Source organism: Malania oleifera, chromosome 3 (assembly GCF_029873635.1).
Source record: "Malania oleifera isolate guangnan ecotype guangnan chromosome 3, ASM2987363v1, whole genome shotgun sequence".
NCBI classification, from domain to species: Eukaryota; Viridiplantae; Streptophyta; class Magnoliopsida; order Santalales; family Ximeniaceae; genus Malania; species Malania oleifera.
The window spans coordinates 123,282,991-123,355,079 of record NC_080419.1 but is presented as its reverse complement, the minus strand read 5'-3'; the positions used below and the strand labels follow the sequence as shown (position 1 = coordinate 123,355,079).

The 72,089-nt window shown below is 35.4% G+C and overlaps 2 protein-coding genes across 2 annotated transcripts; both read right to left on the bottom strand.

Annotated features, from left to right (window-relative positions):
• Positions 1-51,131: 51,131 nt before the first annotated feature.
• On the bottom strand, positions 51,132-53,325 carry LOC131150922 (23 kDa jasmonate-induced protein-like). Its single transcript, XM_058101999.1, has 2 exons — positions 52,658-53,325; positions 51,132-51,479 (listed from the first exon to the last, which is right to left on the bottom strand). The coding sequence occupies exons 1-2, from the start codon at positions 53,099-53,101 to the stop codon at positions 51,285-51,287; spliced, it is 639 nt and encodes a 212-aa protein (XP_057957982.1). The 5' UTR covers positions 53,102-53,325; the 3' UTR covers positions 51,132-51,284.
• A 4,756-nt stretch (positions 53,326-58,081) lies between these two features.
• Positions 58,082-60,854, bottom strand: LOC131150921 (23 kDa jasmonate-induced protein-like). The gene is made up of 2 exons (XM_058101998.1): positions 60,321-60,854; positions 58,082-58,532 (listed from the first exon to the last, which is right to left on the bottom strand). Exons 1-2 carry the CDS (start codon positions 60,762-60,764, stop codon positions 58,338-58,340), a joined length of 639 nt encoding a protein of 212 aa, XP_057957981.1. The 5' UTR covers positions 60,765-60,854; the 3' UTR covers positions 58,082-58,337.
• Between the last annotated feature and the right edge of the window lie 11,235 nt (positions 60,855-72,089).

Below are 72,089 nucleotides of genomic sequence, written 5' to 3'. Positions count from 1 at the left end.
TAGTATGGTTGTACATATGATATTTTATTACCCATTTTGACATTTGTAATATTTTAGCAGTTGTTGATTATCTTATTAATCTATATTAAAACCTCCCATACTAGTATTTTCCTATAAAAATTTTATATACAATTTCAAAAATTTGGGAGTGTATTTTCTTAAATATTTTTGATTTTAATCCCTATGATTTTAATGCCGGGGTATGAGCCTTCGGGCTTCACGTACCTTAAGCTCTGAGGGAATATATGTATATATTTATTTATTTATTTATTTATTTATTTTCCCTATGTATTTATAAACTCATAAAAAGGAGTAATTTAAAGACTTATTAGATTAACTTAGGGATAATTTCAAATTAATTAGGTACCGTTCGTAAGAACGGGCGCGTAGGGGGTGCTCGTACCTTCCCCTCGCGTAACCGAACTCTCGAGCCTAACTCTGGTAATGTAGACCTATTTTACCCCTAACGGGGTAGTTATCACGTGTTCTAACCACACTAAAGGTTAGTGGCGACTCCGACATCCATGTTTTTCCTTAAAAATAAAAATGATTTTTAATTTCGCCGCCGGGGGCACACGCGCTCCCGGGACGTCGCGACAGCTTGGCGACTCCGCTGGGGACATTAGAGAGTCAAACCATTAATTAATTAGAAATTATCTTAAGTTCAAATTTTATAAATCTTTTAATTACTCCATATTTTGTGAATATTGTAATTTGTAAATAACTTTGATTAATTGTAAATATATTACTTCCATAATTTGTAAATAACCTTAATTAATTAAAAATATTTTGTTTCCTAATTTTTTGAATACTAATCGTAAATATTTTGTTTCCTTATTTTTGTTTCCAAATTTTTTGTGAATAAACATATTAATTGCATATATTGGGTTTCCTTATCTTTTGAATATATATTAATTGTAGATATCTTGTTTCTATATTGTTTATAGTATGTGAATAAATGTGGGGATAGCGGGATTAGGTTAAATTTAAATGCACACACTTTCACGCTCTATACCCGAGCTTTCCTTACTAGGATTAGATAGGAGTGTAATAGCGTTTGTCCCCACGTGGCAGGGCTTGTGGGGACCCGCGAACCACTCCACTTAGTTTAAACTTTGTCCAAACCCCTTTTGGGTGAGGATGGAGGTTAGATTGGGAACCTTTGTATATAAGAATTAGAGCCTACCCACACATACTTGTCTATAGTCTTCCTTAACTAAGATAGAGCCATGAAGAACCATGTATATATATACCTACCCTAGGTTGGGATAGGAGCCACATCCTACTCCACGTATAGTATGTTGTATATATGTTGTGAGATACTTTGTATTATACTATGCATTCTGCATCCATTTTAGACTTACATACTACTTAGCCAGTATTCTAAAAAAGCCTAATAATGAGACCATGGCCCACCCTTTCAAAAATGAAGCACTTGGCCCAAACATTTTAAAATATGAGTCGGCCCAACCCTTTTCAAATAACTCGGGCCCAATTCTTTAAAAACAAACCTAGGCCCGACATTTTCCTAAGTAAAAACTCGGCCCAGACATGATTTTCAAAAAGGGTCAAACCCAGATTTCCAAAAGTGGGCTTCAGCCTTATCACCTAAAAATTCGGGCCAAAATTTTTTCGAGTAATCCAAGCCCAATTCCTTTTCAACTAGGGCCTTAGCCCATCATGAAATAGGTTGAAGCCCATATTTTAAAATACTTGAGGCCCAAATGCACACTAAAGTCCACAAGTCCACATTGAATGAATCTAACGGGTTGACTAGCCTGGATCAACCCCAACCTCAGAATCTGACCCTTCATAGAATCTGAGATACATGGACCCTCAGTTAGGAAAAGAATGGTTAAAGGAAGATTTGAACTGAAACTGTGGCCCATCAATGATCGTGTTAATCTTGAAATCTCTCATTAGTAGAATTTTTCTAGAATTCTAGCTAAGTAGTCACTTAGATTACATCATATTCATGCACTTCATTTCATACATAGTCATGCATGATAGGTTGTGTGTACACGCATGTCTTTGTTTGTATATATAAGTGCACTACTTGCATCCATGCATAAACACCTATTGCATACCCTAATCATGCATCAAAACACATTCACTCATGTAGTACATAATTGTGCATTTATGATTCTAAAGAGGAAATTGTTGGTTTTCAGTTCAAAGAGGTCGTTTAAGTAATATAAAGCAATAATTGAGACCACCATGCATCAGTACAATACCAGGCGAAGAGCGAGAGAAATGAGTGAACAATTGGAAAATAGAGTCCTGGGTCTAGAACAAGGACAAGAAGAGATAAATGACAAGATAAGTAAGGTTCTGGAGTTACTAATGAACAAGGGAAAGACAGTGCATGTTGATCCCGAAGTAGATGTGGACCCCGCTTATCCCCCAGGGTTCACCCCAGATCATGGACAAACATCAATTCCGCCACCTGGCGTCATGGGGGGTCCACCGCCAAATATGCCTCCTTTCATCCCTGCTATGCCAGCACAGGGGTTCCCAGTAGTAGGAACTCTTCCATTAGTACCTTCTGATATGGGGATCAGCAAATCTGAGACTGAGCGTCGCTGTGACGTATTAGAAGAGAGCTTAAAAGCAGTGGAAGGTTCTAATACTTTCGATTCAGTTAATCCAAATGACCTTTGCTTGGTGCCTAAAGTCACCTTGCCGCCAAAGTTTAAAATGCCAGACTTTGAAAAGTTTGACGGGACCCGGTGCCCTCGAACACATTTAGTGATGTACTGCCAAGTAATGGCCGCTTACTCGGACGATGAAAAACTAATGATGCATTGCTTTCAAAGCAGTTTGACCAGGTTCGCTATCCGTTGGTACATTCAACAAGATAAGGCTCGGGTCCGCACTTGGAAGGACTTGGCTAGTGCCTTTATCACTCACTACCGCCATGTGACGGAAATGGCACCTGATCGAATGACTCTACAAGAAATGGAGAAGAAATCCACCGAAACATTCAGAGAATATGCTTACAGGTGGAGAGATATGTCAATCCAAGTGGACCCCCAGGTGAGTGACCGAGAGGCCATCTCCTTGTTCGTGAGCACATTAAAAGACCCCTACCGTACGCACCTTAGGGGAGCAACTCCCCATGATTTTATGGATATTGTGGCTGCGGGAGGAAGAATTGAAGGTGATATCAAGGCAGGCCTAGTCAAGGATAGTGGCTCGAAAATCAGTTTAGGCAAAAGGTGGACTAATAGGAAGAAGGAGGAAGAAGCACAAATGATACAGGGGCAGTTTAATTGGAAGAATCAGTATACCAGAGGTGGGAACCAATGGCCCAAGAGAAACTTTGATTTTGAGCCCATGGTAAATCAAATGGCGCATACAGGCATAAGGCCCCAGATTGTTCACTCTGGTCCACCGAATCAGCAAACACAAGACAGGTTTGTGACTAGAAACTTCCGAAGGGTGGACCCCATTCCCATGACATATGCCGAATTATTTCCCCAGTTGTGGGAAAAGGGGATGGTATCTGCAATCCCTGGGATGCCTGTTGCGAACCCTCCTCCCCAATGGTATGATCCTGGGGTTCGTTGTGAGTACCATGCTAACTCTCCTGGCCATACTATTGACAGCTGTTGGGCTTTCAAGCATAAGGTGCAATTGTTAAGAGACGCAGGATGGTTAGCTTTTGATGACAAGCAACCAGGAGTCCAGGGGAATCCTTTGCCCAAACACGAGGAAGGAAGTAGTTGACATATCAGGGAGCTTCCCAAAATCAATGGTTTTAGTCATTATCCGCCGAGGCTAAAGTGATGGAGTACCGAACTTTTGACTATCTAATCCTTTTCAATTGATGTTCTTTTGTTTTCCATTGTCATTTGCTTTTTGTAATCCGTGGATGCTTGTGTTTCGGAATAGTTTCTATATTCAATAAATATGCAGTTCGTTATCTCACTTTTATCATGAGTCCAATTGCCAAATTCTGTTTGCTTATGTTTCATGCCGGAATAGGGAAAGTAATATTGCCAGTGTTCATGAGCTAGAAAGAGATGTTAAAGGATGAAACAATCATTGAATTCAGAGGTTATGAAGAAGTTTTTTTACTTTCCAAGGAATTCAACAAGGTGGCTGCATTGTTTTGATAAATTAATCACTTATGTTTTGATCAAATGATGGATGGCCCTCTTTGGCTGACCAGTTATCCCTAAAAGAACCCAAACAATGATTTACCATTTGTTAACCAAATTGAGCCTGAATGTTAAACCATCTTTTTCTTAAAAGTCAGATCACCAAGAATTCAACCTGGGTTTGGGTCTCTTAGCGTTTGACAAATCATTTGAGACAATAGTCATTACCAAAAGGATAGCAGGCCATTATTCTGCTACCCAAAAGAAAGTCAAAGAATAAATCCCTTGCCAACCCCTTTTGAGCCTGAAAGATTCATTTCTTGATTAACCCGTCAAAGGATCACACTCCACACTGGGGCAGTTTTTTTAAAAAAAGATTGGTCCCAATTGAAGTTCAAATGAAAATGAAGTCAAGATTCCTTTATAAAAGAAAAAGTGAAAGTTGCAGTAAAAAAAGGAAAAGAAGATGAAAAGGGAGAAGAAAGAAAAATATGGGACATACTACATATGTGATCTTTGACCAAATTACCCTCGATGAAATCGATAAATTTTGAGTCTTATTTAAATCTTTCTTTCTTCAACCGATACCCTTAGCCTACATTACAGTCCAAATGAAAGTCCTGACCAGATTGGTATACATTGTTGTCTTAAATGATTTGTCAGACTCAATGTTGAGTCTGAACTACGTAATGACCTGATCCTGAAAAGGTACGTAGGCAGCTTGTTTAAATAACAAGTTTGGTTAACATCTTGCAATAGCGCCTCAACTCGAACTGGTGGCATAAAACATTATTTGGGGTGGTATTGTTGAGCCTTAGTTTTCCTTTTATTCTGAAATCCTACATCCCTAAGCCTACGTTTCGTCCCGAGTCTTAAAGACCATCTTGAGATCAAAGCATGGGTTGATGAAACTGGGGCAGTTGATGAGAAGGACAGTCATCTAGGTTGGGAAATTAACGTTACATGACATTTGAATACTGGTATGAATTTTTCCCTATGATAGCATTGAAACATGGTAAAACATTTATTTTGTGCGGATGACCTTTTGATTTAGCAAGTTGATGTCATAGTTGCATAATCATGTCTCGTTCCTTAAAATCACAAAAAAAAAAAAAGGGGACCCTTCTTATTCTTTAGAGCATTAAAAGAGGATGGATAGTCAAAAAGTTTCAGAATCACCAGAAATTTCTATAAAGAAGATCCTTGTGGAGAAAGAGCAGTCAAACTGGGGCAAATGTTATGTCAAGTTCAAAAGGAATCCAATAATAGAGTCAAGATCGGTGGTAGATGAATTTAACTGGGGCAAATTCCGAGTTGAGTCTCAGTAGGTCCCATTCAAGCACTTTCTTATCGGATTGGAATAGGAAATCAGAGTCAAGATCAGCTGTATGTCCATTCAACTGAGGCAGATTTTGTGATTTTTGAGCTGAGTCAATCACTTTCATGACTGGATGAATAAAGAAGATTAAGCCAAGATTAGTTACAGATCCATTCAAATATGGCGAGTTTTATGTGGAGACCAAAGATGAGGACATTGATCACGAGTGCATTGGGAGAAAAGATTCATGCATTGTCATGCATTACCCCAAATTTCATGCATTGTCATACATTTCATGCATTACCTTGATTTCATATATTGTCATGCATTCCATGCATTACCATTCATCTCATGCATTGTCATGCATTTCATGCATTATCTACATTTCATGCATTATCATCCATTGCACGCATTACCTACATTTCATGTATTACCATACATCTTATGCATTGACATGCATTTCACGTATTACCATACATTTTATGCATTGCCTTGCATTTCACGCATTGCCATACATTTTATGCATTACCATACATCTTATGCATTGCCATGCATTTCATGCATTACCATACATCTTATGTATCGCCATGCATTTCATGTATTACCCTATATTTCACACATTACCACACATCTCATGCATTGTCGTGCATTTCATGTATTACCATGCATCTTATGCATTGTCCTGCATTTCACGCATTACCATACATTTTATGCATCGCCATGCATTGCATGCATTACCTACATTCTATGTATTACCAATACATCTCATGCATCACCATTGTGCATTTCGTACATTACCCAAAAAAATAAAAACATAAAAAATAACAAATGCATACATATGATCACAAGTCAACAACATGCATACATATGGCAACATATCATTGCATTCTAGCATCACAAGCAGCAATAGAGCACCCTTCACGCTTTTCTTGAGCTTTTGAATGATTATTTGACATCCTTGATGGAGAGATTCCTGTTGTGTTTAATTATGAGCTGGGGTAACTGACCCCAAGCGCACATTGATTTACTTGGAAAACTGGGGCAAGTTGACCCCAGACACACATTGATTTATTTTGAACTAGGGCAATAAATCCCAAAGACAAGGGGATTCATTCATTGACATTCGGCCTTTACCCCAAGTGCATTTTCCAAATAGAGTAACAACTTTCCAAGCTTTGCTTTCACACCTTGTTACTGATTGAGGTGGCTCGGATCATCGTATCCGCTACGGCTCGGATTCTTACATTCGAAGCAAGCCATCATTATGTCCCATGGCTGGATCATCGTGTCCCTACGGCTTGGATTCTTACATTCGAAGCAAGCCATCATTTTGTCCCATGGCTGGATCATCGTGTCCCTACGGCTCGGATTCTTACATTCGAAGCAAGCCATCATTGTGTCCCATGGTTGGATCATCGTGTCCCTACGGCTCGGATTCTTACATTCGAAGTAAGCCATCATTTTGTCCCATGGCTGGATCATCGTGTCCCTACGGCTCGGATTCTTATATTCGAAGCAAGCCATCATTGTGTCCCATGGCTAGATCATCGTGTCCCTACAGCTCGGATTCTTACATTCGAAGCAAGCCATCATTGTGTCCCATGGCTGGATCATCGTGTCCCTACGGCTCGGATTCTTACATTCGAAGCAAGCCATCATTGTGTCTCATGGCTGGATCATCGTGTCCCTACGGCTCGGATTCTTATATTCGAAGCAAGCCATCATTGTGTCCCATGGCTGGATCATCGTGTCCCTACGGCTCGGATTCTTACATTCGAAGCAAGCCATCATTGTGTCCCATGGCTGGATCATCGTGTCCCTACGGCTCGGATTCTTACATTCGAAGCAAGCCATCATTGTGTCCCATGGCTGGATCATCGTGTCCCTACGGCTCGGATTCTTACATTCGAAGCAAGCCATCATTGTGTTCCATGGTTGGATCATCGTATCCCTACGGCTCGGATTCTTACATTCGAAGCAAGCCATCATTGTGTCCTATGGCTGGATCATCGTGTCCCTACGGCTCGGATTCTTACATTCGAAGCAAGCCATCATTGTGTCCTATGGCTGGATCATCGTGGCCCTACGGCTCGGATTCTTACATTCGAAGCAAGCCATCATTGTGTCCCATGGCTGGATCATCGTGTCCCTACGGCTCAGATTCTTACATTCGAAGCAAGCCATCATTGTGTCCTATGGCTGGATCATCGTGTCCCTACGGCTCGGATTCTTACATTCGCAGCAAGCCATCATTGTGTCCCATGGCTGGATCATCGTGTCCCTACGGCTTGGATTCTTACATTCGGAGGAAGCCATCATTGTGCCCCATGGCTGGATCATCGTATCCCTACGGCTCGGATTCTTACATTCGAAGCAAGCCATCATTGTGTCCTTTGGCTGGATCATCGTGTCCCTACGGCTCGGATTCTTACATTCACAGCAAGCCATCCCTGTGTACCTCAACCTGAATTCTTACATTCAGCGCGGATCGTCTCTGGTTGGCAGAAATCAACAACTCTTGATTAACCTGAAAAGCCATAGAGAGTTGAATGACTTGGCTAAAATAGGTGTCTTTTATCTTTGCAGGCTTGTTGCTACAAAAACGTAGAAGACTTCTTATCGTTACATTGAAGCAACTAAGCCTACAAAGAGGGGCAGCTGTAGACACCCTATTTTTGCCCTAACCAAATAGAACAAAGGAGTCCCTTCTCATTATATTATTATTATTATTACCTTATTTTTATTATTATTATTTTCTTATAATTATTTGTATTATTTATTATTGTTCATTACTAGTATTATAATTAGTATTACCTTACTATTATTTTGGGTATATTTTTTAATTTTTATTTATTTATTATGATTATTATTATTATTATTATTTTCCTATATTATTAGTACTTTACTATTATTTTGCTAGTATTTTTATCATTATTATTATTATTTTTCATTTTTATTATTATTACTAGTACTTTTATTATCTTTATTTTATTTTTACTTTACTATAATTATTTTTGTTTTCCATTTATTTTATTGTTATTATTTTTGATATATTATTATTATTATTATTATTATTATTATTACTTTTTGTATTATTACTCTATTTTTATTAGTATTAGTATTATTATTATTATTATTATTATTATTATTATTATTATTATTATTTTACTGATAATATCTTTATTATTTTTATTCTTACCATAATTATTTATTATTATTTACTATTAATAGTAGTATTATTTTTATTATTATTATCTTAGGGATACTTATATTATTATGATAATTATTATTATTATTATTATTTCCTTTTTCATTATTACCATAAGAATAAAAGAATAAAAAAAAGAAAAAGAAAAAGAAAATCAAAAAAGGGAAGTTGTTTTAGGGTTTTTTGAGATTTTTTTTTATATAATGGCAAAGAGGGGACAGCCAAAAGACGGGCGCTGCACATAGCCTGGGGGCGGAGCGCGCACAGCACAGCCGGAGAGCCAAAAACACAAAAAAAAAAAAAAATCATCTTTTTCCTATTCTTCTTCTTCTCCTTCCACCCGGGGACTCTCCCCGGCTCCAGTCTACACCAGCACAGCCCTTCCTCCATATCTTTCTCACGGCCTTCCGGGAGGACAGCCCAACCTCCGGCAATCACCACCAACAGCCGGACCACTCACAGCCGAGGCCAGCCACCCCTGCGTCGCACCAACTCCGGACTGCTGCAACCACCTCTGCTCCAGGCCCTCCTCTGCTTCTCTGCATCACCAGAACAAGGCCCCGACCACTCTCCCCTGCACCAGCCAGACGAAGGCTTCCCCAGCAACTCCCTATTCCAGCCACTGTACTCACTGCCACCGAGAACCTTCCAACTCCGGCCACAGTAGCCATCATCCCGACGAGACCCACCAGGCCACTCTGCAACTCTCCTGCAGCCGTCTTGGAGAACTAGGACACCCAGCATCAGCAGCAACAAGATCTCTCCGGCAAGTCCCTCTGTAAGTACCCACTGCCCTCTTCCCTGCATACACACACACACACACGCGTGCCTGTTTGTGGCGTTTTGACATATAAAGTTTAATTTTTTTTTTGTACATTTAATTGGAGCTTTATATATGTGTATATCCAACATTATTCTATATTAATTCAGGTTTCACATATGTATATATATATATATTTGACTTTGATTTATTTTATTTTATTTTTTTTGCAGGGTTTGTTTTTGTCATAGTATTAATTCAGGTTTAAATTTTTATTGTTTATATTAATGTATGTTAAATAATGAATATGGTTGTCTTTTATTGTAGTATTTTCATTAGTGTTGGACATGTAAAGTTTAATTATTATTATTATTATTTTCTTTTTGTACATTTAAGTGGAGCTTTATATATGTGTATATCTAACATTATTCTATTTTTCGCAGGATTTTTCCACCTTTTGCAATAATATTAATTCAGGTTTCATATAAGTATATATATATATATATATATATATATATATATATATATATATATATTTGACGTTGATTTATCTTATTCTATTTTATTTATTTATTTATTTATTTTTATTTTTTGCAGGGTTTGTTTTTGTCATAGTATTAATTTAGGTTTAAATTTTTATTGTTTATATTAATGTATATTAAATAATGAATATGATTGTCTTTTATTGTAGTATTTTCATTAGCGTGTGATGTTTTGGTATGTTGTTCATTATCATGTTTATATTGTTCCTATGTTCATCTAATATATATTGTGGTATTTATAGGTATTACTATGTTTATATATATTATTATGTTTATCTTTAGACGTAGTTTATTAGGTTTATCTTTATCATTATGTTTACATTATGCTTATGGTGGTATTTATAATGTAGTTTATAATTTTAGTTTATTATTATGGCATTTTAGTATTATTATTAGTTTATATGGTATTTTTTTTAGTATTTAAGCTCATATTATATGTTTATTGTCATAATTGTGAATTATATGGTATTATTACTATGTTTAGTATTACCTATTAGGGTATTTTTAGTATTTTAACATATAGGGTACTACTTCATATAGTATCTTTAGGATATTTGGTATAACCTATTAGGGTGTTTTCAGTACTTTCCATATACTATGTATTATTTTTATTTTTTTTATTTTATTTTTTAGTACCTTTAGTATGGTTGTACATATGATATTTTATTACCCATTTTGACATTTGTAATATTTTAGTAGTTGTTGATTATCTTATTAATCTATATTAAAACCTCCCATACTAGTATTTTCCTATAAAAATTTTATATACAATTTCAAAAATTTGGGAGTGTATTTTCTTTAATATTTTTGATTTTAATCCCTATGATTTTAATACAGGGGTATGAGCCTTCGGGCTTCACGTACCTTAAGCTCTGAGGGAATATATGTATATATTTGTTTATTTATTTATTTATTTTCCCTATGTATTTATAAACTCATAAAAAGGAGTAATTTAAAGACTTATTAGATTAACTTAGGGATAATTTCAAATTAATTAGGTACCGTTCGTAAGAACGGGCGCGTAGGGGGTGCTCGTACCTTCCCCTCGCGTAACCGAACTCTCGAGCCTAACTCTGGTAATGTAGACCTATTTTACCCCTAACGGGGTAGTTATCACGTGTTCTAACCACACTAAAGGTTAGTGGCGACTCCGACATCCATGTTTTTCCTTAAAACTAAAAATGATTTTTAATCTCGCCGCCCGGGGCACACGCGCTCCCGGGACGTCGTGACAACAGTATTTTGGGAATATAGATAACTCTGGTATTTATTTTATGGTTGGATGATTGGGATTTTATGTTTACTGCTACTTAGGTTTCCACTGTGTCTGACAGGTGTCCTCGCTACCCATGGTTTTGGGTTGACTTTTTTGTTTATTATGTTACATTTTATTTTAAGAAATTGAGGGCGTTACAATTTGGTATCAAAGCCTAGGATACTAGGTTCTGTAGACTCTAGAGTGCAGCAATAATAATACCAGAGTATAGGATAAAGGGATTTGAGGTCTGGTTTTGTAGTCTAGATGCAGTATTTCCGTAGTGGTTTGTGTGATTTTCCTGGGGTGACGATTTTAAGAAAGTCATTGTAAACTATCGTCGGGTTAGGTATCTAGGTTGCAGGATTGAGTCTTGAATTGAGATCAGGAGTGATGAGTTAATTAGGAGAATATACTATATGAGTTAAGTGATATGTTTGGTGAAGGGGTTCTAAGTTAAGTTATTTGTTTTCAGGATGGAACTTGTGGCAATAATCCCCATGCCAGTGGAAGTGAAGATGCTGGACCCTCAGGCGTTGCGGGTAGTGATTCAGATGCCATCTTACATAGCGTGGCACAGCAGGTTATGGCAGAAATTGCCAGGAGTTCGAAGGAACAGGGTGGTCCATCGGTAGGCCACGGTAGTTCGATCAAGAAGTTTATTAAGATGAGTCGTCCGGCTTTCTCAAGAGGGACAGATCCTGCAGTTGCTGAAAACTGGGTGTAGGAGATAGAGAAAATATTTGCAGTGCTGTAGTATTCAGAGGAGCAGAGAGTGTTGTTTGCCACCTATAAACTGACTGGAGAGGCTGAGAGATGGTGGTTGGCGGTGAGATTATTAGAGTAGCAGAGGACTATTCCTGTGGAAATGACATGGGAGCGGTTTAAAGAAATATTCTTTGACAGGTATTTTCCAGCCTCGTCCAGAGAGGTTAAGATTGAGGAGTTCCTGAATCTGAAGTAGGGGCAGCGGTCAGTACAACAATATGCGGCAAGATTCATTGAGCTATCTCGCTTCGCGCCGTACATTATTCCAAATGAGGTGAGGAAGGTATGACAGTTTGAGAGAGGTTTGAGGAGGGAAATTTATAAGCAGGTATCGATATTGAAGTTGCAGGATTTTGCTGAGCTAGTGGACCGAGCCACTGTAACGAAAATTGGTGATCGGTTGGAGGCAGAGGAGCAGAGGCAGAAGAAGAGGTCCACACTTTCTAGTTCCCAGCAGGGGGTTGGACGTGGTTCATGGAAGAGAGGTGGTTATTACAGAGACCGGAGGCAAGAGATTGGGAATTGCGGTTTTCAAGGTGTACAGCCACCTCCAGTTTGCCCGACTTGTGGGAAGAGGCACCTCGGGGAGTGTTGTGCTGGACGAGGTGTTTGCTATTGATGTGGGGAGCCAGGGCATGTGATGAAGGATTTTCAGGCTCAGATTGATGCTACTCCTGCTCTTAGACCTACACAAGGAAGTTACCAGGTGCCACGTGGAGGCCAGTAGAGGAATATGACCCCAGCCAGAGTCTTCGCTTTGACACTGAGCGATGCTGAGGCGGCCGGCAATGTGGTGACAGGTACGGTTAATATGTTTTTATTTAAATTTACTACACTTTTTGATTCTGGTGCCACACACTCGTTTGTGTCCTTGGGGTGTGTTAAATTATGTGGGGCGGAAATGCAATCATTAGATGTTGAACTGTTAGTGGTTACACCGATTGAGTCAGTGGTGAGATGTAGTAGGGTACTCCGTGGTTATCCAGTTGATGTTTAGGGGAAGATTCTATCTGCTGATTTGGTGGTACTGGATATGCACGAGTTTGATATCATCTTCGACATGGATTGACTAGCAGCTAATTCTGCTATTATAGATTGTCGTGCAAAGGAAGTGATATTTAGACCTCCAGGGAAACCAGAATTCAGATTTATAGGGTCATAAGTGCAATCTTTACCTCATATGGTCTCAGCTGTTCAGGCAAGGAGACTGCTCCAAAATGCCTGTCTGGGATTCGTGACTTTAGTGAAGGAAATATCAGAAAGTGAATTGAAACTTATCAATACGCTTGTGGTAAAAGAATTTATGGATGTGTTCCCAGATGAATTACCAGGTTTGCCGCCTAATCGTGAAGTAGATTTTCCCATTGATCTACTTCCAAGTATAACTGTAATAACCCCAAAAAGGGGTATAGAAGATTAGTGGATTGATTTTGAAAAAAAAAAAAAAAAATTAATTAATTAATTAATTAATCGGATTTTAAAAAAATAAGAAAAAAAAAATTTATTTTTATTTTTTTAATAAAATATATTATTATTAATATTAATTAAATATATTTATTATTATTATTATTATTATTATTATTATTATTATTATTATTATTATTATTATTATAAATCTAACATCCTGAAGCTTCTTTGAAGCTTTAGGATGAAACTTTTAAAAAAAAAAAAATTTTGTTTCTTCTCCTGCAGCCCCCCTCCCCCATCTTTTTCTTCTTCTTCTCTTCTTCTTTTCTTTTCTTTTCTTTTCATGCAGCAGCAGACTCTCTTTCTTTCTCTCTCCTGACATTCTCTCTCCCTCTCTCCTCGATTTCGTAGTGGATTTTCCCTTAATCGAAAATCCGAAGATACCACTGGACTGCATTCGCTGCTGCCGTCATTTCTACCGGAACGAATCGGTGTTAGGAGCGGCATAAGGGTATTCCCTAGGGTAAGCCATTTTTCCATTTTTCTTTAATTTTTTTTACAAAATATAAGCCCAATTGACGAATGGACACCACCACGAGAATCTAGGGATGATTTTCTACAAGTCTAGTGGGATAGAATTCTCGTGGTGGTGTCGGGCCAAAACCCCAAATTTGGGGTGCTGAGGTTATTAAGGGGCTTATTTTTAATTAGTTAGCATTAATTTAGAAATGCTAAAATATTGAGCATATGGGGCTGAAGTAGGATTTCTGGAATTTAGGGTCCGGATGAGCGCCTCGGGTGTAATTTTGGGACCCGCAGGAAAAATTTAGAAAATTAAGTTGGGGTTTTAAATAATAGTTTAAATATTAATTTGAGGTATATAAAGCTTAGGGAAGGTTAGTTGAGTATTGTTTTGGAGGAAATTAGTTAATTAATCTGGGAAAAATGTAAATTGCAGGAGTTAAATTTCAAGCGCCAAGGGCGTGAGATTTTGGGTTCTAGTGAGACTTTTAGTAAGTCAGATAAGGGGAATAAATTATAGTAGTGTTTTTAGAATTATTATTTGAATTGATAAGTGAAAATAAGCATATGATATTTTGTCTGAAAATTATTATGATATAAATATCAGATAAACTGTATGGCATTTGAGTGATTTTAAATTGTGGTATTTTGGAGTGTAAAATATAACGATGAGTAATTTTTAAGAAAATATTGAAATGAGAATTACTGATGTGATTAGTGAAAAATAATGTAATATGGTATTATTATGTGAGTAGAAATGTTTTGCCTGGAAAATGAGATTTTGTGAATTACTGATATTGGAAAATAATGAAAAGTAGTATTTATTTGTGAGTGGAAATTATTTGCATGAGAAATGAGTTTGTACAAATTGTGGATATGAGTATTTTGAGAAAATGTGAAAAATACATGAAATATGATATGTGATATTACGAGATGATGAAATGTGTCCAGAAAATGATGAGAATATTTATATTGAACTGAATTGTGATATACTGGAATATAATTGATGAAATGTCAATATCGCAAAATGATTATGGGTATGTGGTGGTAAACCCTATTGGATGGTTATGATATTGAGCACGGTACCGTTGCGAGTGGTGTTAGTGCAACCACACGGACTCTTGGAGCGTGTGGCGTGACAGTCGACTATACCATTGTGTAGGGTTGTTAGGCCCCCTGAGTCCGGATCAGGGTTATAGGCCGGCCAGTCGTACTACAGACGTGATATGTGATATGATATTTGATCTAACCGGGTCGGCTAACTGTGGTTAGATCCAACCTTTGGGCTGCACAACCTTGACCATGGGGGGAAGCATGGTGTGTATAGAAAGATCCTCAGGGTGGCCATGAGTTACAGACGCGATGTTGGTATTTGATACCGAGGATACTCATGATCCGGAAAGTAAAGTGGAAATGAAAAGTGAAAGAATGATAAAATTGGCTAAAATGAGAAATGAAAGAAAGAATGGAAACTGAGAAATAAAGAATGATAAAATTGAGAAATGGAACTGTGTGAGTTAATAATATAAATAATTGAGGGGAAGTGAAACTCTTCGCTTGAGGGCTTATTGAGTAAGGTGAGTGCCTTGATAGGTATCAGATGTGGCCATGCGTGGTTGCATAACGTGTTAGGGCAGAGGGAAGCTACCTATATAGGCGAGTAATTTTCCCTATTCTTAGGAACTTCACGGATAATTATGTGTTGGATATCATTAATTCTGATAAATGATTTTAAAGCTTATAAAAGCTTGTGTTGTATATCTATACGATTATGAGACTGTGTATATCAGTGTTTTTTCTTAGATGAAATGGTGATTTGAAAAGTAAAGTGTATTATAATTGTACTCATATGGTCACACACTGTAAATAATTTATTTCTTCTTACTGAGATGTGTCTCACCCAAATTATCTAAATTTTTCAGGGGACAGAGATAGACCAGGTGATAGAGCTCCGTGATAGTAGGGGGTTGGAGCCCTGACATACAGGATGAGTTTGGACTAGGGTTGTATTGTTTTTGGGTATGAGATAGTATTGTGTATATGTGTGTGTTGATACTCTGGGTACTGTATTCTGACTGATGTGTATATACTATCTTCCACTATTAGGTTGTATAATAAAATACTTTTTACCCGATTCCCAATACGGGTCAGGTCGTATGAATGAAAGTAGGATTGTTGACGTGGTCGATTAGTGGATTTATGACGTGATTATTTATTATTGGAAAAAAAATTGTATGAAAATTGGGGCGTCACAATATCGCCGATTTCTAAAGCACTGTATAGAATGACACCGGCAGAGTTGGCAGAATTGAAAGATTAGTTATAGGATTTACTTGATAAGGGTTTCATACGACCTAGTGTATCTCTGTTGGGAGCTCCAATACTGTTCGTGAAGAAGAATGATGGGTCTATGAGGATGCGTATAGACTACAGATAGATTAATAAAGTGACAATTAAGAACAAGTATCCTCTACCCCGTATCGATGACTTATTCGATTAGCTCCAGGGTACACGGGTGTATTCCAAGATTGATCTTAGGTCAGGTTACCATGAAGTAAAGGTGAGACCAGAAGATGTATCGAAGACGGCTTTTAGGACCAGGTATGGGCATTACGAATTCTTGGTTATGCCATTTGGTTTGACGAATGCTCCTGCGATATTTATGGATTTGATGAATAGGATTTTTCATCCATATTTAGATCAGTCTGTAGTTGTTTTTATTGATGATGTGCTGGTCTATTCGAGGAGCTATGAGGAGCACGAGATACATTTGAGATAGGTCTTGCAGATGCTTGGGGAGAAGAAGCTGTATGCAAAGTTCTTGTATTCCAAGATTGATCTTAGGTCAGGTTACCATCAAGTAAAGGTGAGACCAGAAGATGTATCGAAGACGGCTTTTAGGACTAGGTATGGCATTACGAATTCCTGGTTATGCCATTTGGTCTGACGAATGCTCCTGCGATATTTATGGATTTGATGAATAGGATTTTTCACCTATATTTAGATCAGTTTGTAGTTGTTTTTATTGATGATGTGCTGGTCTATTTGAGAAGCTATGAGGAGCACGAGATACATTTGAGGCAGGTCTTGCAGATACTTGGGGAGAAGAAGCTGTATGCAAAGTTCAGTAAATGTGACTTCTAGCTCGAGAAAGTTGTGTTTTTGGGGCATGTAATCTCAGGAGACAGAATTTCTGTAGATCCTAGTAAAATTGAAGTGGTAGTGAATTGGACTAGACCGAGGAATGTCCAGGAGATCAAGAGTTTCTTGGGGTTAACCGGATATTACCGTCATTTTGTCGAAGGATTCTTAGCTTTATCAGGGCCTCTGACACGAATGACTAGGAAGAATGTCAGATTTGAATGGGATGACAGCTGTGAGCAGAGCTTTCAGGAGCCGAAGCAGAGGTTAGTTATAGCGCCTATATTGATCACCCCATCTGGGGGTGAAGGTTATACTATTTACAGTGATGCGTCCTTAAAAGAACTTGACTGTGTGTTGATGCAGCATGGTAGGGTGGTGGCATATGCATCCAGATAGTTGAAAGAATACGAGAAGAACTACCCTACCCATGATCTTGAATTGGTTGCAGTAGTACATGCATTGAAAGTTTGGAGGCATTACCTGTACGGCGAGCAGTGTGAGATTTTCTCCGACCACAAGAGCTTAAAGTATTTCTTCACCTAAAAGGAATTGAACATGCGGCAAAGAAGGTGGTTAAAGTTAATTAAAGATTTTGATTGTACCATCAGTTACCACCTAGGGAAAGCAAATTTGGTAGCTGATGCGTTGAGCCGGAAGACTGCAAGCCCAGCATTGGCAGCTATGGAGATCCAGCGTCCGATCATGATGGATCTAGAGAGACTCGGCATTGAATTGATGGAGAGTAATACTCTAGTATGTATCGTCAGCCTAGTCGTATAACCTACTTTGCTGGAAAGAATTAGAGCTGCTCAGAAGGAAGATCCAGAGTTAGTAGAGGTGATGGACAGAGTGCAGAGTGGTCAGGGAGAGGAATTCTACATTTCATATAACAGAGCTTTGCGGTTCCGTTCTAGACTATGTGTTCCTGTTGATGCTGACATTAGGAGGACTCTTTTGGAAGAGGCTCACAAATCCTTTTATACGGTTCATCCCAGTAGTACGAAAATGTACAGGGATCTACGAGAGTTTTACTGCTGGAGTGGAATGAAGAGGGAGATTGCTGAGTATGTAGCCTAGTGCTTGATGTGCCAGTAGGTAAAAGCTGAGCACTAGAGGCCAGCAAGTCAGTTGCTGCTGCTATTTATCCCAGAGTGGAAGTGGGATCACATATCCATGGAATTTGTTTTAGGGTTGCCGTCGACGTCACATGACCAGAATGCAATTTGGGTGATAGTAGACCGATTGACTAAGTCCGCCCATTTTCTTCCTATCAAGATCAGCTATCCCCTCAGCCGATTGGTAGAGATTTATGTCTAGGAGATAGTTCGTTCTCATGGAGTGTCAGTATCTATAGTGTCAGATCGAGACTCGTGTTTTACGTCACGGTTCTGAAGAAGCTTACAGGAAGCTTTAGGGTCTCAGCTATCTTTTAGTACGACATTCCATCCTCAATTAGACGGGCAGACTGAGAGGACGATACAGATATTAGAAGATATGCTCTGAGCATATGTTTTAAATTTTGGGGGTAGTTGGACTCAGTTCATGCTGCTGGTAAAGTTCGCGTATAATAACAGTTACCAGTCCAGTATTGGCATGACACCGTTTAAGGCACTGTACGGTAGGAGATGTTGATCTCCTTTGTATTGGGATGAGATAGGTGAGCGGAGAGTTGTAGGGCCAGTACTGGTACAGCAGGCATATGATAAAGTTCGACTTATCAGGGACAGAATCAGTGCAGCTCAGAGCCAACAAAAAAGTTATGCCGATAATCGCTGCAGGAATTTGGAATTCAACGCTAGTGATCATGTGTTTCTGAAGATAGCTCCATTGAAAGGAGTTATGAGGTTTAGTAGGAAGGGTAAACTTAGCCCTAGATTTATTGGTCCGTTTGAGATTTTAGAGAAAATGGGGCCAGTGGCGTACATGCTAGCTTTACCACCAACACTATCTAGAATACACGACGCATTCAACGAATCTATGTTGAGGAAATACGTCCTAAATCCTTCTTATATTATCAGCTATGGTGAGATAGAGCTCAGTGATTCACTAGTTTATGAGGAGATACCAGTGCAGATTCTGGATAGAAGGGAACAGGAATTACGTAGTAAGAAGATTCCTCTGGTAAAAGTTCTATGGAGGAATCATGCGATAGAAGAGGCTTCTTGGGAGCTCGAGGAACAGATCAGACAGAAATATCCGCAACTATTCCTAGAAGTTTAAAATAATTTGAAATGTGAGTAAATATGTAATATTTTTTTTGCAGGTACATGTAATACTTTAGTTAGTATGTGATCTTTTAGTTTCAGGGGAAATTTCTTTTAGTATATGTAATCTCCCAAAACTTGAGTTGTAACCACGGTATTCCTCCGCCATAAGTGAGGATAAGAAATAAAATGAGTAGACCATTTTGCCTAATAAGGGATGATGAATTATATGAACAGTAAATTTCGAGGATGAAATTTTATATGGAGGGGAGAATGTGACAACTCGAATAAAAATGGAATTTTAATAATAAGGGGAAAAGAAATTATGAGAGGACTCGTTGACAAAGACAGGATTCGTCGACGAGGGTATAAGAAAATTCGTCGATGAAGATAGGATGTAACGACCCAGATTTTAAATGAAATTAAATAATAAAAAAAAAAGGGAAATGGAAGTTGGGAAAGAAGGGAAGCTACCAAGCTTCGTCGACGAACACAAGGTTTCGTCGACGAAGGCTTAAGAGAATTCGTCGAAGAACACAGGGCTTCGTCGACGTAAAAATACTGAGAGGGGTTCTGAGGCAGCCTGAATTTCGTCGACAAATACAGGGTCTCGTCGACGAAATTTGTGAAGGACTCGTCAACGAAGGACGGGCTCGTTGACGAATTCCGCTATCCTATAAATATGGAAATCTAGAAGTTTAAAGCTTCTTTAAGAAGCTAAATTTTTTCCCTCTCTCTCCCCTTCGGTCCTTTCTCCTTCTTTCATCGATTTCGGGTTAGATATTTGCTGGATCGACAATCCGAAGTCACCACGACACTGCTGGCGGAGTTCTCTCCGAATCTGCTAGAGCGGATCATTGGTGAAAGCAAGGAGGAAATGATCACAAATCTAAGGTAAGACTTTATATTCATTTTTTGGATTTGTGACAGTTGAGAGAAGTGTTGTACGCATTAAAATATTAAAGTTTAATATTGGGAGTTTTCGTTTCCAGAGGTGTTGATTGGATGTGATTACGTGTCAAAACTGCGTAATTGGGCATCTTAACCCGGGCTTTATGGTTTATATTTTTAATTAAATGTCCAAAATTATCCAATATTTTAATAAAGTGCCAAAATCATCATTCTTGAACTTTATTGCACTATTTATGAAGTTTTGGTAATTTTTTTGTCGTAGGAAAATTCCCAGAAACCAAAACCAACACCTATTCGTATTTCATGCATAACTTTTCTATCTGAGTTTCGATTGAGACGATTCAAATTTTTAGAGAAAGAGAAAAGGATCATCTACAATTTTCGTGTTTTGAGTTTTGCGAGATTCGGGCTCCAGAAGAGTCAGAGTTACGATGAACAGAGAATAAAAAAAATGAAAAAAAATATAATAATTCGGGTCAGACCCAATTGGGTCGGGTTGGATAACCGGGTCAGCTTGATGGCTCACGGGTCTAGGGCAGCTGTGGTTCCCTTTTTCCCCTATTTAACATCATCTTCTTCTTCTTCTTCTTCTGTGGGTGGGCGGGTGCCTCCGCACCCTTTCCCTTTTAGCCTCTCATCTCTCTTTTTTGCTCCGTCCCTCAGCTTCCTCTGTTTCCCGCACAGCCGCTGCCTCCTTGCAACCCGAGTTCCAGCACAGCAGCTGTTCCTACTGCAACTCCAGCAAACACAGCCGTTGTTACTGCTCCATTCTTCCAGCAACACAGCCCACGAACCCCCGACAGCCCAGCAAACAGCAGGGCCATCAGCTGCAACACCATCTGCTCCATGCTCCGAGCCCATGAGATTTCTCCTCTGCTGCAACTAAAGGCCACAGCTTCCACCCGAAGGCCAACAGCTCCAACCTTCAGCAGTTCCTGCTCTCTGCTCTATCCTCCATCCTCCGACAGGCCTCTCAGGCGTGACTCCAACACCTATGCCAAGCCAACAGCAGCTCCTCTGCTGCTGCAGTCTATCTCTCTCTCTCTCTCTCTCTCTCTCTCTCTTATCTTTTCTCTTTCTTTTATTATTACTAATTAATCAGTTGAAATTTTGTTAACCTTTTATTTGAGTTTATTGTTATTTTTAGATTTTGAACATTATTTGGGGTGTTTCATTATTAGTGAAGTTTAATTGTTTTTTTTTTTTTTAATTCTCTTTTGGTTAAATTTTTTTCCGTAGATTAGTTTAATGTTCCAAGTTATTTAATTAATTTAGTTGGGGTCGGTTCATCAAAGTTCATATTTTTTTTTTTCAGTTTTGTTAAAGTTCGTATTTTTATTTTTTCGGTATCATTCAAAGTTTAGATTTTTGATGTGTTTGCATTTTTGTTCGAGTTCTTGGTTTGAATTATTGATCCATATTAAAGGTTTGATTTTTAGTGTGTGTGTGTGAGTTTGATTGAGTTTCCATTGCATGTTTTAATTCCTTATTTGTAGTTGCCATCTTTACTAATGTGTGTTTAGGTATTTCCTTAAGAAGACTAGGATTTCCATATTTGTTTTTTTTATTGCAAGCATGAGTGGCTAAGTTCGGTAACTTGGGTTGTGGGTCAATGTCGTTTGCGTTCCATGGTTTATTAGTTATCCTATGATAGCATTGTTAAACTTTTATTTAGTTAAAACCGAAAATTGAAGGGATCGTTGATAAATCGCTAGCTCTTACTTCTTGTTTTGTTGTTGACGTTAGGCACATCAAAACCTTGATTTAATCTAGGATTTTCATCAACTAATTTACACGACATTCGGTTGATGCTTAATGAGAGTTTATATTTTCTTCCGTTTGGATGTGGAAAATTTACTCGAGTTTAGTAATAAAATTTCATCTTATTAATGCCTTGATTGGATTAACAAGAAGAGGAGTAAGGCTTAGGGAATTAGTAAACGATGGAAGCAAGCAGACATTGACCCGTAACCCGAGTGTTTGGTAAAAATTGTTTCAGTTAATCTGTTTAATTTGATTGCGTTAGTAGGTTTACATTTTTGGAAAATTGATAAAATTTTAGTTTCATTTTGATAGTTTACTCAACCTTCTCTCACTTTGTTTACTGTTTTCAAAATCGTAAAAGACCAAAAAGATTTTCAAACCCCATTTTTCAGCAACAGGATTTCACTAAACTTGGGTAAATACTTTGATACTCGGTGGTCCCTGTGGAATACGATCTTGGACTCATCCTTGATACAACTTGACACTTCTGCACTTGGAAGCATAACTCAGAATGAGTCAGGAAACGTTGGGAATCATCCCTACATTGAGGTGAGGCTTTTAAGCCGAATTTGACTTAATGGTAATTAAAAGAAATGTTATACACGTTGAAATACTAAAGTTTAATTCTGTGAGTTTTCATTTTCAGGGTATTGAGTTAGGAACCTTGCGGGGGCGGGGAAGACTTTCTTAGGGGCTGTTCAGGAACCAGGTAAGGGGATAAACTAAGTTAGTACTATTTTGGAAAATGCTTATATACATATAGTTATCATTTGATTTATGGAAAATGTATATGTTTATATATATATATATATATATATATATATATATGTTTTGTATTTGCAAAATATTGTGAAAATGATTATATGTTGAATATGTGAAAAATCTACTGTGTGGCACGAGTAAAAATGTTGTGAAATGCTGTTTTCTGGGAATTTGGATGATATGGATTTTTATGATGGAAAATCGGCGTACGGGCCGAGATGTTTATATATATATATATGGATATGTTTGCCGGCATACGAGCCGTGCTATATGATTTGCCGGCGTACGGGCCGTGCTATGTGATTTGCTAGCGTACGGGGCTGTGCTATGTGGTTTACCAGCGTATGGGTTCTGCTATGTGATTTGCCAGCGTACAGGTATGTGATTTGCTGACATACAGGCTATGCCATGTGATTTGCCAACGTACGGGTTGAGCTATGTGATTTTTCAGCGTACGGGCCGAGCTATATTAAAATGTGTAAGACCGGCGTACGGGCCGATGATTTTCATGATACACGTATATATATATATATATATATATATATATATATATATATATATATGCAATTGATATGTTCGATGTGAAAAGGAGTGATATGAGATATCTATGTATCACGATTTTAGTATATGTATATGATATCAGAACCTGGTTGGCTTGGTTTAGCCTAACACTTGCACGGTACCGTTGCTATGTGTCCATGGCCCTTGTGATCATGATATCTGTGTTAACACCGCTGTATGGAGTGGTGTGAGATTGGATGGTCGATGTGGTTATTTTCAAAAAGTGTGCTGTTATCGCCCCTGGTGTACGGACTAGTCTGGGTAGACCCATCGGACCTACAAACTAGACTATTGACTTGGTAGTGGTCGGCCAACCATTATCAGGTCCCGCCTTCAGACCACACAACCGAGTCATGTGGGGGTAATACATGACAACGGCAGCTAACCTACCAAGATGGTTATTATTATTATTATTATTATTATTATTATTATTATTATTATTATTATTATTATTATGATATGAGATGAGAAATGTTTATGAAAATGCAGTATGTTCTGCCATGTTTTGATATACATATGTTTTCCCAGGTTTGATAAACAGTATTGAATATGTTATGTAAGGTATATGTAAAACACAGAATACTAATGTTGCCACACACTAGTATTAGTTTATTTCCCTTACTGAGAGTTGTCTCACCCCTAAATTTCATTAACTTTTCAGGAGCCCCAGATAGGAGAGCGGGAAAGGCCCCACTGATATAGAACAGTTATCTGCCCTTGTTGGAAGGGTGAGTCTTGGTAGGGACAGTTAGATTTTTGTGAGAATTGTCCCTAGATTTATTTTTGGGATGTATATACTGAGAGAAAGTGTTTGTAATACTCTGGTATGTGTTATGCACATTATGATGAGATGTATATGATTTTATACTTTCTGTTACGCAGGCTTCTGCTGTATGTTTTGTTATATCCCTGGTACCCACGGGTCCAGGTGGATGATGACCTGCTGAATTGGATTGTGGGATATGGAGTACTGATTTTATGATATGATGATATTATATAAAAAAAAAATATATGTGAAAAATGAGTAGGTCGTGACACAGGATTCGTCAATGAGGAAATACCGAGAGAGGTTTTGAGCTAACTGAATTTCGTCAACGAATGACGTGGCTCGTCGACGAATCCCCTGTTCTATAAATATCAAAATCTGGATTTTAAACTTCATAGTTAAGCAAACTCATCCTCTCTCTCCTCCATTCGGCTCTCTCTCTCTCTCATTGATTTTGGGCCAGATTTACGTCGGATCGACAATCCAAAGCCACCATGACGCTCCTAGGAACGTTCTCTCCAAATCTGCCAGAGCGGATTGATTACGCGCCAAAATTACGTAATTGGGCATCTTAACTTGGTCTTTACGGCTTCTATTTTTAATTAAATGTCCAATTATGTCTAATATTTTAACAAAGTGCCGAATTTATCATTCTTGAGTTTTATTGCACAATTTATGAATTTGAAGCAATTTTTTATCACAGAAAAATTAAGGCGAACCAAAAGCGGCACCTATTTGTAATTTGCATATAACTTTTCCATCAGAGCTCCGATTGAGAAGATTCAAATTTCTAGAGAAAGAAAAAAAGTTTATCTACAACTTCTGTGTTTTGAGTTTTGCGAGAAATGAACTCTAGAAAGGTCGAACTTGACTGTGAACGCAGAGAACAAAAATAAAGAAAAATCAAAAGAGAATATATATATATATGAAATTGGAAAAGACAAAAATTGGTGGCTTGGAAACATAATTTTGAAAAGTCCAAATTTGTGGGTGTGTGAGTTGTGAAGCAAGAATTCAAAGGGATAGCTGGGCATGCATGTGGATGAATACATGAGAGAGGTGCCGCTGGGAGTATTCTTTTGGAGAGGAACATAGGGGCTTTGAATACACAGAGAGGAGGGGAGCAATGTTTTCTCCTAAAAAGAGCCTTCTTCTCTAGTTTTCCAGCAACTCCACCAGCAGTCGAGTCACTCCCTTGCTCCAGCTGCAATTTCCCGAACCACACACAGCAGCTCCATCTCCAGGCTCCCCTCTGCAGCAACACAGATCAGCCACCTTCTCTCTCTCCCTCTCTCATTCTCTCTCTAATCTTCATTATTATTTACTTGTATTTTTTTATGTTAATGTCATTTTAAATTGAACTTGCTGTATTATTTTAGTTTAATGTCAATTTAAAATACCTTGTTGGAACTTGTTGTTTATTGATTTACTTTAATTTCATATTGATTATCTTGTTGGGTTATACCTAAATGATTTTAATTTCATTTTATTTGAGACTCTTAATTATTATTGTGTTTTAATAGGTTGTTTTCCATTTAAGTAGTTAAGATATTGAGTTTATTTTTGTTTGAATTTATTGTTGGGTTGAATTTAATTTCTGTTCACATTATTGATGGAACTATTGTCTCCATGTGAAGTTGATGTTTGGATAAGTAGTGTGTTTGTTTGGGTTAGGATAATTAGTGTGTTTGTTCGGGTTAAGATAATTAGTGATGTTGGGACAATTTCTGTTCACATTTTTTTTTGTTTGAGATAATTAGTGTGTTTGTTTGTTTTAGTGTAGTTCTACACTTTAACGTTACTTTAATGATTGTTTAAGTTTAGTAATTTGCTTGAGTTATGTCTATTAAGAGTTTAGTCATTTTCATTTAAAGTTAGTGTTGAGACTGAATGATTGGTCTGTCATTAGTGTGTTGAAATTAAATATTTGTTTAAGTTAATTGAGGTCTTAGCTTTGATTTATTATTTGAATGTGTATTTAGTGAGTTGTTGGTTGATTTTGTGCGCGTTAGGTTCATAGTTTAGATGTTGTTTGTTTCAATTCCGTCATAAATATTTCAAAACCCCAAAGATTTCGAATCTGAACCCTGTTCAGTAAAATTTGTTTTCTTATTTTCTTTGGCTATTTCATGCTAGTTTAGAGCTAATTTGCATTCCCCGTAGAGATGATCTAGCCTATTTGGGTTAATTATTATGCGACGTAGCTGCTATACTTGGGATAACCCTAGTGCTACTCATTTTTAGAAGTGAGTCACAGATCATTGGTGAAGGCAAGTTGGAAATCATCCCTGAGTTGAGGTAAGACTTTATAAGCCAAATTCGGTCTTGCGATAGTTATACGAAATGATGTACACATGGAAATACTGAGGTTTAATACTGGAAATTTTTAATTTATGGGTATTGATCAGGAAATCCTACGAGAGTTAGACCAGGATATTTTAGGAGCTTTCTCAGTAGCCAAGTAAGGGAATAAACTAAAACAGTTACTTTTCACGCAAATTATTATTATTTATGAGTAACTTGATTTCCTGAAAGTATTTACAATATTTGAATATTATGGAATAAATGTATGTTTGAGAAAAATACTGCTAATGTGATGAAACGTATATATATATATATATATATATATGAGATGCCAGAAATTATGATTTTTAGAATATAATGTATGGTTTTATATAGCAAATGTGTGGCATGAATATTATTTTTCATGGAAGAATATCATGATACGACGATGATACAAATGAAATATGTTTTGTGAAATTATGAAAGAGTATAGTATATAATGATGATTTTGAAATGCATGGTAATTGATTTAATTTTAGAACGATATGTATGATATGTTCGGTACGAGGCCGTAATTATGATATGTTTGACACGAGGCCGTAATTATGATATGTTCAGCACGAGGCCATAATTATGAAAGATGCTATATAATTATGTATTATATGTTATCAGAACCCGGATGTTAGTTTAGTTCAGTTTCAGGAGCTCGGTACCGTAACTATATAGATCAGATATCTATGTTCAAACTTGTGCTAACCACCCCACAAGGAGGTGGGAGATCGATGTGGCTTTCAGTGTAGAGTTGTAGACGTCTACCTGGTAGTCCGGACCAAGGTGTGGCGGGCCCATCGTACTTACAGACATTTTTTGACTCGACAGTGGTCGGCCAGCCATTGTCGGGTCCCGCCTTCGGGCTGCACAACCCGTCATGGGGGGTAATACATGACATAAGCTAGCTATTCATCCTAAGTATGTTTTTAGTATTATCAGATATAACAGACGATTTATGAATGATATGATTTGCTAGAATAATATGAAAGTATATGATGATTTAGTATGTTTTGACATATGTTCACTGATATATGAAATATATTGTATATGTATAATTGTCTTGAATGTTCATGTTGCCACATAACTGTATTTAGTTTATTTTCCCTTACTAAGAAGTGTCTCACCCCCGAACTAAATTAATTTTTCAGGAGATTCAGAGGGACCGGAGGGTCGTGATCGTCGTTGAGTCAGTGATATATTACCCCGTTAGGAGGGTAAGTAATGTACTAGGATCAAAATTATTTTGGTTATGGGATCTTAGATGTATTTTGAAATATTTTAGAAGAATATAAATAAATACAGTATTTTGGGAATGTAGATAACTTTGGTATTATGTTTTATGGTTGGATGATTAAGATTTTATGTTTAGTGCTGCTTAGGTTTCCGCTGTGTTTGACAGGTGTCGCGGCTACCCACAGGTTCGGGTTGACTTTTCTATTTATTATGTTACATTTTTATTTTAAGAAATTTAGGGCGTTACACGTGGCGTATGGAGTTCAAAATCCTGAAATCACATTTTTCCCAATTCAATCAACTTAACCCCAGAATTATAATTATTTTTAACATTTCCTAGGCTCACACGCTCCCATTAACCGATTAAATTGTAAAAACACGGGTTTGATCCACTTCCTATATTTAAATTTAATTTCTAACATATATAAAAGTACCAGTATGATCAAATCCCCGCAGTTTAATCTAATTCTATAATATTCCCCCAAAATTCCATTTAATCAATTCTCTACAATTTAACTTAATCCCAAAACAATCCTAAAAATTAGATATAATTCAATACTCCAATTTAATAATCACCTATTATAATTTAACCGGTTGAATTTCTAAAATAATTGATATAATTTGTACTCTCACATTAGCCTTGGAGTGATGCCTAGGACTCCCAAATCAAAAATCTACTCCGACTAACATGACAAGGATCGAACCTAGGACCCTGTGGTGGTGTCCGATCGTCAATTTGGCTGGAGATTTAAGGAAAAATTGATGAGAGAGTGAGAGGTTACCTTACCCTAGGAGTGGTGCCTACGTCGCTCCTACGACAAATCCACTCTAGTTAAAATGTCGATGGCGAAGAATGGAACCTAGGGGTATCTTCCATTTTTTGATCTGTCGAGTATTCGTCGAGAAAATGAGAGAGAGAGAGAGAGAGAGAGAGAGAGAGAGAGAGAGAGAGAGAGAGAGAGAGCGAGAGAGAGAGAGAGAGAGAGAGAGAGAGAGAGAGAGAGAGAGAGAGAGAGAGAGAGAACTGTTGTAGAGTTATGGGCCCTTGAGTTAGCTGTAGGAATTCCTTTACCTTAGCTGCGCGGGTGACAATGGGGAAATACCTATTGAAGAAAACCTCCCTAAGTTGGTTCCAAGTTATAGTTGTCGGCTCTGGGCGTTGCTCCTTCACCATTTTCGCCGACCGCCACCATCTCTTTGCAAATCCCACTAGTTTGTAAGTGGCATACTTCACCTTTTACTCCTCAATGCACTCCAACACCCCCAGCAGCTCTTCTATTTCCTAAACCCAATCTTCAGCTGCGATCGAGTTCGGTCCTCCTAAAAACACCGGTGGGTTCGCCTGGGTGAATTTCTGAAATGTGCAACCCCTATCAGCCACTGGCTGATCCTGCTCTCTAGAGTCCCTCATGTTCTCCTTTCTAGCCTGTCACTCTACTAGAGGTATCCCCTCCAACCACAATATCTTTTTCCCTGGAATCCATCTAACCTGACTTAAAAATTTCACATTTAATATAATTAATGCAAATATGGAATAATGGAATTGATATAATATATATATATATATATATATAGGTTCTAATTTAATAATTCATATTCCAATTCTATCACAAAACCATTAAGGTAAAAATCCTCATCCTAACATTAACTTCACACACACACCCACTCATCCTAACACTCCAACCTACATTTTCTGAATTCCGGTCCCTCAACCCAGAAACGAAACCATTAATGGATTTACCATAGTTTTCTGAAACTCGCGACTGATTCAGAAAATCACAGAAGTCCGTTAATAGATTTCTGCCTCCAAGCTTCCATACCAAAACCCATCTCAACCTACCCACTCTTATCCCTATCTTATCTCAACCTATACTCTGATAATTATCAATCCTCAAAGTTTGTAGAACCTAGCAAACCTAGGCTTTGATATCACTTGTAATGACCCTAACCCTCCATGTGTCCCGAGGTGCTACTTTAGTGATGTCTGTGTATCTAATACCTTATTCATCAAATATAAAGCACATATACGCAGCGGAAATAAAGTGCAAAATCCTTAAATTACATTACTAGAGTTCTAATTATCTTTATACACAAATATATCCATTTTCACATAATTATAACCCATAAAATTTCACAAAAATAAACTCTCTGTCTATACACACTACCTACATAAATTTACACTTCTAGCCTGCTAGATCCGATCTCTAGGATTTCTTGAAAAGATAGTTTGTAAAGTACGGGTGAGGCACAACTAAGTAAGGAAAATATTAAGTTAATGTCAGTTTGTGGCCAGCATGCATTTAATGTACCAAAAAACATCAGTTTACTAAGTAAAAAAACACATTTATGAAATCATTTTTATTATACACTCACACACACAATTAGCTGAGGATAGGGAAGATTACCCGCCTATACAAGTAGCTTCTTTTTGCTCTAATGTCATTACTGCATTTAAGGCACTCATCTTTCTCAGTAAGCTCTCGAAATTATCTTATTAATTATTCATGTTCACATAAATTAACAGATATGCATATAAGACACTCCTTGTGACAAACACGCCATTTACCTCCCTCACGGCACACGTTGTGCAGCCCGAAGGCTGGACTAAGCCTGGGTGATCAGCCTAAATAAATTCAAAAAAATAACATCCTCTACAAACACATCTACAAGCATCCACAACAAAACTGCAGGTCTGACGCCCTTACTTCAACCTCACATAGGCAGTCAGCTGGACCTTCTACACTTCTATCTAGACAGTGTGGGTGCACATGGTCTAACTAGCAACAATACTGTGCTCAAAATACACTTGTAGTGACTCGAATAATAATATTATTTTAATAATAAAGAGGGAGGAAAATGGAAACAGGAACAGAAGGAGGCAGTAGGCTTCGTCGATGAACGCTTTGCGTTCGTTGACGACATTGCATTTTGGGGATAATAATAATTCCAAGTAATTGCCAGGACTTGTCGACGAATACAGGGGTTCGTCAATGAGTGCATAAGGAAATTCGTTGACGAATATAGGGTTTCATCGATGAAGGTTTTTAGGACCTTGTCGACGAAGGCAAGATTTCGTCGATGAGAAACTACTGAGCGAAGAATGGGCTGTTCTGAATTTTGTCAATGAATACAGGGTTTCGTCAACGAATTTAATGAAGGACTTGTCGACGAGGTGACATGTCTCGTCGACGAATCTAGCCCCATAAGTAGTGAAAAATCCGATTTTTATTCACTTTCAGTGCTCCGCTCTCTCTCTCCTACGACCCCTCTCACTTCTCTCTTCGATTTTGGCCCCTCCAAACGCTGGATCGACCATCCGAAGCCACCACAACTGTAGCAACCCTCAATAAAATATATCATAATAAATAAAATGGTCATCCCGAACCCGTGGGTAATGGGAATACCTATCAAACACAGCTGAATTCTACGCAGCAGTAAACATAAAATCCAAACACTCATCCATAAAACATAATACCAGAGCTTCTATAACATTATAAAACTATACTTCTATACATCCTTATATACATCAAAATATATCTAGGGTTAAACACAAAATAATTCTGACCCTATTACAAAATTCTTACCCTCCTCACAGGGTAGTCTCACTAGCTCAATGGCGGCTTTGACTAGCCGGTCTCTTAGGGGCTCCTGAAAAATTAATTAAGCTTGGGGGGTGAGACACTTCTCAGTAAGGAAAAATAAACTAAATACAGCATGAACATTTAAAGTGCTTATACATATACAGTACATTTCATAACTCTGGAAATAATCATAATATTATACTGGATAATCATGTACTTTCATATTTGTTAATAAATCATCACATACATAAGCATCTGTTATAACTGTAATACTGAAAACATACCCAGGATGAATAGCTAGTTAATGTCATGTATTACCCCCCCATGACGGGTTGTGCAGCCCAAAGGCGGGACCCGACAATGGTTGGCTGATCACTGCCGAATCAAATATGTCTGTAAGTACGATGGACCCGCCACACCCTGGTACGGACTATCAAGTGGACATCCACACTCTACTGAAAGCCACATTGACTGTCCATCTCCCATCCCCTTGTGGGATGGTTAGCACCAATCTGACGTAGATATCTGATCTACACATATAGCTACGGTACCGAGCCTTGAACTGAACTAAACTAACATCCGGGTTGTAATAACATATAATACATGAACATGCATAACATCATCACGGCCTTGTACCGAAAACATAGATACGGGCTCGTGCCGAAATCATAAATACATGGCCTCGCGCCAAAATTGTAAATACGGCCTTGTGCCGATAATATAAATACATGGTCTCGTGCCAAAATCGTAAATACGGCCTTGTGCCGATAATATAAATACGGCCTCGTGCCGATAACATAAATACATGGTCTCACGCCAGATACGTTTTAGGTATTTACATTCTGAAAATAACTTATTTATCATATATTCGTCAAACTCAGTATAACATAACTCGTCTTTTCAAAATACCTGAAAATATATTTTGCTCGTAAAATCATTCATATCATGATTCACTTCACATAAAAATAATGTTCATGCCACACATGTCGTTTAAAGTCATGCTTCATTTTCTAAAATCATCATTTCTGGCATCTCATACATACATATACATTTTAATCATAATAGCAGTATTTTCCAACCATACATTTCATATGTGATAAACAAATATAGCATAGATTTTTATGAAAATAAATGTGCTCATAATTAATCTTAACTTGCATGAAAAATAACTGTTTTAGTTTATTCCCTTACCTGGCTACTGAGAAAGCCCCTAGAATATCCTAGCCTAACCCCCCGTAGGATTTCCTGATAAATACCCTAAAACTGAAAATTCTCAGTATTAAACATCAGTATTTTCATGCGTACATCATTGCTTAAAAAGCCTTACCTCAACTTAGGGATGATTTCCAACTTCGTTTTCCCAACAATCCGCTTTGGCAAACTCATAGAGAACTTCGTCAGGAGCGTCGTGGTAGCCTCAAATCTTCGATTTAGCATAAAACTAGCCCAAAATCGAAGAGAGAGAATGAGAGAGCCAAAGAGGAGAGAGAGAGAGAGAGAGAGTGGAGAGGAAGCTTGGAAATGAAATAAAAATCGGATTTTTCATATTTATAGATAGGGGATTTTGTTGACGAGCCCGACCTTCGTCGACGAATTCTCACTAATTTTGTTGACGAAATTCAGTCTTTGTCGAAGAAATTCAGTCGGCACCAAAACCCTTCTCGGTATTTCTTTGTCGACGAAGCCCTGTGTTCGTCGATGAAATCCTTAAAGCCTTCGTCAATGAAACCCTGTGTTTGTCGACAAAGTCTACGGCCTCCTTCTATTTCTGTTTCTATTTCGCTCTCTCTTTATTATTTAAATTCCACTATTATTCGTGTTGTCACAACGATGCTCTTGGCGAAGTTCTCTGCTAGTCTGCCGGAGCGGATTGTTGGTGAAACGAAGTTGGATTTCATTCCAAATTCAGGGTAAGGCCTTTTAGCCCATTTTTGGCCTTATGATAGTTATAGGAAATGATGTAGGCTAAGAAATACTAATATTCTGTTATGGCAAATGTTGTTTTTTGGGTGTTATGTAATAGGCCCTGTGGGTGTTAGGCCAGTAAACCATAGGGGCTTTCCAGTAGTCAGGTAAGGGAAATATGCTATGTTAGGAAATTTTGAAATATTATTTAGTTTATTAAAGTATGAAAATTATGTATTAAAGTACGGTGTGGCTTGAGAATATGAATATAGTGTGGAGATATGTTTTATGAATTTCAGTACCATAATTTTACGAATTTCAGTATCATGATTATACAAATTCTAGTACCATGATTATACGAATCTCAGTAATATGATTATGCAGTTATCAATGTTATGATTATACAGTTCTCAATATTATTATGTTTGAATTATAGTTACAGTTTATGCAGCATCATGGTTATTACAGTTATTTCAGAATCATGGTAAATCAGATAGTGGTATATAGAGATATATTATATAGTATTAGACCCTATTAGACTATGGAGTCACAGAGAACGGTACCATTGCTACAAATATTATGTTATGTTACGAGTGCAACCACCTATTTAGATAATATGTGGTAGTAGGTCGATCACCAAGGTTCTTGACGTGGACAGGCTCCCCATTAGATATGGGTTGAGGTGGGCAGATAAGACCGATGGAGTATAGTGATTTATCCTAGTTGGCCAGCCAATGTAGATCCCGCCTACGGGCTGCACAACCCTTTCATGAGAGGTTAAATCATGACACACAGTTATCCACAGGGAAAGTTTTCAGTTACTATTACGTATATACAGATTTACAAAAACAGGGAATAAACTTATGTATAGTAGAAGTGTTTTGAATAGTAACCTACAACACTATTATGTTAAGCAACATGAAAATGGTGGTGTATTTTATTACTTGTACTATACTTACGTATCTAGTTATACATGATTATATGAAAACAGATTTTCATAATACTATTGTCGCGACGTCCCAGGAGCGCGTGTGCTCCGAGCGGCGAAATAAAAATGTTTTTAAAATTTTCATGGAAAAACATGGAATGTCGGAGTCGCCACTAACCTTTAGTGTGGTTCGAACACGTGATTACTACCCCGTTAGGGGTAGAATGGGTCTACATTACCAGAGTTGGGGTCGGGAGTTCGGTTACGCGAGGGGAAGGTACGAGCACCTCCTACGCGTCCGTTCTTATGAACGGTACCTAATTAATTTGAAATTATCCCTAAGTTAATTCAAAAAGTCTTTAAATTACTCCTTTTATAAATTTATAAATACACATGATAAATAAATAAATAAATAAATATAATATATACATATATATTCTCTCAGAGCTTAAGGAACGTGAAGCCCGAAAGCTCATACCCTAACATTAAAATCATAGGGATACACCCACGCAAAAATATATACTATAATATAAACATAATAATAAACATAGCATACTAAATACATAATATAATAATAAACATAATAATTGTAAACATAATAATAGTGGACGTAATAATAAGCTAAAATACTACACCTGATAATGTGCACTAAAATACCAATAATAATACAATGTATAATGCTAAATATAAACATTTAATGCAAGCAACGATATCAAAAATATCATAAATACATGAAATAAAAAAAAACATAATAATAATAATAATAATAATAATAATAATAATAATAATAATAATAATAATAATAATGATATATCATGCGTAATAATAAAAATAATAATAATACACTAGCATATAGTAAGACATTAACATCCTATAAATATAATAATAACAATTTGGAAATAATCAAAACCCCAAAGTTAACTCTCATTATATACACATATGAAAACAATTCATCCCTAAAAAAATAATAATATGGAAACAATTCGAACCCTAAAATAAACATACGATATATACAATAATCATTATGGAAATAAGTGAAGCCTTACCATTAATATACAATAACAATGTGGAAACAAATTAAATCCTATAATACACATGTAATATATACAATAATGGAAACTATTATACAAGTAAAATTACGGGAAACAATTTAAACCCTAGAATTAATAGATAAAATATACAATAATAATTATGAAAATAATTAAAACCTCACCATTAATATATAATAACAATGTGGAAACAAATTAAACCCTATAATACACATGCAATATATACAATAATGGAAACTATTATACGAGTAAAAGTACGGGAAACAATTTAAACCCTAGAATTAATAGATAAAATATACAATAATATTTATGGAAATAATTTAAAGCCTTACCATTAATATATCATAATAATATGAGAGACCAATCACACCCTAAATAAAACACATGATGAACAAAACCCTAAATATACCATTAAAATCTTAGACAAAACATGTAATAATCTAAACCCTAAATACACAATATATACTAAAAATAATAATAATAATAATAAAAAACCTCAGAATAATACACCACAATAAACATGAAATAATATAACAACCTTAATTAAAAATGCTAAATAAACACATAAATCATATACATAACAATATAACAATATTACTAATAAAGTACAGATAACGATAATAATATAGTCAATATAAAATATATATGTATATACATGAATATATATATATATATATATATATATATATATATTAACACTAATCAATAAAATAATTATGTATATGTGTGAGTGTTGTGTGTGCTTTCTGAGTGTGTGTGTATGGTGTATGGACAAGCTGTCCAAGAGATGAAGATAAAATTACGAAACTCAAAGAAATTAATCAAACCAGTAAATATTAACAAGGGAGAGTTAGAAACAATCGAGTAAGGTTTTAGATCGATCAGATAAGAAATAGGCGCTCGATTGGCTTCATCTAGTTGAATGCGTAGACACCGATGATTCCACTGCTTCGACGGTGAGACGGCTATGCAATAAATTAAAATGAAGTCGTAAAACTCAAAATAATAATCTGAATGGTGAAAATTAAGATGAAAGGGTCAAAAACGACCTGGTAAAATTTCCCATTGATCGGATAAGAAATCACCGCTCGATTGGCTTCGTCCAGTTGAATGCGCAGACGCCGATAACTCCACTGCTGCGGCGGTGATACAGCTGTGCAAGAAATTAACACAAAGGGTAAAAACTCAAAAGACAAATCTGAACGGTGAAAATTAAGATGAAAGGGTTAGAAACAACCTCATAAAGTTTTGCATTGATCGGATAAGAAATCGCTCCTCGATTGGCTCCGTCCAGTTGAATGCGTAGACGCCGATGACTCCACTGCTGCAGCGATGATACGGCTGTGTAAGAAATTAACATGAAGGGGGAAAACTAAAAAGAAGAATCTGAATGGTGAAAATTAAGAATAAAGGGTTAGAAACGACATCGTAAAATTTCGCATTGATTGGATAAGAAATCGCCGCTCGATTGGCTTCGTCTAGTTGAATGCGCAGACGCCAATGACTCCACTGCTGCGGCGGTGATATACCTGTGCAAGAAATTAACACAAAAGGGAAAAACTCAAAAGACGAATCCGAACAGTGAAAATTAAGATGAAAGGGTTAGAAACGACCTCGTAAAGTTTCACATTGATCGGATAAGAAATCGCTGCTCGATTGGCTTCGTCTAGTTGACTGCGCAAATGCTGACGACTCCATTGTTGCAGCACGAGACTACAAGGTAAGGTTTTTTTTTCTTTGGTCTGTGCTTCCCTTATATAAAAAAAAATTCTATAAACCCTAAAAAAAATTTCCTTTTTGATTTTATTTTTCTTTTTCTACTTTTACTATTATGGTAATAATGAAAATAGTAATAATAATATAAGGATCAATAAGGTAATAATAATAATAATAATAATAATACTAATAATAAATAATAATAAATAATTATAATAAAGATACTATCAGTAAAATAATAATAATAATACTAATAATAATAATAATACTAATAGTAATAGTAAAAAATACTAAAAATAATGACAATAATAATAATAATAATAATAAAAGTGATAAAAATAATAATAATAATAAATATATCCAAAATAATAATAGTAAAGTAATACTAATAATACTACTGGTAATAAATAATAATAAATAAAAATAATTATAAGGAACTAATAATAATAATAATAATAATAGTGAAAAAAAAAAAAGGGGACACCTTGTTCTATTTGGTTAGGGCAAAAATAGGGTGTCTACAACTGCCCCTCTTTGTAGGCTTAGTTGCTTCAATGTAATAGTAGGAACTCTTCTACGTTTTTTATAGCAACAAGCCTGTAAAGATAAACGACACCTATTTTAGCCAAGTCATTCAACTCTCTATGGCTTTTCAGGTTAATCAAGAGTTGTTTATTTTTGCCAACAAGAGACGATTTGCATTGAATGTAAGAATCCAGGTTGAGGTACATAGGGATGGCTTGCTGCGAATGTAAGAATCCGAGTCGTAGGGATACGATGATCCAGCCATGGGACACAATGATGGTTTGCTTCGAATATAGGAATCCGAATCGTAGGGATACGATGAACCAGCCATGGGACACTATGATAACTTGCTTCGAATGTAGAAATCCGAGTCGTAGAGATACGATGATCCAGCCATGGGAGACAATGATGGCTTGCTTCGAATGTAGGAATTCGAGCCGTAGGGATACGATGATCCAGCCATAGGACACAATGATGGCTTGCTTCGAATGTAGGAATTTGAGCCGTAGGGATACGATGATCCAGCCATGGGAGACAATGATGGCTTGCTTTGAATGTAGGAATCTGAGCCGTAGGGATACGATGATCCAGCCATGGGACACAATGATGGCTTCCTTCAAATGTAGGAACATGAGCCGTAGGGATATGATGATCCAGCCATGGGACACAATGACGGCTTGCTTCAAATGTAGGAATCAGAGTCGTAGGGATACGATGATCCAGCCATGGGACACAATAATGGCTTGCTTCGAATGTAGGAATCCGAGCCATAGGGATACGATGATCCAGCCATGGGACACAATGATAGCTTGCTTCGAATGTAGGAATCCGAGTCGTAGGGATATGATGATCTAGCCATGGGACACAATGATGGCTTGCTTCGAATATAGGAATCCGAGCCGTAGGGATACGATGATCCATCCATAAGACACAATGATGGCTTGCTTCAAATGTAGGAATTCGAGCTGTAGGGATACGATGATCCAACCATGGGAGACAATGATGGCTTGCTTCCAATGTAGGAATCCGAGCCGTAGGGATACGATGATCCAGCCATGGGACACAATGATGACTTGCTTCGAATGTAGGAATCCAAGCCGTAGGGATACGATGATCCAGCCATGGGAGACAATGATGGCTTGCTTCGAATGTAGGAATCCGAGCCGTAGGGATACGATGATCTAGCCATGGGACACAATGATGACTTACTTCGAATGTAGGAATCCGAGGACTTCTCAGATGTAGGATTTTGAAAGTCTGCGGATTGCTCGAGTGTAGGATCTCGAGGACTTCTCAAATGTAGGATTCTGAGAGTCTGATGATTGCTCAAGTGTAGGATCTCGAGGGATTCTCAGATGTAGGATTCTAAGAGTCTGTGTATTGCTCGAGTGTAGGATCTCGAGACTTCTCAGATGTAGGATTCTAAGAGTTTGCTAATTGCTCGAGTGTAGGATCTCGAGGACTTCTCAGATGTAGGATTCTGAGAGTTTTCTGATTGCTCGAGTGTAGGATCTCGAGGACTTCTCAGATGTAGGATTCTGAGAGTTTGCTAATTGCTCGAGTGTAGGATCTTGAGGACTTCTCAGATGTAGGATTCTGAGAGTTTGTGGATCGCTCGAGTGTAGGATCTCGAGGACTTCTCAGATGTAGGATTCTGAGAGTTTGCTAATTGCTCGAGTGTAGGATCTCGAGGACTTCTCATATGTAGGATTTTGAGAGTTTGCTTAACTGCTCGAGTGTAGGATCTCGAGGACTTCTTAGATGTAGGATTCTAAGAGTCTGTTGATTGCTCGAGTGTAGGATCTCGAGGACTTCTCAAATGTAGGATTCTAAGAGTCTGTTGATTGTTCGAGTGTAGGATCTCGAGGACTCTTGAGATGTAGGATTCTGAGAGTCTGATTACTATTTAATGGGAATTCTGGACCAATGGTTAATGATGACTCGGGTGTAGAATCCCGGTTAGCAAGGCTTTTGAGAAGGACATGGGCTGGGTGTAGGATCTCGATAACTTAGAAGGGTGACTCGCACCGGGTGTAGGAACTCGAGTGTAGAAGTATGAGGATGATGTGCATTGGGTGTAGGAACCCGAGCGCTGAAGTGTGAAGATGATGTGCCTCAGGTGTAGGAAGCCAATCGCTGAAGTATGAGGATGATGTGCATTGGGTGTAGGAACCCGAGCGCTGAAACATGAAGATAATGTGTATCAGGTGTAGGAACATCCGAAGTATGAGAATGATATGCATAAGTTGTAGGAACCTGAGCGCTGAAGTGTGAGGATGATGTGCCTCGGGTGTAGGAACCCAAAGTATGAGAATGATGTGCATCGGGTGTAGGAACCCAAGTGCGGGAGTATGAGGATGATCAATTGGGTGCAAGATCTCGAGACTCTTTGAATAATAAGCTCATATGGGTTTTAAGTCTTGAAACATTGTTTTACTAGGGATGATTAATCAGGTGTCAGGTCCCGAGATCTTTTGGAAGGTTAGTATTTTGGAAAATGGTTACTCTGCTGAGGGTGATCAATCGGGTGCGAGACCACGAGATTCTTTTGGAAAATGTCCTCAAGTGTAGGGTTCTGAATTATTCCACTGGGGATTATCGATTGGGAACAAAATTCTGAGTTTCCTTGGCTGTCTTTAGATTACCCTCTTTAAGACTCAACAACCAATGCATCAATTGCTTCCTGGGGTCAACTGCCACAGTTTCAAAGTATGTCAATCGTGCATGGGGGCCAGCTGCCCCAGTTTCAAAATATGTCTAGACAAGAATGGCTCAGTTAAGAATGCAAAAGAATTATTCAGTAGTTTATTTAACCAGGCAAGTATGAATGAATGGTGCTCTATTGCTATATGTATGCATGTTGCTACCTAAGATGCTAAAATGCAATGATATGTTGCTATATGTGCATAATGATGCGTGAATGCAAAGATGTATGCATGTTGAATGAGATGCCCTTTATATTTTCCTTCTTATGCAATGCATGAAATGTATGGTAATGCATGAATCTTTTCTCCTTCCAATGTGCTTGTAATCAACAACCCAATCTCTGATCTCGAATGTGCTTTCAAATTCCAAGTTGTCGCTGATTCTAGCCATGTTTCAAATTCCAAAAGGCGCTCAAAATCTGCCCCAGTGTTTACATGCCACTGGTCATTGCCCTATTTTCAACTTTTATTCTGTTCTGAAAGCTCCTGAATTCACTCCAATAGAACTTAAAAGCTGCCCCAGATTCGATCCTTGTCCACTGATCTTGACTATGTTATCATTGTGCACTCTGATGTGACGGCATCGGAATTAGTCTAGACAAAACTCAAACAAACATCTGCCCCAGTTACCATTATTTGTTACTGATATTGGCTTCAATTTTCTTGACTCATCCGGCCATGGAGGTGATTGGCTTGGTTCAAATGAAACTCGATCACAAAATCTGCCTCAGTTGAATGGATCTATAACTGATCTTAACCTTGTTTTCATATGCCAATCTGGTAAGAAGGTGCTCGAATGGGTCCACTGAAACTCAATTCTTTTTGATAAGCAAATTTTTGAAACCTGACATGACATTTGCCCTAGTTAGACTGCTCTTTCTCTACATGGATCTTCTTTATATAAACTGCTGGTGATTCTGAAACCCTTTGACTATCCATCCTCCTTTAAAACTTTGAAGGGCAAGAAGTTCTTTTTTTTTTTTTTGATATAAAACATGATGACGTGCCAATTTACCCACGAGCTCGTAACAAACCCAATTCTGATCTTGGCCATATTTTTGAATTCCCAACTAACATAGATGTCTCTGAATGTGTTCCTTTGAAACTTGGCATGACACCTACCCTAGTATATGCATTTGTAGCTGATCTTGTCTGTCTTATATTTTCTCCACAAGGATGTTCTTTGAATTGCATCCTTAATGTTTTAAAATCTCTTTGAAATTTAAATGAATAAGCATGCAATCAGATAACTCAATCTCAATAGGAATATGAATGGAATGCGCAAACTTGCTTGTCTTTGCTTGATTTTTTGTGCTTGTTAAATAGGAGACAAATTTTACCAGTACTTTGACACCAATATAAGTTTGCTAGCTTAGAGAATCATATTAATGGGCAAAACCTTTTTTTTTTTCTTGTTTTTTTTAGCCTCATAACCATAACTCCTCCACTGTATCGCTGCTTAGAGGTTCTTTTTTGCTTATTTCAAGCTTGTTTCAAACTCTTTGTCTTGAATTATAACTAGTATCTCATTAGGTAGTCTGATCAATATTCCGATCTCAAGGTGGACTTTAAGACATGGGACGAAACGTAGGCTTAGGATTGAGGTTTCACCAAGAATAAGGAAACTAAAGCTCAAAATTCCTATTCCATAATAAAAGTTTTAGCTCCAATTTGTGGTGCCATATTCGTAGAGTTTTGACCAAACTTGTTATTTGAATAAGCTGCCTACGTACCTTTTCAGGATCAGGTCATTACGTAGTTCAGACTCAACATTGAGTCTGACAAATCATTTGAGACAACAATGTATACCAATCTAGTCAGGACTTTCATTTGGACTGTAATGTAGGCTAAAGGTATGGGTTAAAGAAGAAAAGAGTTAAATAAGGCTCAAAATCATCGATTTCATCAAGGGTAATTTGGTCAAAGATCACATATGTAGTATATCCCTTATTTTCTTTCTTCTTCCTTTCCTTCTTCTTCTTCTTCTTCTTTCACCACAACTTTGGCTTTTCCTTTTATGAAGGAATTTTAACTTCATTTTCATCTGAATTCCATTTGGGACTGATTTTTTTTTCAAACTGCCCCAGTGTGGGGTGTGATCCTTTGACGGGTTAATTAAGAATTGAATTGTTCAGGCTTAAAAAAAAAAGACTTGCAAGAGATTTTTTCTTTGACTTGCTTTTGGGTAGCAGAACAATGGCCTGCTATCATTTTAGTAGTGATCATTGCCTCAAATGATTTGTCAAACACTAGGAGACCCAAACCCAGGTTGAATTTTTGATGAACTGACTTTTAAGAAAAGATTGGTTAAACATTTAGGCTCAACTTGGTTAACAAATGGTAAATCAATATTTGGTTCTTTTTAGGGATACTGGTCGACCAAAGATGGCCACCCCTCATTTGATCAGAATATAATTATCATACCTGCAAGACACCAATCATAGATAACAAAGACAAGAGACTTTTTCATCGATTTTATCAAGCGAATGTAGAACAAAACTTGATGAGTCTTTTCTTTATATTTCTCCTATGACTCTTCATCATTTTGAAATCCATATCTCAACCAGGCTCTTGACAATATCTTGAAGTGGGGGGGGGGGGTCTTCAGAGGCTTTTCCTTCATCATCCTTTTTTTTTTCTTTTTTTTTCTTGCCCCATTGAATAGACCCCTGAAATCAACTTATGGCTCCAAGTCCTTTGTACTGATAAAATTATTTCCTATGTCACTTACACAAAATACAAGCAAAAATGGACAAAATTTGGCACAAGGTAATGGTTCAAGGAGGATGAAATGAGATGAGACTAAAAGACATTCTTATTTCATTCAATTTCAAAATGATTTAAATGAAAAGCATGGATACATTCTTCTTGTTATCACCCTTAGGTGATCAAGCGTATCATTTCTGTATCCTGTGAGCTCACTTCTAAAGTTGAATACTAATCAATCTTCCAACCCGATGACATTTATTGCATTCCTAGCAATGGGTCCCCATGATCCTAACCTTTTTCTGTAGAGAGATCATCTTGCTCTACTTAATATTGGAATCCAAAATCTTTAACTTTGCCACCTCGACCTATGATTTTGCAGACAATTAGAATATGATTATTGACCCATTGGAGATGACTATGCATGCATGATTATGAAATTGAACATGGAATGATTATGTTATGTAATGGGTGTTTATGCGTGGGTGTACCTAGTGCACAAATATATACAAATATGAATATGAACATGTATGCAACCTATCGTGTATGGCTATGTGTGAAATTATGTATGAATGCATGAATGCATGAATGCAATGTAACCTAAATAATTACTTTGCCAAAATTCTAGGAAAATCCCACTAATGAAAGATTTCAAGATTAAGATGACCATTGATGGGCCACAATTTTAATTTGATTCTTCCCTCAACTGTTTCTTTCTTTATTGATGGTCCATGTACCTTAGATCCTACAAAGGATCAGGTTATGATCTGATTTTGGGGTTGACCCAGGCTAGTCAATCCATTGGATTTGTTTAATGCGGGCTTGTGGACTTTAACATGCACTTGGACCTCGAGTATTTTAAAATATAGGCTTCAAGTTATTTTATGATGGGATCAGACCCTAGTTTTAAAAAGACTTGGGCTTAAATTATTTAGAAAATATTGGCCCGAATTTTTGGGTAATAGCGCCGAAGCCCATTTTGGAAATCTGAGTTTGACCCTTTTTGAAAATCAGGTCTGGGCCAAGTTTTTACTTCGGAAAAAGGTCGGGCCTATGCTTGTTATCTCTTAAAAAAGTTGGGACCGAATTATTTGAAAAGGGCTGGGCCGACCCATATTTTAAAATATTTGACCCAAGTGCTTTATTTTTTTTTTGAAAGGATGGGCCATGGTCTCATTATTGAGCTTTTCTAGAATACTGGCTAAGTAGTATGTATGTTTAAAATGGATGTCAAATGCATGATATAATACAAAGTATCTCATAACATATATACAACATACTATACATGGAGAAGGATGTGGCTCCTGTCCCGACCTAGGGTAGGTACTTATATACAGGGTTCTTTATGGCTCTATCCTAGTTAAGGAAAAACTATGGACAAGTATGCGTGTTTAGGCTCTAATCCCTATTGACAAAAAGGTCCCCAGTTTGAAATTTCATCCTCCCTCATAGGGGTCCGAACAAAACTCGCACTGAGCGGGGTGGTTCGTGGGTCTCATCAAGCTTAAGCTACGAAGGGACAAACGCTATTACATCCCTATCTAATCTTAGCAGGTAAAGCTCGGGTATAGAGCGTGAAAGTGTGTGAATTCAATTTTTAACCTAATCCCATTACCCCCACATTTATTCACATGCTAAAAAATATGATAACAAGATATCTACAATCAATATATTTATTCAAAAGGTATGGAAACACAATATCTGCAATTAATATGTTTATTCAAAAAATTGGAAACAAAAAATAAGGAAACAAAATATTTACGATTAGTATACAAAATATCTATAATTAATATGCTTATTCAAAATATCTATAGTTAATATACTTATTGGAAACAAAATATCTACAATTAATATTCAAAAATTAGGAAACAAAATAATTTTAATTCATTAAGGTTATTTACAAATTATGGAAGTAAAATATTTACAATTTATCAAGGTTATTTACAAATTACAATATTCACAAAATAAGGAGTAATTAAAAGATTTATTAAATTTGAACTTGGGATAATTTCGAATTAATTACAGGCTCGACTCTCTATGTTCCCAGCGGAGTCGCCAAGCAGTCGCGACGTCCCGGGAGCGCGTGTGCCCTGGGTGGCGAAATAAAAATGTTTTTAAAATTTTCATGGAAAAACATGGAATGTCGAAGTCGCCACTAACCTTTAGTGTGGTTAGAACACATGATTACTATCCCGTTAGGGGTAGAATGGGTCTACATTACCAGAGCTGGGGTTGGGAGTTCGGTTACGCGAGGGGAAGGTACGAGCACCCCCTACGCGCCCATTCTTATGAACGGTACCTAATTAATTTGAAATTATCCCTAAGTTAATTCAAAAAGTCTTTAAATTACTCCTTTTATAAATTTATAAATACACATGAAAAATAAATAAATAAATAAATAAATATATTATATACATATATATTCCCTCAGAGCTTAAGGTACGTGAAGCTCGAAAGCTCATACCCTAACATTAAAATCATAGGGATACACCCACGCAAAAATATATACTATAATATAAACATAATAATAAACATAACATACTAAACACATAATATAATAATAAACATAATAATTGTAAACATAATAATAGTGGACGTAATAATAAGCTAAAATACTACACCTGATAATGTGCACTAAAATACCAATAATAATACAATGTATAATACTAAATATAAACATTTAATGCAAGCAACGATATAAAAAATATCATAAATACATGAAATAATAATAATAATAATAATAATAATAATAATAATAATGATATATCATGCGTAATAATAATAATAATAATAATAATACACTAGCATATAGTAAGACATTAACATCCTATAAATATAATAATAACAATTTGGAAATAATCAAGACCCCAAAGTTAACTCTCATTATATACACATATGGAAACAATTCATCCCTAAAAAAATAATAATATGGAAACAATTCGAACCCTAAAATAAATATACGATATATACAATAATAATTATGGAAATAATTGAAGCCTTACCATTAATATACAATAACAATGTGGAAACAAATTAAATCCTATAATACACATGTAATATATACAATAATGGAAACTATTATACAAGTAAAATTACGGGAAACAATTTAAACCCTAGAATTAATAGATAAAATATACAATAATAATTATGGAAATAATTTAAAACCTCACCATTAATATATAATAACAATGTGGAAACAAATTAAACCCTATAATACACATGCAATATATACAATAATGGAAACTATTATACAAGTAAAATTACGGGAAACAATTTAAACCCTAGAATCAATAGATAAAATATACAATAATATTTATGGAAATAATTTAAAGCCTTACCATTAATATATCATAACAATATGAGAGACCAATCACACCCTAAATAAAACACATGATGAACAAAACCCTAAATATACCATTAAAATCTTAAACAAAACATGTAATAATCTAAACCCTAAATACACAATATATACTAAAATAAATAATAATAATAATAAATAAAAAAAACCTCAGAATAATATACCACAATAAACATGAAATAATATAACAACCTTAATTAAAAATGCTAAATAAACACATAAATCATATACATAACAATATAACAATATAACAATATTACTAATAAAATAAAGATAACGATAATAATATAGTCAATATAAAATATATATGTATATACATGAATATATATATATATATATATATATATATATTAACACTAATCAATAAAATAATTATGTATATGTGTGAGTGTTGTGTGTGCTTTCTGAGTGTGTGTGTATGGTGTATGGTGTATGGACAAGCTGTCCAAGAGATGAAGGTAAAATTACGAGGCTCAAAGAAATTAATCAAACCAGTAAATATTAACAAGGGAGAGTTAGAAACAATCGAGTAAGGTTTCAGATTGATCAGATAAGAAATCGCCGCTCGAGTGGCTTCATCTAATTGAATGCGCAGACGCCGATGATTCCACTGCTTCGGCGGTAAGACGGCTGTGCAATAAATTAAAATGAAATTATAAAATTCAAAATAATAATTTGAATGGTGAAAATTAAGATGAAAGGGTCAGAAACGACCTGGTAAAATTTCGCATTGATCGGATAAGAAATCGCCGCTCGATTGGCTTCATCCAAGTGAATGCGCAGACACCGATGACTCCACTGCTACAGCGGTGATACAACTGTGCAAGAAATTAACACAAAGGGGGAAAACTCAAAAGATGAATCTGAATGGTGAAAAATTAAGATGAAAGGGTTAGAAATGACCTCGTAAAGTTTCGCATTGATCAGATAAGAAGTTGCTGTTCAATTGGCTTCGTCCAGTTGAATGCATAGACGCCGATGACTCCACTGCTGCGGCGGTGATACGGCTGTGCAAGAAATTAACACGAAGGGGGAAAACTAAAAAGAAGAATCTGAATGGTGAAAATTAAGAAGAAAGGGTTAGAAACGACCGCGTAAAATTTTGCATTGATCGGATAAAAAATCGCCGCTCGATTGGCTTCGTCCAGTTGAATGCACAGACGCTGATGACTCCACTGCTGCGGCGGTGATACAGCTGTGCAAGAAATTAACACAAAGGGGGAAAACTCAAAAGACGAATCTGAACGGTGAAAATTAAGATGAAAGGGTTAGAAACGACCTCGTAAAGTTTCGCATTGATCGGATAAGAAATCGCTGCTCGATTGGCTTCGTCTAGTTGACTGCGTAAACGCCGACGAATCCATTGCTGCAGCACGGGACTACAAGGTAAGGTTTTTTTTTTCTTTGGTATGTGCTTCCCTTATATAAAAAAAAATTTTGTAAACCCTAAAAAAAACTTCCTTTTTGATTTTATTTTTCTTTTTCTTTTCTTTTTTTACTTTTACTATTATGGTAATAATGAAAATAGTAGTAATAATAATAATATAAGGATCAATAAGGTAATAATAATCATAATAATAATAATACTAATAATAAATAATAATAAATAATTATAATAAAGATACTATTAGTAAAATAATAATAATAATACTAATAATAATAATAATACTAATAGTAATAGTAAAAAATACTAAAAATAATGACAATAATAATAATAATAATAATAAAAGTGATGAAAATAATAATAATAATAATAATAAATATATCCAAAATAATAATAGTAAAGTAATACTAATAATACTACTGGTAATAAATAATAATAAATAAAAATAATTATAAGGAAGTAATAATAATAATAATAATAATAATAATAATAATAATAATAATAATAATAATAATAAGGTAATAATAATAATAATGAAAAAAAAAAAGAGGGGACCCCTTGTTCTATTTGGTTAGGGCAAAAATAGGGTGTCTACTACTATAACTCATTTGCCACACACTAGTAATAGCATATTTGTTTTACTGAGCGTTGGCTCATCCTAGTATTAAATCATTTTTCAGGTGATCCAGGTAGGCGAGCAGACCAGGCTCACAGATAGAGGGGCATGAGTAGTGCCCTGTCAGTGAAGTGAGTATTGTGGAGAATTTTTTGTATATCCCAGCATAGTTGAGGGTATTTTGAGAAATAGATATATGTGTATATTCTGGAAAATCTGTTAGCACTCTGGTATTGTATGTGATTATATATGGATATGTTTATTTGGTTGCTGCTTCTCGCTGCTTAGGTTAATGATTGGGTTTACCCCCAGTATGGTATCAGAGCATGTTAAATATCAATATAATATATATTAAAAAAAACCAGTTTATTTAGCAGGTCACTACAACACTGGTCCCTAAAGTTCCTAAAGCATACCATGCAATTTAGATAACAGAAATCACCATTTAAAATATCAATTCACATATATTTCCTGTTATTCCAAAAACCTGGCCCTCGACCACAAATACAATCCGTCTCACAACCGTTTAAATAAAACCCTAGTTCTCGACCATCAAATAATAATCTTAGCCCTTGGCCAATCAAACAATACCTGACCACTGGCATTTATTTCAAAATTTTGCTTTTTTCATTAATAGTTCCAGTATTTTTCACAACAATTATAGTATTTCACAAACAGTTCCCGTATTTTGTGAACAATCTCAAATCTTGTTAAATAATAAATCCTACCAAATAATCATCAGTAACACAATTTCAACATTTAAACATAACCATATAAACAACCAAACTTTCCACCATTCGTTTTTATTCAAAATACTATACCATATATCCTAAGTTTGTAAAATCCATTTCGAACGGTTGGTTTTCGAAATAACATTTAAATTCTTAAATATGTAAATAAATAAATAAATATATAACAATTTAATCTATTCATATTTAATAAAATTCTGACTTAACTTAATCCCTTTACCTGATTCCTGAAAAGTTCGATAAAACCTCGGTCTACGCCTTACAACGTTTAAAACCTCTGAATGCTGAAATTCAAATTTCACCATATTATTCATCACAATCCCTAGAGTAACTTTCCCTAAATTATTAAACTTACCCCCAATTTAGGATTGGTGCTCCGGAACTCCAATTCAAAAACCCGCTCCGGTTAGATTGTAGAGAATCTCCCCACGAATCTCCTGACAATTTTTGTTCATCAATTGGGCTTAAGATTTAAGAAAAACTGAGGTAAGAGTGAAAATTGGCCTTAACCCAAGATATATGTCTACGCCGCTCCTACGAAAAATTCACTCTAGTAGGATTGTTGGTGGTGGTGATAGGAACCCAATGGTATCTCAAATTTCCGATCGACGAATATTAGAGACGAGATTAAGGAGAGTGGGAGAGAGAGACAGAGGAGACACGCAGGCGGCTACTCTCTACTTCTCCTTCTTCTGAATTTTCCTGAAGCTTTAGTTTGAAGCTTCAGGTTAAATTTAATAACCTATATATCTTTTTATATTATAATATAATAATATATTATATTATAATAATATACTATTATATTATATGATTAATAATAATTTATTTATTTAATAATTATTATTATTTTAGGATCACTACAGGTTATACCTAGGATATAGTGGGACACGTGTCACCACTCGAGTGGTAACATGTGGCATAATCTGGGTCAAGCATCATTTGAGCGACGTGGAGAAATATGGGCCGTCAATTTTTTGTTTTCTCTTGATAGTTGGATTATTACCATGTCAGCGATCCTGGTCAAATTTTCAGGACCAACTGGGTGCTGCCACGAGGAAGGTGACGTCATGCTGACATCACCTTGTCATAGTAAATTAAAAAATTTAAAAATAGAAAATTATCGAGTTTGTCCCTAAGATTTTGAAAAGGACAATGGGATATTTCAAACCTAACCTGTATTAGCTTTAAACGGGGTTTATCTAACAAGATGCCCCCATTTGGAGGTCTTATTGGACATTCCTAAATCACACCTTAATTTTAGTTCTCCTTGTAAACATTTACTTATTTATTTGTTCTATTTTAAAAGAAATTAATTGAAGACCATCACATTTAATTTAGGGATAATTCATAATTAATTAAGTATCATTTATCGAATGGGTGCGCAGGGGGTTTTGATACCTTCCTCCATATAATTGAACTCCTAATCCCAACTCTGGTAAAAACAGATCAAGACTATTGGTTCCTTGGCTTAAGATTGGACTATCGATCAATCAGATGAGTTGTAATTATTTCTTCTAACTACACCTAGGTAAATAATATGTTAGTGGCGATTCTATTTTAATTTCCAACATTTATTCTCGCCAATCCCAAGGCACACTCTGCCCGTCGGGGGCACGTCGCAACACGATTCATACCTAAAAAAGTGTCACCTTTCACGTGGTTCACTGCTTGCGATTGAATTCTTGTTTAGGATAATTTTGCAGAGGAGGGGCTAGCATACCACATCTTTCTATCATCTATGCCAACAACACTTGAAAGGTTTGAATCACCTTCACTGTGTTTACTCGTGGAATATTTGATCTATTATTCTCAGTCTTCTAAAGCTATAGCCAGTCATGCCAAATTCTTTCAAAAACTTGCTCCGTAGTTGGGGTCTTTACAAGCTTAAAGGATCAATGAATTATCTTATATTCTCTATACCGACAGTTGTGGCATGGGAGATTTGGAAGGAAAGGAATTGGAGAATTTTCAAGGATTAGTCCAACTCGTCTATAGAGGTAGCCTTAAGAATTTTGGATAATATTTTTTTATTGGAGTCGTGTTAGCAAGCACTTGGAAAATTTGGAGTGGGGAGACTTTTGAAAAATGTTGGCTTTGCAAGGGGTGTAGGGTTGTCTTCTCATGCGTCGCTTCCTCATCTTCGAAGTCTTTGCCAGGAGAGTCGGTTAGCTTCATTTGTGTCTATTTATCTTTCTTGCCTTTCCTCTTTTTTAAAAAGTTGGGTATATGCTTGTATTTGATTGTTGTTCAAGAGGTTCAAGCATCTTTCTAGGCCCAATTTTCCTAATTTTAATAAAGTTTCTGCTTTACCTCTTTATATATTGAGGCCCCATGATACAAGTTCAATAATTAACTTCAAATTTTATTCATTACATAAGCTACATATAAAGTAGCATTATTGATTATTATGATTATTTCGCTAAACATCACACGATTATTTATGCTAATACAATAACTATTGATAGTTACTACTTGCTAAAATGCAAGTATTACTACCAATTAGTTTTGGAATGTAATATTTTCCAGTGTGAATGTTGCAGAAAATTTTGGTGAAGTATGCTCGCCAATAGTCGCCCGTGAGGAGCATTTGCCCCAAGTGTCTTCCGTTATGCGTCCAGAGTTAGACATTTTGTCAAAAATTACTTCCCAAACATCTTCAGTGTAGTGATCAACACCACGCACCTCAGAATAGGTCTACATGGATGAAAGATGAAATATATTCATTAATTATAAAGAAATGAATTTTAAAAACTATAAATTAAATATAATGCACATAAGTTCATAACTAATTTTATATTATTTATTATTTATGTATTATTAATTAGAAGAAGAGGAGACAGCTATCAATAGGATAGCAATATCCTACCCATTTTATATAGTATGGGTGAACCATTTTATTTAAATGAGTAAATAAATAACCACCCACTTTCACCCATTTAGTTTGGATTAAGGATTTTTGTTGAAAGAGAAATAAAAAAAAAAATCATTTTCTCCTATATATTTTCTCTATGCCACTAAAAATGAAAAAAATATTTTAATATAATTTAAAAAATCAAGTTGATGTATACAATTAAAATTTTGTTCTAGTATATATATAATTTTATTTTTTTCATTTTTCTTATTACCCAAATATAAAAAAATAAATTTCTTTATATTTTACTTTTTTTTCTCGTGTTTTTTGAATTCCAAACTTGAAAAAACTCAAGTGAATTTGCTTGTTGCGATTATCTACGGCAAATCATCTACTTCTCTTGAAAGTTAAAGAATACACAAATTAAATGGTCTTTATGAATAGTAATAAATTAAAAGTTGCTCAGCCTAGGGCCTTGAGCATTGTACAAGGAGTGATGCACGAGTAACTCACCTTCTAGATGGAATTGCCATAACATGGGTGTTCTTTTGGTTTATAGCATTAAATATTAACATAAAAATAAGAAATAGAATGTAAATAAAAATAGGATGAAATTAAATTAGTAAAATAGGTAATTTCAATTTTTGGTTAAACTATGAATTGGCACTTTAATGAATTCCTACTCATGTGTTTTTAAAAATACTTTTATATATTTTACTTATGTGAATTTTAAAAATATTCCTATAATTATTTTTAAATATTTTTTATTAAAAATAAGTCTAATCGACTTTAACTTTTTAAAATAATGTTTTCTAAAAATATCTTTAATTATTATTGTTTAAAAAATTATTTTATTACAATTATCACTTTAAGTGTGCCCATGGCTAACGTGCATGCTTATTGACTAATCGAAGTGATAGGCTTGTGACCTTTTTTCTCTCTTCTTCTCTCTTTAAATATAGAAGTATTACGTGTGATGTCTAAGAATCCTTCCTGTCATTTTTTTTTTTCTGCAACTTACCCTGTTATCTCCCATGAAAGGAATGGACCAAGCCATCAACCAGTCGCGGCCCTCTCCGTCAGCGTTTTTGCCGTTGTAGACGGCGGCGGCGGAGGATCCAGTGGGCGTCGCGGTGTGATGGACATGGAGAAAGGCGCCCCACTGGCCGTTTTCCAGCCTGGAGGGGTAAGGGGAGGGGCCGATGTGGCCGTGGTAGTCGTGGTCGGTGACGTAGGAGATGGTGCCTCCGGTGGCATTGTAAAACGTGGCGAGGCAGGAGTCTCCGATGCCGTACTGGTCTTTGAGGTTCTCGACGTAGGTCTGAGCGTCGAAGTTCTTGCCGCCGTCGTTGATGTAGTCCATGGCGTACTGCGCCCTCACCTCCGGCGTTATCACCTTCGGAGCGTCCGGCAATCCCTTTATGAACTCGTCGTTGATTGGAGCCCCAAACACGTTGTCCGCCATAACTTTAATTCAATTTAAGGTTTAATAATTGAGAATCAACTCGATGAGATTGGGATATCGTCTGAGTTAAGGTTCCATCTATATACATATAATAACCGACAAGTGCAAACACGCACAAATCGCCGCTTGTCCACGTGTCCCGCACACACTCTCTCACTCATGCACAACCCCACGCGTGATTAGATTAACTTGCATGGAGTGTACACTCTCATGCATACGCACCAACAGCTAAAAATCTTAAGCTGTCATGTACATAAACGCACTGCCACCCAACCATACATGCAAGATTATGCATAATCAACCACCCACGTGGCCCATGCATGGATTCATCTTACGTGCACCTAACTTAGCCACGTAACGCCAAGGCCGGTAAATGAAGAAGACAAAGTAGGGGTGCGAAACGACCCCGTTTCAGCTCCCTCTTCCTCATTTATTTACTTTTAATCAAAGACTTAATCAAAACAATACTGTTTTACCAAGAAGGCATGTAAAAGGCAAACTAAACAGGTGGGTGTAAAACATAATTAATTGTTGGATTATATGTTTCATTCATTGAATAGAATAAGGTGAGGATAAGACGAGAAAATTGATTATAAATAGTATAAAAATATAATATATAATTCATAAGATTTTTTTTCACTTATTTTTCCTCACCTGAAATGAAAATTTTTTTATCCCTTAAAAAAATATTTTCAAGTGAGGGAAAACCAACAATAATTTAATATTTTTTTAACATATTATAAGAAAAATGTTCTTTAAAATTGGGAGGACGAATTTTCTAATATCTCCCAAACTATTCTTTCGAGACCTACATTTGATCACTTTCCTATCATGCTAGAATCTAACAGAGTAGGTCCCAATTTTTTTTTTTTGAAGGTTTGAGAATATATGGTTGGATTATCCTTCGTTAAACCATTAGTGAGAAGCACTTGGGGAGAGGGTATTGGGAGGGTTTTGAAAGGTTTTAGGTTTATGAGGAAGTTGAAACATTAGTAAGTATGGTTGAATATTTCCTAAAATAAGAATGAGTATGGTTGGACTGGACTTGCCGTAGTCTCGTGACTCCTTTACTCTTTAGGTGCATTTTAGTAAGATTTACTGACTCCTTTTTGGTCATTTGTAAACTCCAAGACAATGACACACTTGACATGTTATTTTTAACCCACCAACCATATCAACACGGTTGACATTGCCAACCTATATATAAAAGCCCAAACTATGGCAACCACAAAAGAGATGTAGGGTTACTTACTCCTTTTAGTCAATTATATTAACCAAATTGACTGAGGCAATGAAGAAAATGATGTGCACAAGTCTCTTCACTTCTCATGCAAAGTACACATTTGTTGGGGGACATGACCTTATTAAGTCTTCTCCTCTGAAGCAAATCATTAATTGGTATTAATTTATTATATAGCCTAAATCATAACATAGCCCAAACAAAGGTTTTGCTTTCAGTTTGTGACAAAATCTATAAAACTGGGGCAGCTACAACCTGGTATCTTCTGTTGGATAGAGTTAAAAAAAAATCATATTTTGTTTCTACTTTCATTCATTATATGCATGTGTTCATTGAAGTTTAAACCTGTTCAAGAATCATTACTATATATTCTTGTCTTATTGTAAATATGAGACAAATCAATTAATATTCAATTGATTATTAGTCATACTACCTAGATTAATAATCAGCCAAAGTAGAGTTAGAATTATGAAAAAGGAAATAGACGCAATCTAATTGTCTAATTAGTAGCAGCCTCATCTATGAATGTAACACATGCTAGCTCGAAATCAGTTAAATACCGATACGGATTTTCACATTCCATCCCATAAAACTGAGGTATCACAGATATCATTTCTGTCTTAATGTTAAAGTTTTGTACATTCTCAGGCAAGATGATGCAAGATGGTTGTGTAGTTTGTGTGGGCCGCAAAAAATCTATAAGCGTGCATGGTGCAGGTGCAGCCATATTTTCTTCAAAACTCTTTTTTTTTTTTCATTAGAAAAATTAAATTAACGAGAAAAATACTAGTTTTAAACTAAAACTGACATTTCTTGGCAACGACACCAAAAACCTGACTTAGTTGAAAAATGACCAGCTCGAAAGTTATCCCAAGTATAGGAGTTCAGTCGTGTAATACTTAACCCAAGGGTCAGATCATCTCCTCAGAGAATGCAGTTTAGTTCTAAATTTTATGTAATTTCAATCAGAAAAAAAAACAAAAACAAAAGAAAAAGGTCACTGAACACAGTTCAGATTCAGTTTCCCAAGATTTTTGATATTTCGCAATGAAATTTAAACCCTAACTAAAAATTAAACACACGCAAAATAACTGTTTAATTAATACTAGATTTAAATATTGAAATAACGAAATAAGTAAACCCTGCAATCATCCAACTGAATAAAAATATTAACTTTAAATGTAAATCTAAGCAAGAGTATACTCTAAGTAAAAACACCAACTTTAACACTAAAAACACCCAAGAAAATAATTAAATCCCTATAAAAACTTTAAAGAAGAATACAAATTAAAACTAACAATAATAATGCTCAAACAAGAATTTAAATGCAAGAGAAGTACACACACACACACACACACACACACACACACACACATATATATATATATATATATATAAACGGAAATTTATCTAGTAAAAAGAAAGTTCTTAAATTAAATAAACTATATTTGAACAAAAATTAATCCAAACTTTGAATAAATTAAAAACTTAATAATAAAATTAATTTTAACAAAATTGAATTCAAAGAAAGAGAGAGATGAGAGAGTAAGGGAGAAGAGAGAGAGAGAGAGAGAGGCCTAAGGAGGGAGCTTCATGGCTGCCCAGCTGCTTCCCAAAAGAAAAAAAAAAAAAAATGAAAACCCTACTTTTTGCCTTACCTTTTTTTTTTTTTTCCTTTTTAATCCTAGCTTTCCTTTTCTTTTAACTTTTCTTATTTCAATCCTCTCTCTTGGACTCTCTTCAATGCCCACACCTCACACACATACACAAGGCCTCTTTTTGTTCCTTTGCATGGCTGGATCACATCAAGGCCCGAACCATTTTTTTTTTCTTTCTTTTCTTGTTTGTTCTTTTTTTTTCTTTTTTTGTTTCCCAACGCACAAGCACGATTTCGACCATACTGAAACCTGTATCTCTCAAAGTTCAAAACAAAAAAGTTGTAGAATTCTTCCTCAACTTTTTGAAAAATTTTAAATTGTCTCGATCGGAACTTGGACGAGAAAATTATGCTCAGATTACAGAGTAATGTCGAAATAGTCCATAAAAACAACGTATGACAATTCTACGTCTAATTTCGACCTTGATACAACTAGTATTTCTCAAAACGCAAAACATAAAAATTGTAGAGCATTTTTTTATCTTCTCGCAGCATCTTGAATCATCTGAATCGAAGGTCGGATGAGAGAGTTATATATAGATTACGAGGTAGCATTAGTTTTTAGCTTCCAATAGTTGGCTTGCAATAAAAAAATACCAAAAATTCATAAATGATTCAATAAAATCCCAATATTATAAATAGATCACAATGTTAAAATATTGAGAGTAATTAGATATTTAATTAAAAATATAATTCTTAATGCATGAATTAAAACACCTAATTACATAATTTAAGGGCGTAATCAAACTTATCCTGGTAAGCCAACTAGTGTTAAGTTCCGCCTACGGCCGTACAATCTTATCATGAGGGGATAAATCATGATGTATAGTTTTTTGGGGTATTATCACAATTATTTCTATGTATATAGATTTACAGAACAATAATAGATATTCTATAGTACTAGAATTATGAATAAATAGTACTCAGAGATGTCAATTGTATTTTAAACTTTACAGATGTACGATATATTATGAGATATTTTACTAACTAAATTTAGTTTCAGTTATTTGCCAGTATAATATGTTTGTAAGTTCAATTAACACACACTAGTAATAATATATTTCTTTTTACTGAGAGTTGTTTCACCCCAGTAATTTAATATTTTTCAGATGATCCAGTTAGATGAACAGATCAGACTCGCAGATAGTGAGGTTGTCTACACTACCCTGTCTGTAGGGTAAGTTTTAATAGAATATTGTATTTTTGAGTAGTAACCAAGAGTTTGGGTATATGATACTGAAAATATGTGTAATTATGTAATTATGTTTTGGGGAAAAACTGGATTCTAGTATTGTAAATATGAATGTATGTTTTTATGTTTTTCGCTACTTAGGTATGTAATAAGAGCAAGGTTTCCTCAGTGCTCACTTGGGACCTGAGAGGTTATAGCAGATAATTCAGGGGCATTAGAGTAAATAGGTAAAAAAAAATGGTATAAATTTAGGGTCGCTACAAGATCAATGAATTATCTCATGCTTTTTACAAGCTTAAAGGATCAATGAATTATCTTATGCTCTTTATACAGGCAGTGATGACATGAGAGATTTGGAAGGAGAGGAATTGCAGAATTTTCAAGGATCAATCTAGCCCATCTATAGAAGTAGCCTCAAGAATTTTGGATAATCTTTTTTATTGGACTCATGTTCGTAAACACATGGCAAATTTGGAGTAGGGAGACTTCTGATAGTTGCTGGCTTTGCAGGGGAAGTAGGGAGCTGGTTAGTGCTTTCATTCCTAGAGAAAGGTCGTGGGTTGTTTTCTCCTGCGTCTCTTCCTCATCTTCGAAGCCTTTTCCAGGGTAGTCGGTTGGCTTCTTTTGTGTCTATTTATCTTTCTTACTTTTCCTCTCTTTTAGAAATTTGGTATATGCTTGTATTTGGTTGTTGTTCAAGGGATTCAAGCTTCTTGCTTGAGGTCCCTCTTTTCTGGGTTTAATAAAGTTTCTGCTTTACCTATATATATATATATATGGAGACATCATGATACAAGATACATGTTTAGTAATTAACTTCAAGTTTTATTCAATACATAAGCTACATATCAAGGTAGCATATATATGGAGACATCATGATACAAGATACACGTTTTGTAATTAACTTCAAATTTTATTCAATACATAAGCTACATATCAAGGTAGCATATATATATATATATGGAGACATCATGATACATGATATACGTTTAGTAATTAACTTCAACTTTTATTCAACACATCAGCTACATATTAAGGTAGCATTATTGATTATTATGATTATTTCACTAAATATCACACGATTATTTATAATCGTACAGTAACTATTGATAGTTACTACTTGCTAAAATGAAAGCATTACTATCAATTAGTTTTGGGATGTAATATTTTCCAGTGTGAATGTTGCAGAAAAAATTGGGGAATTACCCTCGCCAATTGTTGCCCGTGAGGTGCATCCGCCCCAAGTGTACTCTGTTGAGTGTCTAGAGTTAGACATGTTGCAAGAAATTACTCCCCAAACATTTGAAGTGTAGTGACCAGCCTCATGCACCTCAGAGTGGGTCTACGTACAGAGATGAAAGATAAAATATATTAATCAATTATAAAGGAATGAATTAAAAAATAACAAATTAAATATTATGCATATAAGATCATAATTAATTTTATATTATTTATCATTTCTATATTATGAATGAGAAGAAGAGGAGGTAGCTACCAATAGGGTAGCAGTATCCATACCCATTTTCTCTATGCCACTAAAAATAAAAATTTCACTAAAAATAAAAATTTATTCTAATATAATTAAAAGAAATATCGAACTACATCAAAATTTTGTTTTGGTATTTTGTTTTTCATTTTTTCTTAATACCCAAACATGAAAAAATGAATTCTTTTATATTTCACTTTTCTTTCCCTTGTGTTTTTCGAAATTTTAAATAGGACCTAAAAAAAATTAAAATTAATTTTTTTGTCACTATTATCTCGTTACTAATCATCTACCTCCTCTGGAAAGTTAAAAGATACACAAATTAGATGGTCTGAATTACTTGTAACAAATTAAAAGTTGCTCCTACTATTTAGCTTAGAGGCTTAAACATTGTACAAAGAGTGCTGCAGAAGTAATTCATTACCTTCCGAATGGAATTCCCACAGCATGGACATTTTCTAGATTACGAGATGGAATAAGTATAAAAATTAAATTAATAAAAAAAAGAAATAGAATATAAGTAAAAATAGAATAAAATGAAATAAGTAAAATGGGTATTTCAATTTTTTGGTTAAACTATTTCAATTTTAGATTTATATATATTTACTCCTAGATGGGACTATACAATTTAAAAATAACAATGATGCAATGACGATTTTTAAGGGTGTCATCCATGGTGGTACCGACAATACTTAATTATGATCGTGGTGATAAAATAAATAAACGAGAATGGGAATGGTCATTTTAAAAGTTGAAAAGTAAAATTGCAAGTCCTTTAATCTCTTTATTATTACTAATTAAAATATCCTCGATACGTACGTCTCTCATGTTTATTTCTAATAGCAATTTATTATGTACATATATTTTTCAACGCTAATGTCTGGCCATATCTATTTCTTATATGATTTATTTTTTATTTTATTATAGATTGAATTACTATAAGGAAGTGAAAAATAGTGAATATATGGAGGTTATAAGTGAGAAGTTACAATCAATGCAAACGCTTCAATAATCAAAAGAAATATGAAAAGAAAAGGAGAAATTAAAAAATATATGTGTCGCTTCAAGTGTCTATGTGTATGTTGTGTTAGTGTTAGATACATAGTCAAATAATTTTATTTCTTTTAATATCATACTTATCATGAGTAGAACTTTCTAACTACATGTTTAACCTTAACACAGCGGACATAATGTCAAACAAATGCACTAATGATATAAAGAGATGGGAAAAATAGATTCTATAAATTTTCAAGAAATAGAAGTATATAAGAACAAAGTACCCATCATCTTACAATTGGAAGCAAAGTAGATTCTGTATTCTTAGTTTGATTTTTTAACATCTCCCAAGTAAATACCTACTCATATATATTTTATAATTATTCACATAATCGTTATAAATATTTGTAAAAATATATCCAATCCTCTTTAACTTTTCTTAAAATAATCTTTTCTAAAAATAAGTTTACTTATAATTTAAGAAAATAATTATCACTCAAGTGTGCCCATGGCTGACGTGCGTGCTTATTGACTAATCGACAGATTAGGCTTGTGACCTCTTTTCTCTCTTCTCCTCTCTTTAAATATAGATGTATTGCGTGTAATGTCTAAGACTCCACTTGTCATTTTTTTTCCCCTGGAACTTACCCCGTTATCTCCAATGAAAGGAATGGACCATGCCATCAACCAGTCGCGGCCCTCTCCGTCAGCGTTTTTGCCGCCGTAGACGGCGGCGGCGGAGGATCCGGAGGGCGACAAGGTGTGATGGACATGGAGAAAGGCGCCCCACTGGCCGTTTTCCAACCTGGAGGGGTAAGGGGAGGAGCCGATGTGGCCGTAATAGTCGTGGTCAGTGACGAAGGAGATGGTGCCTCCGGTGGCATTGTAAAACGTGGCGAGGCAGGAGATTCCGCTGCCGTACTGGGCTTTGAGGTTGTCAACGTAATTCTGAGCGTCAACGTTCTTGTTGCCGTCGTTGATGTAGTTCATGGCGTACTGCGCCCTCACCGCCGGCGTTATAACCTCCGGGGGTTCCGGCAATCCCTTGATGAACTCGTCGTTGATTGGAGCCCCGAACACGTTGGCCGCCATAACTTTAATTCAATTTAAGGTTTAATAATTGAGAATCGACCCGATGAGATTGAGATAGTGTCTGAATTAAGGTTCCATCTACATATATATATATATATATATATATATATATATATATATATATATATATATATAATAACCCACAAGTGCAAACACGTACGCATCGCCACTTGTCCACGTGTCCCCACACGCTCTCTCAGCAGTGCCGGCCACACCATAAGGCCATCAAGCAATTTGCCTAGAGTGCCAAATTTTTTTTTATAAAAATATTAATATTATTTATGATGTCATCTCTTTTCATATATTAATTTTTCCACCATCTCAAAAGTTCTTAATTTTTTTTTCTAATATTAACATTATTTATGATATTATCTTTTCTCATTAACTTTTCCACTATCTTAAAAGTAAATATAATTATATTTTGAAAAAAAAAGTAAATATAATTTAATTCTTTCTAAAACTTTAATTAGTGATTTTGTATCTCAAAAAGTTAAAAAAATTAATTTTAAATAAAAAATAAAAAGTAAATAAAATATTAAAGAAAGAGAGTTAAGAGAGCTCATCCTCAAAACCTAGGTATTAAGGAGAGAGAGTTAAGAGGAACTTATACTTATTTTGAAACTGCTCATAGAGACGATGTGAGACTGGATATACACCGACATATACATTGAGTTTAATGTAATTTTTTTATATGTATGTTATTTAATTATATTAGGTATTTTTTTTGTATATATGATAAAATTATATTAGATTCAGTGTGTACAGCTAGTATATTTATTTATTTTTTCCTTTTTAACAATTGCTTGTATTAGGGTACATTAATAACATGAAACCAGTGTTATCATGTATTTATTTTTTAAATTATATTAGATTCACAACTAATTCAAAATTGAAAAAATTGATTATTTAAGATATGATATAGCTAGTTGGGACAGTCAAATGGAATTTCATTATTATTGAAAATAAAGAAAAAAAAAATCATATTGAGTCCAAATTAATAGTAGGTAGGGTGAAAGGAGTTGTCACCCTACTTTGAAAATGCGTACCCCTAGTAGGTCCAAGGGATAGGCTTAGTGAAAGGGTGAGTGACAAAGAGTGAATTTAAATAGGGCTTATCAAGAATTTGTACATTAACATTAGGGTCTTACTGAGTCCAAATTAATGGTATGTCCAATCAACAGGTTTAGTGAAAGGATAAGTGGTCCTGCTACCTTGAAAATGTGAAGTCCAAGTGAGTCCAAAACAAAAAAGTAGTATAAAACAATGAAGCAAAGACCACCGACTTTTCTATTTGATCCCATATTCAAGTTAATAAAACAAAATTCAGAAGGTTATACCTAACCCAAATGGATAATTTACGACAAAATTTTGGCAGTATCATTTGTTATTGCTGTTAAAAATTATTTAAAAAATAAAATCAAAATTAAAATCCAAAACTAACAATATTTTTGACTAATATTTCTAAAATTAAAACAAATTAAAAACTTAATCAAATAAATTATTACTTTTATCCTTGAATCAAATAACAAAAAAAAAATATGATTAAAATAATAAAGGTGAAAAGTAATATAAAATAAAAATGCTATAATAAAAAACTAATAATTATTAAAATTATTGTACTCAATTATTTCAAAATTCATTTTACAAGAATAATTTTATTGTGCATGACGATTGAAATATAAAAGTAAACCTTTTGTAAATGAAATTTTTCATTATTTTTCATTGTTTTTCATATTATATTTTTTTTTGAAATTTTGCAGTAATGTCAAGGATACATATCACATTAGAGTATAGAGATAGAACTTTTTCATATATAAGCTTCGAGAAAATCTTCCCTTCTAATATAGGAGTAGGCCCTATATCGTCCATGTACACCAAATTTTTTTTTCCCTTCTGCTATCATAGTGCCCCAGAGGTAAAGGCAACATATGTGTCTAGATGGTAGCACTCGAGTCTATCATCCAGTCTTTTCTGCGTGTAACTATGTTCACTTAAAAGATGACAACAATAATAACATTTGCTTCAAACTAGGTTTGCACTTTAGTTTGACAAAATTGTTCCTCCTCTTCTTGTGCATGTGTCCACATTGGGAAATAAGTGTCTTTATGGCACCCCAAACCTGATGGGGTTCAGGGTGTGACTTTCCATAAATGATTTCAATGTAAACAACGAAAGTAATTTAAAATCTCAAATATTATAAATTAGAGTACTAAACAACCATATTTACACCACCCCCTCGTTGCGTATATCTCGATATCAATTCTAACATATATTCATTTTTTTTTTATCAATATATAATCCTTCATATATTTTTCGTTTAAAACTTTTTAACTTCATCCTCCTTTGGACTCGAATGGCTTTCATTGGCCATATATTTTGATTATCTAACATTTCAAGAATCTCTCCCAATTTTCTGTTTTGGACTATCACTGTAACACCCCGACCCCGACGGATCTAGGATATTAACTTTTTACTACTAATTTACAGCGGAAGCAAAATAAATTCGATTATTATTAAACCAGAGCGCTAATCATCCATATTACAATCATTTATTTCAAAAGAAAAAAAATTACACAAATATAAATATCTAAAACCATACTAATATTTCTAATCAATTTTTATTTTTCTAATCCCCACCCGCATGCTTGCTAAGCTTGATTTCCGACATATCTTTCAGAGTTATCTAAAATAAAATATGATTGGGGTGAGACGACGCTCAGTAAGTAAATAAGATTATTATTAGTGTGTGGCCAAAATGAGTTTTTAAAGAATTTCGTAAGACAATATTTAATACTATAACTTCAATACTGCTTTTAGAATAAATATAAATTTAAAAATTTTTGTATAAAACTTTTGTCATCAATTTCAACGGTAAATTTTTATAATCATATACTATAACTGCTAAATTAAACTTTTAATTTTAAAACTGTAAAAATATTTTATGATAAACATACATATACTTTTCCTTATACGTTTTCCTTAGATCGTCATTTAAGCACCAGGATGATCATTTTCACGTAAACTTATATTTTTCCTTCAAATCATCAGTAACTTTGTACACGTAATTAAATATGTATAAACATATATTATAAAAAAAAATCACCCTTAAGTCTTTTTATCGTAAGTCATGTTTACCCCTATGACTGGGTTGTGCGGTCCGAAGACTGGACTTAGCTGGCTGGCCGACCAAACTAAATCAACGTACGTAAACTTTAAGTGAGATTTTTCTTATTAAGTCCTGGTCCGGAACCAGGTGTGCACTCAGGAGAAATCCACTAACATAAATAACCACTCTGTAAACAGTGTGGGTGCACTCTGATCCGTATAAACTTTAAGTTGCGGTATCGAGTATCTGTAACTTTGAACTTTCGTTGCCATAAGGGGTTTTAAAATCATCTTATTATAATTTATGTAATTTAAAATAATATCGTGAAAATCTCATCTTTACTCATATTTTCATAAATAAAAAAAATGCAATGTAGAAATAAACTCATGCCACACAATTTTTGTGTTAAAAATATATATAATTTTATTTTTGAATAAAAAGAAATGCTGAAAATTTACTCGAGGGGATTAGAACATTTTTTAACCCAAAAATAGATGTAAGTATATTAAAGATAGAACTGGTATAATTAAATACGCGTAAAAATAAATTCATGGAAATTTTATGGAACTAATTAACATAATTGAAATTTACTTATAAAATAAACTCGGGTATGAATTTTAAATAAAAAAAACTAACATAATCAAAATTTACTTACCTTCTTCTTTTACCGCATGCTACGAACACAATAACTATCTTTAAGAAATGAGATCGGAAAGAGTGGGTGAGTGAGAACTTATTCAAAAATTCTCTCTCCACCACAAATTCTTTCACTCACTAATCCTTCTCTTCCTTGGAAAATTGTTGTGAAAAATGAAGGTTGAGAGCTTCCTATTTATAGGAAAATTTTGGGGAAGAAATGGAATTTATAAAAGTGTGAGGAGATTGGTGAAATTATAATTTTTTTTTTTAAATTAAAGAATGGGCAAGGGATGGGCAAGGTATGGGTTGAGTATGGGATGGGGATGAAGGCCATGTGGGAGTGCTTGCCACTATTCCCATTAAATAAATTTTTAATTAACTACTTACCTAATTAATTAATCAATTAGTTAATTAATTATTTTATTATTTTATTATTTTTCTTAATCATTATTATCATTATTATTATCATTGTTATTACTTTTAAATTATTTTTAGTATTTATTTATTTTATTATTTATTTTTGAACAAGAATTAAATTTAAATTTTCAAAACTCATATGGGCCCCACATGGTCTTGTGGGCCCCACACAACTTCGAGAGCCGAATGGATCCTACGTAATTCGAATAACTCTTATACGATTTTATGCATCCTACATAACTTTGAGACTCGTGTAAACCTCCATATGGTTTCGGGACTCATGTGGACCCCACACAGTCTTGTGGGCTCCGCATAGGATACCTATATTATTATTATTTTATCATATATTTCTACAAATTATATTAGTCAAAACGTTATTTTATGTACTTATTTACGTATATAAATAGTGTCTTGTGGCTCCGGGACTCATGTGGACCCCATATAGTCTTGTGGGCCCCACATACGATACTTATATTATTATCATCTTATAATGTATTTTTACAAAATATGTCTGTCAAAATACTATTTTATGTGTATATACTTATTTATGTGTACAAACAGTGTCTATCTTGTTTATCCTATGAAATTCCATTTTGACCAGGCCGACCTCCAGGGAGCGACTGAGTCGCAATGGTCTCTGAGCACTCGCTTAGACAAGATCTTTCTTAGTCATCAACATGGAATCAAGGATCCTACAGAAAAACACTTCTGTATTGATATTAACTCAATGACCATTTTTATTATTTTATTATTATTGTGCTTTAATCATATATATATTTTTGGGTCATCACAATCACCTTGTAAACATGTCCATCCGTTCATCACACCAAGTTCTTATGAAGAACTAGCGTTCAAAAAAATTGAAAAAATAATAATAGACAAGATTCTTTTTTGAAAAAAAAAAAATGTAATACCTTTTATACTTGAGGAGCTAAGCTGCTTCTACAAATCTTCTTGATATGTATACCAAATATATACAATTAGAGAGATCATCCTCAAGACCTAAGTATTGAGGTGGGAGACTTAAGAGGATCTTATACTAATTTTGAGTCTGCTCACAAAAACGATGTGGGACTAGACGTACACCAACACTCCCCCTCGAACCCATGGAGGGAAATGAAGCGAGGAGAGCCCATGAGGGGAAATGAGGCAAGGAGGAATCCAACCAATGGAGGAGCCAAGTAGCCCAAAGCCTAATTCTGATACCAAGTTAGAGAGCTTATCTTCAAAACTTAAGTATTAAGAAGAGAGAACTAAGATGATCTTATATTGATTTTCGAATTATTCACAAAGACGATGTGAGATTGGATATACACCAACATATACATTGAGTTTAATATAATTTTGTTATATGAATGTGATTTAATTATATTAGGTATTTTTTTGTATATATGATAAAATTATATTGGATTCAGTGTGTACAAATATCTAATATTTTTTTTTCCTTTTTAACAATTGCTTGTATTAGGGTACATTAATAACATGAATCCAGTGTTATTATGTTTTTTATTTTTTAAATTATATTAGATTCACAACTAATTCAAAATGTGAAAAATTGACTATCTAAGATATGATATAATTAGTTGGAACCGTCAAATAGAATTTCATTATTGTTAAAAAAAAGAAAAAAAAGAGTCATATTAAATCCAACTTAATAGTAGGTAGGGTAAAAGGAGTTGTGACCCTACCTTGAAAATGCGTACCACGGTAGGTCCAAGTGATAGGCTTAGTGAAAGGGTGAGTGACAAAGAGTGAATTTAATTAGGGCTTATCAAGAAATTGTACATTGACATAAGGGGTCCAAATTAATGGTAGGTCCAATCAACAGGCTTAGTCAAAGGATAAGTGGTCCTGCTACCTTGAAAATGTGAAGTCCAAGTGAGTCCAAAACAAAAAAGTAGTATAAAACCATGAAGCAAAGGCCACCGACTTTTCTATTTGATCCCACACTCAAGTTAATAAAACAAAATTCAGAAGGTTATAACTAACCCAAATGGTTAATTTACAACAAAATTTTGGCAGTATCATTTGCTATTGCTGTTAAAAAATATTTTTTAAAAATAAAATCAAAATTTAAAATAAAAAACTTACAAATTTTTTAACTAACATTTTTAAAATTAAAAAAAAAACTTAATTAAATAAATTATTATTTTTATCCTTGAATCAATTAATAATTAAAAAATATGATTAAAATAATAACGGTGAAAAGTAATATAAACTAAAAATGCTATAATAATAAAATAATTATTATTAAAATTATTTTACTCAATTATTTCAAAATTTATTTTACAAGAATAATTTTATTGTGTATGATGATGAAAATATAATAGTAAATCTTTTTTAAATGAAAATTTTCATCATTTTTCAACTTTTTTTTTTTTTTTTGAAATTTTGTATTGATGTCAAGGATAGATATCACATTAGACTATAGAGACATAACTTTTTCAAATATAAGCTTCAAGAAAATCTTCCCTTTTCCTAATATAGGGGTCGGCACTAAATCGTCCATGTATACCGATTTTTTTCCCCTTCTGCTATCATAGTGTCTAAGAGGTGAAGGCACTTTTATTACAACATATATGTCTAGATGGCAGCACTCTGCTATCATCCAATTTTTTCTGCGTGTAATTATGTTCACTTAAGAGATGACTACAATAATAACATGGGTCTGCTTGACTTGGTCTGTACACTAGGGATGATCACACACTTTTTAAAAACCACATCGACCATCCAATCTCACACCACTTCGTATAGCGGCGTTAACACAAATATCATGATCGCGAAGACCATGGACACATAGCAATGGTATCGTGCAAGTGTTAGCCTAGACCAAGCCAACCAGGTTTTGATATCATATAACATATATTGAAACTGTGATACATGGATATTTTATATCATTAACTACCAAATCAATCATATCATTTTACATATATACATATATCATGAAAATCATCGGCCCGTACGCCGGTATTTCACATTTTACCATAGTTCAGCCCGTACGCCGGCAAATCATAGCATAGATCGTACGCTGGTAGATCACATCCATAACTCGGCCCGTACGCCGACAAATCATATCATAGCACAGCCTGTACGGTAGCAAATCACATCCATAGCACGGCCCGTACGCCAACAAAATATATATAAAAATGCTAGCCCGTACACTAGTTTTCCATTATAAAAGTCCGTATCATAATCACATTTTTAGAAAACAATATTTCATAACATTTTCTACTCATGCCACACTAACAAATTTTTCGCATATTCAACATACGATCATTTTTAATAGTATTTTACAAAATATAAATCATATAAATAGACATATTTATTTTTCTTGAAATCAAATACTATATACATACATACATTTTCTTAAAAGAACTAGTTTAGTTTATCCCCTTACCTGATTCCTGAAAAGCCCCTAAGAAAATTTGTCCCGCACCCGCAGAGTTCCCAACTCAACACCTTGGAAATGAATACTTCCCGTACTAAAGTTAAGTATTTCTACGCGTATAACACTTTCCTCAACTGTCAAAAATCCATATATTGAGTAAAAAGCCTTATCCTAGATTTGGGATGGTTTCTACCTTACTTTCACCAACGATCCGCTCCGACAGATTTGGAGAGAACTTCCCCAAGAGCGTCATGGTGGCTTTAGATTGTCGATCCGGCGTAAATTTAGCCCGAAATCGACGAAAGAGAGAGAGAGAGAGAGAGAGAGAGAGAGAGAGAGAGAGAGAACCGAAGGGGAGAGAGAGAGAGAGAGGAGAGATTCCTTAATTGGAAAGTAAAAATCCGAATTTTTCTATATTTATAGAACTAGATTCGTCGACTAGCCACGTCATTTGTCGATGAATCCTTTAATAATTTCGTCGACGAAATTCAGCCAGCTCAAAACTTCTCTCGGTATTTCTTCGTCGACGAAATTTAGTCTTCATCGATGAATTCTCTTAATCCATCGTCGACGAATCCTCTGTATTCGTCGACGAAGCCCTGATGATTCTGCTTCTATTACTATCTCCATTTCCCTTCCTCTTTATTATTTAAATGCTATTATTCTTCAGGTTGTTACATTCTCCCCTCCTTATAAAATTTCGTTCCTAGAATTTACTATTCACGTAACTTATCATCCCTTAATAAAAAAAGGATCTACTTATTTTATTACTTACCCTCACTTATGGTGGAGGAATACCGTGGTTACATTTCAAATCCTGGGAGATTACACATAAGTAAAGAAAAATTCTCTCAAAACTAAAATATTACACTAATTAAACCATTACATGTACCTGCAAAAGAAATATTACTTAACTACTTAAGTTTTTTGAAATAGTTGTGGGTACTTCTACTTCATTTGCTTATTGGACTCCCAAGAAGCCTCTTCTATCACATGATTCCTCCACAAAACTTTTACCTGAGGAATCTTTTTATTACGTAGCTCATGTACTTTCTTGTTCAGAATTTATACTAGTACCTCCTCATATACCAGTGAATCACTAAGTTCTAATTCATCATAACTGATGATATGAGAAGGATCTGGAATGTATTTTCTCAACATAACAACATGGAATACGTCAAGGATCCGGGACAATACAAGTGGTAAAGTTAGCATGTAGGCTACCGGCCCCACTTTATCTAGAATCTCAAATGGATCGATAAACCTAGGACTAAGTTTACCCTTCTTCCCAAATCGCATAACCTCTTTCAACGGAGCTATCTTCAAAAACACATGATTACCCACATCAAATTCTAAATTCCTGCAGCGATTATTAGCATAACTTTTCTGTTAGCTCTGAGTTGTACTGATCTTGTCTTTGATAAGCTGAACCTTATCACGTGCTTGCTGCACAAGCTCTGGCCCCACTACTCACTGCTCACCCACTTCATCCCAAAATAAAAGAGAACGAAATCTCCTACCGTATAAAGCCTTAAACGATGCCATGCCAATACTGGTCCGATAATTGTTATTATACGCAAATTCTACTAGTGGCATGAACTGAGTCTAACTACCCCAAAGTCTAATACACACGCATGGAGCATATCCTCTAATGTCTGTATCGTCCTCTCAATCTGCCTGTCTGACTGAGAATGGAATGCCGTGCTGAGAGATAGCTGAAACCCTAAAGCTTCCTATAAGCTTCTTTAGAACCGTGACGTGAAACACGGGTCTCGATCTGACACAATCGATATTGGAACCCCATGAGAATGAATTATCTCCTGGACATAAATCTCCTCTAAACAGCCAAGGGGATAGCTGATCTTGATAGGCATAAAGTGGGCGATCTTAGTCAAACGGTCAACAATCATCCATATGACATTCTGGCCATGTAATGTCGTCGGCAATCTTGACACGAAATCCATAGATATATGATCCCACTTCCACTCTGAGATAAATAATGGCTGCAACTGCCCTGCTGGCCTCTAGTGCTCAGCCTTTACCTACTGGCATGTCAAACACTGGGCTACATACTCGGCGATCTCTCTCTTCATTCCACTTCACCAGTACAACTCTTGCATATCTCTATACATCTTCGTACTATTAGGATGGACTGTATACAAAGATCTGTGAGCCTCCTCTAAAATAGTCCTTCTAATCTCAATATCGGCAGGAACGTATAATCTGGAACGGAACCGCAAAGTTTCGTCATCTACAATACTGAATTCCTCCCCCTGACCATTCTGTACTCTGTCTATCACTTCTGCTAATTCTGGGTCTTTTTTTTGAGCGACTTTAATTATTTCTTGCAGAGTAGGCTGTACTACTAGGCTAGCAATACACACTAGAGGATCACTCTCTACCAACTCTATGCCAAGTCTCTCCAGATTCATCATGATCGGATACTAGATCTCCATAGCCGCCAACATTGGTTCCCTGGATTTCCTGCTTAATGCATCAGCTACCACGTTTTCTTTCCCTAGGTGATAACCGATGGTACAATCAAAATCTTTAATTAGCTCTAACCACCTTCTCCGCCTCATATTTAGTTTCTTCTGCGTGAAAAAAATACTTTAAGCTCTTGTGGTCGGAGAAAATATCACACTGCTCGCCGTACAGGTAATGCCTCCAAATTTTCAATGCGTGCACCACTATAGTCAATTCAAGATTATGTATAGGGTAGTTCTTCTAATATTCTTTCAACTTCTTGGATGCATACACCACTACCCTGCCATGCTGCATCAATATACAGTCAAGTCCCTTCAAGGATGCATCACTGTAAATAACATACCCCTCACCCCCTGATGGGATAACCAATACTAGTGCTGTGACTAATCTTTGCTTCTGTTCTTGAAAACTCTGCTCACAGTTGTTGTCCCACTCAAATCTGACATTCTTCCTCGTCAGTCGTGTCAAAGGTCCTGACAAAGTTGAGAATCCCTCAACGAAACGACGGTAATAGCCAGCTAGCCCCAAGAAACTCCTGATCTCTTGAACATTTCTCGGTCTAGCCCAATTCACTACAGCCTCAATCTTACTAGGATCCACAGAAATACCGTCTCCAGATACAGCATGCCCCAAGAACACGACCTTCTCAAGCTAGAATTCACATTTACTGAACTTGGTGTACAACTTCCTTTCCCGATGTGTGTGCAAAACCTGCCTCAAGTGCATCTCATGCTCCCCATAGCTCCTCGAATATACCAATACATCATCAATAAAAACAACAACAAACTGGTCTAGGTATTAGTGGAAGACTCTGTTCATCAAGTCCATAAATACAGGATGAGCATTCGTCCAACCAAACGACATTACAAGAAACTTGTAATGCCCGTACCTGGTCTTGAAGGTCGTCTTCGAGACGTCTTCTGCTTTCACCTTTACTTGATGATAGCCGGATTTGAGGTCAATCTTTGAATACACCCGTGTACCCTGGAACTGGTCAAACAAATCGTTGATACGGGGTAGAGGATACTTGTTCTTGGTTGTCACTTTATTAATCTCCCTATAGTCTATACACATTCTCATAGTCCCGTCTTTCTTCTTCACAAATAAAACTGGAGCTCCCTAAGGAGATACACTGGGTCATATGAAGCCCTTATCAAGCAAATCCTGCAACTGATTCTTTAATTTTGCCAATTCTGCTGGCGCCATCCGATAAGGTACTTTAGAAATCGGCGCTGTACCGGAAGGTAGATCGATAGGGAAATCCACCTCATGATCGAGTGGCAAGCCC

Coding starts and splice junctions, on each gene's coding strand:
- LOC131150921 (XM_058101998.1), bottom strand. CDS start 60,764: ATGGCGGCCAACGTGTTCGGGGCTCCAATCAACGACGAGTTCATCAAG. Junction 58,533..60,320: donor CTTTCATTGGAGATAACGGG/GTAAGTTCCAGG, acceptor CTCTGTACGTAG/ACCCACTCTGAGGTGCATGA.
- LOC131150922 (XM_058101999.1), bottom strand. CDS start 53,101: ATGGCGGACAACGTGTTTGGGGCTCCAATCAACGACGAGTTCATAAAG. Junction 51,480..52,657: donor CTTTCATGGGAGATAACAGG/GTAAGTTGCAGA, acceptor TCATCCATGTAG/ACCTATTCTGAGGTGCGTGG.